Below are 71894 nucleotides of genomic sequence, written 5' to 3' on the forward strand. Positions count from 1 at the left end.
AATGAAGGATGAAAAAGATATGTCCCTTGAAGACTTTCTGACGCTCTAGTCAAATAAGACAATGTGACTAGATGGAGAATCCGATTTTTGAAATGAGAAATAAGGTGGCAGTTCTATGTCTTAATTAGTGATATGACATAGTTTTACCCCTAAAATTTTTAACACTTCAAATGCACATCAAATACACAATATTTATTATGGCAAAGATCAAAGATCGAGATTAGACAACAATTATTTGAGAATAAAGTAGAGCAAACACGAAATGGTTTTGGTTGTTTGTTTGATGTGAATAGTATAAAAAACGAAATGAGAAACGATTAAAACTTATGAATAAAATACAGTTAAATTTCAGGAAAATTTGTAGGAATCAAAATACAAAAATTAGCGAATCAGATAAGGAAGTGATTGATTTGTCTATATTTTGCATCATTTAAGCTGCATTTTAGAGTCCAAATATTGTGTTTTCTCATTCATTTTAGGTCTTTAGGCATCAAATTAGGCTATAGGGTTTGCATTAGGTCCCAAAGAGTTTTGCATGGTTTGAAGTCTTTATCAGGTGCTTTAATTTGGAGGCTATTTCGGGTTCAAGAGATGTGATCAGGAGTTGAAATGCTGAAGAAAAGGGGTTAAAAATGGTGAAACCCACTTTAAAGAGTTTCTCGGCAAAAGCATGTACTGGTTGGATCAGTTTATCGGCTAAAAATTTTATCGAGTGGTTTTTATCGGCTAAAAATCAGTACCGGGTGAAAATTCTATCGGGTGAAGTTTTATGCCAAGACCGGAAATTTTTATCGGCTAAAAAGCTTACCGCAGTACACGTTTCTCGGATATTTTCCTTACCGCGGGAAGCATTTCTCGGCTAAAATCGATTTTCACCTGCTCGCATCAAAGATTGCAAATCCGGGGAATCTTCTGGTCCGAATAAGTTAATGGGGTCTTCATCAAAGTTGGAGGTGATCAAGTCAAGATCCCAGAGTAGTTAGAATCACAGAATTCGGAGCAGTGAGTAGAGAGATATCGCTACCGGGAGACACACCTGTCTCACATGCATTCAAGAGCCGATCCGATGAGTTTCAAGTATTACGTGGGACGATGCCTTTCTAGCTCGAATCAGGTTACATGGTCTTCATAAATATTTGCGATCTCTGAGTGCTCTTTTCAGAAAACCTGAGTTCATCCAATTTTGAGCTGTGGCCTGGAAGATATTGTCTCTGGAAGAGACGTCGGTCTAAAAGCTGATTTTCCGGTCGTTCTGATGCGTCGCAAAGATGAGCAATCCGGGGAGCCTTCCACTTCCCAATCTCCGGTAGTTTCTTCACCAAAGTTTGAGCTGAATGAGTAATCTTGATCGTGGAATTGGTTTCAAGACATTTGGAGTCGTGTGCTGAAAGTTATTGCAACCGGGAGACGAGTTGATCGGTACAAGCCTAAGAAGTTGCGATACGCGCTAAGTGTTTCTGCAAGCCTCGGCATTATTACCTCGATATGCCTAGGCCAAGGCTCGTCCCTTGAACCTCTTTGGACCAGACCTCGTGCTAACCCCTTGGTGTATTGAGGTCGAGGCATGCATGCTAAAGGAGCAAAGCTGAAAACGACTAAGTGTTGGACGTGAACCTCGGCTTCAAGACCCCGGCATTGCATGTCGGATTTTATCTGCCTTGATCCCTTGACTACCAAGCCCCTCAGCATTGCATGCCGAGGTCCCTTGTCACAAACCCAGATTCAAGAATAAGTTGACTCGGAGAATGCATGTGGAGATGGATTGAAGACTAGGGTTCATGCATGTTCTTGACGTGTTCTTCATGAGAACTTCATCTTGATCTTTACTCACGTGCACCCCTCGACATCAAGACCTCGGCTTCACTCTCTCACACACTGAGGTGCTCACCCGACGACCCAAGAAGAGCGCTCAGTACCCGGTTTGTTCCGGGCTGACCCGCAACACTGATCTCTTACTATAAATAGATTTTAGGACCAAAAACCTAATCATCTTTTATCTTATCTTATTTCCTACCTGTTTTAGCTTTAAGAACTTGCTTCTTTTGTGAAACTTGATGAATCTAATCTGATATCTCGTTTTCACGTAAAGATCTTGTTCTCTTCCTTTTCTTTTATTCACCAGCATCAAAGTTTCTAATCATGACTAGCTACACGTCTTGCAAAGGATTTAGTGAGCTTGTTATGATTTGTGAGTAGTCCGCTCAAGAGGTTTTAGATAGGTAGATTAGGGTGTTTCCATGATGGATTAGCGAGTTTAGGGATTTAGTCTTGCATGTTTCTTTCTCTAACTGATCAGATCTCTAAGCTGGATCCATGAACATCACTTGCGGTCCAGATCTAAGACATTTCTCACATCAAAAGTGTTTGTAGAAATATCTAAACCAATCGGTTAGAGGTTTAAGAGTCTTTCATCATGAGAGTGATAGTTTGTTCTTCTTAAATGACTTATTGAACTGGATCTTAAAGCTGACTGATTTAGGCTTCTCAAAAGGGATTTTGGTATGAAAGAGGATCAGTTTAGATGTTTAATACCTTCATGAGAGGATTAACTTATTTTGAGTTCATGTTAAATGAATTTGCTTGATAATATTGATTCATTAACTCGCTAGTTTAGCTTGGAAACACCTGAGTCTTTTATCCTGTCTAAAGCCTCTACCTTTATCATTTGCTTTGTTACTTGTTGTTATTTGCATCTTCATCTAGCTTAAATTTCATTACTTGCTTTATTTATGTCCTTTCTTGCATTTCAAGTAGATAAATAACCAAAAACCTTGCTTGATCATTTTGACTTAAGTTAATAAGCAACATAGATTATTGCATCTCCACAGGTTCGGTATGATAACCTCTTGTACTACAAGACAGGGGATTGATACATCTATAAAGGCTGAAAAGTCTTAGTTATCAGTGACTAAAAACTATTTCTAGAACTATCTATTCTATTAAAACAGAAGCACTTTTAGTGCTTGCATCCAAACACTCCTAACTTTTTTTTAAAAAAAATAGTTAGTTGAAAACTGTTTTAAGATTCTCCTATTTTGATGCGATATTATTTTTTTAAATTACATTTCTTTTATATAAAATAAATTCTGAAAATTAGATATCAATTTAGATAATTAAAGATTTCTTTAATATATGTTATATTTAATTAAAATTTTAAATATTTTTTAAAAATTTTCAACTAAATTTAAGTCTAAAAAATCAGATATTAAGTTATATTACTTTAAAACAGAATTAATTATATAAAAACTACTACTAAAATTAATTATAAAATCAATAATTATCTAGCATTTATGCAACTGTAATATAAAATAAATATAACTTTAATCATTATTTATAATAACATAATCTTCATATATATTTGCAATTATAAATATTAGCTAACATTTTTATAGCTGTATTTATATATATTATATTTGCATATTCAAATAAAAGAATTATGGTTAATCAACTAATATCTAACTAAAGTCCACTATAAATTAGGAATTTTTGCACATAATTAGAAAGTCCATTAAATATAAAAAAAAGCTTTGTAAATAATTTTCTAATGCCTAACTAACCTAGTTTAGAATTGGGATCTTCGTTATTTGATTTTTGAAAGTTCTGTGTGTCACTGTGTCGTCTTTTTCCTAGAAACGAGAGAATACAATTACAATATTTTCTAATCATTTTTATCGTTCATTGGTAAGTTATATTTAGATTAAGACTTTATTTTATAGTTAGTGATTCTTGTTAAAATCTATCCAATTTTCATATTCAATCATGGGTTTGTTTAGTTACAATATTCCTGTTGTTTTCTTCTCTTTTCTGATTATATAAAGTTTTAAATAATTTATTTATTTTATTTTAACTTCATACACATATGGAGAGATTTTAGAAAAGAGAACAAGTTGTGTCCTCATCTCACAATGATTTAAATGATCGACCTAATCTATCGTTGGATCCTGCTGATCAGAAAAGAATATCAGAATATCATCTGAATCAAAGGAATGAGGTAATCCAAAGTTATTTGATTAGAGATCCTTTTCAACCTCGTGGTAATATTTTCAAACAAATATTGATAGGAGACTATTGAGAAGGTTTAATTCTGCTTAATTTAATCAATATCCGAACTGGTTAGAGTATAGTGTGAAGAAAGACGCAGTTTTTTGTTGTTATTTATTCAGAGACAATGCTGGTAAAGTTGCAAAAAATGACTGAAAGTTTCTCTAGCTAGAATAAGTTGAGAAATATTTCTGAACATGTGGGACATGTTAATAGTTTTCATAACAATGCAAAACGGGTTATTTCTCCACGAACTTTATGCCTTCTGAAAATCCATACACAAACTATTGAACCATGTCTATAGCTACATGAATTATTTAAATGCGGCCAATTTCACCAAAACCGTAAACTGTATGAGTTTTCCATCAATGTTTAATGATGTAGCTAACACGTGGCATACCGGTTACAACATCGTTTTGATGGATTTTTTTTTTATAAATTCACTTTTTGGGTTTTGAACACGTAACATCTAAGTTAGTAGCATAACACTTTACTAATTGAGCTAAAGACATTAATTGATTATATTTATTTAATAATGTTTATATAGATATCCCATTACTATTTCTCTCTCTGCAGGTCTCATCATCATCATCGTCCCACTTTCTTCCACAAATTATTAACACTGCTTGGCACTCAAGCTTCCTGCAAAAAACCGACGTCAATGTTGGAAGCCATATTGTCTCCATAACCACCTTCCTGCAAATTGTCTCCACCACCTCAATTTTCCAATAAGACTGACTCTGTCTTTTGTTGTCAATGAAGCACCATAAACTACAACATCTGTCGGATCCAGCAGCGGCGGATTTGGCCTTGCGTCTCCGTCTTGTAATCGCTCAACACGCAAAACCCAAGATCAATAAATATCTTGCAAAGAGAGAAATAATACAAGGGATATCTATATAAATACTTTTAGATAATTTTAATTAAAAAATGTCTTCAACTGAGTTGGTAAGATAAAAAGTAATTAACATGATGTTTATGTGTTCGAAACTCTAAGAGTGCATTTAAAAAAAAAAACCATCAAAACGACATTGTTTAGGGCAGCTGTAATTAAAAAAACAAAAATCCGACCAAATCATATACCATATTAAACCGGTATGCCACGTGTCAGCCACGTCATTAAACATTGACGGAAATCTCACATCGTTTACGGTTTTGGTGAAACTGGCCGCATTTCAATAATTCATGTAGCTATAGGCATGGTTCAACGTGTATAGATTTTCAGAAAACATAAAGTTCGTGGGGGAATAAGCCGTTTTCCCATGCAATAACGAAGTGTGAAAACTTGATGAAGCAAATCCAGTCTATCGTGCATGCTCTGCATAAACAAGATGATATTAAAAAGAATGAGTATCAAGTTTGGTTAAATGCTTCTATTGATGCTTCTATTGTTGCGATAAGGGTTACCATTTCGTGGTCATGAAGAGAAAGAAGAAACTGCTAATAACAGTAAATTTGTGGAACTCTTGAAATACACTGCTGAACAAAACAAAGTTGTGAGTGAGATTTTTTTTAAAAAATGCTCATGGAAACAATCAGATGACGTCTCCGCAGATTTAGAAAGATATTGTGCATTTTTTTTTTGCAGAAGAGGTAGTCAAAACTATTATTGAAGAAATTGATCATGATGTATTTGGTTTTTTGGTAGAAGAGTCTGCATATGTTTCTTATAAGGAAGCAGTAGTGTTTTCGATTTGTTGATAAAAGTGGAATAGTCAAAGAGAGAATCATAAGTATTACTCATGTGAGCGAGACACCTTCAGCATCTTTGAAGTATGTTATTGATTCTGTGTTTGCTAAGTATGAAGTAAGAATTTAAAATGTGAGAGGATAAGGTTATGCCATCGCAAATAATATAAAGGGTGAGATCACTAATCTCAAGGGAAAACACATCAGCATATTATGTCCATTGTTTTGCTCATCATCTTAAACTGGTTGTAGTGGCAGTTGCCAAAAAACATTTTGATCTTGGAGATCTTTTTGATATGATTTATCTGTTGTTGAATGTGATGGGAGCTTCATGTAAAAGGAAACATATGCTTCAAGAGAGTCAAAGAGGAACGATTGAGAAGAAGTTAATGATGGTGAACGCAATACTGGGAAAGGGTTAAACTAAGATGTTTCTCTTCGAAGACCAGGGAATACTCGTTGGAGTTCTCACTATAGAACTGTATTGCATTTGGTTGAGGTTTTTTCTTCTATCATTTAGTTGCTTGAGTATGTTCAAAATAATGACATAGAAGACTCAAAAAGACGTCAAGCACATGGTCTCTAGAGATATGTTAATAGCTTTGATTTTGTGTTCTATTTACACTTGATGGTACATCTTTTAGGACTCACATATAGTTTGTCCATGGTCCTGCTAAAGAGAGATCAAAAGATTTTGAATACAATGTCATTGGTGAAATCAACTAAGAGACAGCTGCAGAAGTTTAAGAATGATGGATGGAATTCTCTCATGATGAAAGTTTCTTCCTTTTGTAAAAAATATGATATTGAAAATGAGGAAATTTTACTAACCCAAGGAAGCCAAGAAGAAAAAAAGGAGTGACAAATGAATATCACTATAAGGTCAATTGCTTATATGCTGTTTTGGATTTGCAGCTTCAGGATTTCATTGATCACTTTAATAAGGTGAATACTGAATAGCTTATTTGCATTGGTTCTTTATCTCCAATCGATTCATTCTCTCAGTTTGACCAGTCAAAGTTTATAAGGTTATCGAAGTTCTACCCATCCGAATTTAGTTCTGGAGAGTGCATATCTCTTGAGCAACAACTAAATATTTATATTGATAATGTTCAAAGTGATGAAAGATTTACTCGTTTACAAGATCCTGGAGAACTTGCTCGTATGTTGGTGAAAAACCGAAAAGATATGTCATTTCCTTTAGTTTATAGGCTTTTGAAGTTGATTTTGATTTTCTGTTGCTATTACAACTGTGAAGAGATGTTTTTCAGCAATGAAGACCGTGAACACAGATCGACTCAATTAGATGGGAGATCAACTTTTGAATGATTGTTTAATTTGTTTTGGCGAGAAAGGTGTATTCCAAACTATTACAAATGAGTCTGTGATGAAAAGATTTTAAGATAAAAGATCATAGAATGATTTTATAAGGTAGAATGATTTTGTAAGAGTTTTATATTTTTATAAGGATTAATTTTAAATATTCATATTATAATTATGTTCTTATCCCGGTTAAAAAAATTTCTGGATCTGCCACTAGTTTCATATGTTCATATATGAAGAATATTAATTAAAAAAAAATTAGAAACTGATTCATATAAGTGCTTCAAATTTTTATAAAGAATGTTATATTGGCATTGTGCAATTTATGACTTGAATCGCCTTAGTACAAACTCTTGTTGATTAAGGATAGTTTGTCATAGTACTTTATATAAACTAATATTTTGATGAATATATTAATCCTAAGACCATAAACTAGATGATCAAATCTACTTAAAACAATGAACACAATGACAAGTGAAGAACTAAAAGACCATTCTCTACTTTAAAAGATCTGATTCATTGGCATGGATCGATTGATCCATAGAGGAATCAATCAAATGACGTGAGTTTAAGATTTTTTGTAATTTTTAGATTCAGTGTTTGGACCATGCTTGTGAAGCTCGTGATAGAACTGTAGAGAGAAGAGAGAATGTTCTGATCAGGTTATGTTTAATGTGGTTTGGATGTCACAACTTAAGGGATGATAACTGAATATTTGAGAGTACCCACGTTTTGAGATCTCTTCCTCGTGCTTGGTTCTGCTTACTTGAGGACAAGAAAATGGATGATTTATAGATGGGGTTTAGATTGACGTGAACTTGTCAGAAAGGCTCTCAGCTAGAAAACAGATTTGGCAAGTAATGGTTGATTTTATAGATGGGGTTTAGGGTCTTTTGGATTCCCAGACGCTCTGAAAGTTTAAAATTATTATATAAAACCAATGTTCAAGGCGCTTGTCGGGCGGTCGAGATCCGCCTAGCACCTAACAAACAAATCAGAGATTAATTAGAGATTAATTTTATTTAATTAATATAAAAATTAACAATATTGAATGGTTAACTATTTTTTCCTAAGAAAATATATCAGCATAACGATGTAGTATAACACTATACAGTGATAAAAAAAATGAGAGGCTATTCCTCCCAGAACAAAAGGGTCTAGCAGCCATTTCCAGTTGTTTTGCTTAGTGGGTTAGTGTTAATATTCTAAACAAAATATCTTCGGTTCGAATCACCAATCACTCATTTTTAGTCTTTTTTGCATATATTTCAAAGAGAGCCAAAATATTTATTTTGTCGTTGATCTTTTTCTAGCGACAAAAACGATTTTGCAAACCTAATCTATGGCAGCCATCTTTTTTAGTTGATCGCGACAGTTTTTCATTTCATATTAACTGGATTTAACAGAAATTGATAAATCCAACCGTAATAATCATAATTTGAGCAAAAATATCAAGACTTGGAAAAGAGGAAGAAGAGAACATACAAGAGAGAAGGATCGGCGGCAGCTAGCTCTGGTGGACAGAGGACTGGTTTTCTGATGAATTTTTTTGTTGGAACCCAATATTAATAAACATTTGGACTTATAATATTGAGTTTGTGTGTGAATAAGAAATGAAGTTTAATAAGTAAATGGGCCTTATAAATTCATTTGAGATTTAGGTTTGAGCCTATGGAAATGAAATGTTCCTATTGGCTATAACTAAAAGTGGAAGTTTAGTGGAAGTGTATTTGTCCCACATTGCTCACCAAGGAGAAAAATCTCTTATATATATATGGCCTTCTCACAATAAGGGTCAACAGCATTGTGGAAGTAAAAGAGCATTATGCAAAAACACATACGCGCGCCGCCGCCGCCGCCGTCGCCGGGCTCGTGCTCGTTGCTCGTTGCATTTTTTAGTTGGCTCTTAGGGCTCTTGGGCTCTATATAGCTGGGTGTGGGTCGTGGGCTTCTTAGTTCCTGCGAAATATTTTTTGCATATTGAAAGGATAAATCTTAGGAAATAAAAGATTGCGTCCAGATAATAACGGAAGATTTTCGAATTCCTTTTACTTGCAGAAAAAGGAGAATATTTCGTGAATATTCCTTTTTCGCCAAAGCTTATTCCTTGCGGATCAAGCTGAACTTTCCAGTATAAATAGACGCCCTCTTCTCTCATTCTACATCATCGAATCATAATCGAATTCTCGAATACACCAAACACACAGCAAATAATTCTTTCCAGCAAATTCCTCTCGTCTTAATATCGTAAGTGTCTCGAGAGCTATAGCGTAGTATTTAGTTCGCAGATTCTATTACGGGTGTTGCGTAATAGTCTCATCACGGTTGTATCTTGGGATTCAAAAATCGCAACAAACTGTCACACATTACGGACAATTTATTGAGTTAAGGAAAGAGATCATATCTTGACTCCGTGTTTTCGTCTGTTTTCAATTGGTTTTCTAACTCTCGTTTTAATCTCTTACCTTAACATATCGTTTATAATATTGCTATTTTCTATTCGTGATTTCAATCGGATTTTCGCGGTCCTACATTTAAAAAAAAAAAAAAAAAATCTATGTTATTTGTGATTAGCTGGTAAAAGGGCTGTTTTTCGAATCTAAAACATCCGAAAAACACTAAGTATAAGCCATGTAGGATAATTTACATCCCGACAGAATTCTGATCAATTAATTATGTCTGTCAAAAATTTATCAGAAATTTTCGACGAATTTCCAACCATTTAGGATAAAGAATTTTAATTGAAGTTTTTTTAACAATGTACGATTAACAAGTTTATAAGGTATTTAATGTATAACAGAAAACTTAATGAATCAACATGAACCAACATATATCGTGTTTTACATAAATCAGCTTGACAACGAGCTTAATATTTTATAAACAAACATACAGTAGTTCTTATACTTAAAGACTTTCGGATTTTTCATAGGGTATAAGAAATTAGATAGTTTTGGAGTTTTTTTCTATATTTTAATAACTTTGGTACCATCATTTTTAACCCTAAGTAGTGTATGCATTTGAAAATTTTTTGCAACTTGAGGTTTCAAAACCTTAAACGGGTCAGAAATCTGACAGGAATTCCGCAGAGATTTCCAATAAATCTAAAATCAAATGTTATAAATCAATTTCAAAACATTTATTAAATGTATGTAAAATAATTCTGTTGTCGTCAGGAAGCGGCATGATTTCTAACGATTTTTCTGTCTCCAGATCACCTAAAGTTGGTCGAGAAACCATTGGGAATCCTGACATATTCTCGGGGACAGCGGGTTTTTTTAGTTATAATATTAAGCTAATTTCAGGGAAGACATGAAGAATTTGATTTCAGGAAACACATTAGCAAAAATACATACAATAAATACGTTAACAACTAAAAAAGAGAATTATATATGTAACTCTCACATTCCAAAACATCATTACAGTTTGTTAAAATATAACAATTCTACGGGTGAACCTCTTTACTCATCCCCTTGTTTTCTGACCAATAAAAAAATACCACCTGATTTAAAATAAAAATCAATATTATCTCAATCAAATAATTAAGGTAAGTTGATATTTTTATCACAAAAAATTAATAATTTAATATATTTCAAATAAAAAATCGAACTAATCATTAAAATAATTCTTTTATTTACTCCTTCTTATTTTAACCAATGAAAATAATCCAAATAATTAAATTAATTAAGATAATTTGTCAAAATAACACATTTTAAAAAAAAATTCTAATGGAGGAAAACTAAACCCTAAATTGAAAATAGTGAACCCAAACATAATATTAAATTTATTTATAATTTATTTTTGATAAACAGATTTTTTACATAATAATTTTTACTGAAGGTAATTTATCAAAATAGTACATTTTAAATTTTCTTTTCTAATGGGGGAAAACTAAACCCTAAATTAGAAATAGTGAACCCAAACATAATATTAAACCCTAAACATTAATCCGTAAACCCTAAATTCTAATTTGGTAACCCTAAACATAAAAATATATATCTTTTATTAGAATTTAGGGTTTAGGGATTAATGTTTAGGGTTTAGTTTTTATTTCTAATATTTTTTAAGTTTACAGATTAGAGTTTAGAGATTTAGATTTAGTTTAGGTGGTTTAGGCGTTTACAAAATAAATCACTATGTTATATATATTTTTATAGAGTGAAACATATGAAATACTATGGTTAGTCATAAATAACAAAATTTTAATATTATAAAAAAAAATAGATTGAAAGTATAAGTTACACACAAAAACCAAAATACATCTGATAAATATCAAATTTAAAACATTAAAAAATATCATATATTCGAATTAAACAAAAAAACATTAGTTTGAAGATAAAAAATATTAAGTCATAAATAAAAACTAGAAAAAACATGCATTATGTATTTCTATGATAACAAAAGGGAAAAAAGTTTAAAAAAATCCTCAATTATTTAATATTTGTCAGTTTCCCACCTAACTATTTGCATTGCCAGAAAAATATAGATCTAATTTTTTTGTCCGAAAGAAAACCCAACATTGTTTTAAATTCTATTTTACTACCCACAGTTTAACAGCTGTTAACGAGACTAACAAAATCGTTTAACTGTGTTAATCTTCCGTTACACGTGCTAATTAATCGGGGAAAGCGGCCGATTCGTGTCTTAACTGCACCTTCTGGTACCGATTAGTGTCTGTACTTTGTTGTTGTGCCTACACATCCCCGAACTATGCAAAATGTGAATATTCATACCTGAACTCAAATTTTTTGGCCGAATCATGCATTGACTCTTAACCCGTTAGTCAACTGCGTCAAATTGTTAACGGATCTGACTCATATACCACGCTGGAATCTCCATTGGAACAAGAATATGATACTACGTCGTTTTGAATAATTAAAAAAAAACAAAAAAACTTGCAGCCTCCAAGAATCGAACCCTGAACCATTCCCATTTAACTAAGCCCAGAAACCAGTAGACCAAATGTATTAATTGATAATCTACTGCACGCTTAAACAATTTAAACGATCCCACACCACTTATTGATTATTCATCTTCTTCATCGAGGTCTGTGTTAATATGAGAGCTATTTTTTCCAAAACCAAAATCAGACACTTTGCTCGCATTCGTCGACGTATAATCAGATCTGAGGATTAATCTCGTCTTCGTTTTCTAGTGGGAAAAAATAATCGGATTTGGGTTGAGGGAAACAAAGCCGGAGGTATAAATCAAGGAATCCTCCATGGATGATGGCGCTCTAAACCAACTCTTCTGCCGCTGATTTCACAGTTTTGCTTCTTCCTACAGCTTTGCGAACGATTCATCAAAGAAGAAGTCTGATTCGTTGGTATTGGACGATCTGAGTCGCGATGGTGATATCTTCGCAATGTATTATTTTTTTTTAATAATGGGTGTACGATTGTTTATATTGTTTAAGCGTGCAACAGATAATTGATTAGTACATTTGGTCAATGAGAGTAGTTCAGGGTTCGATTCCTGGAAGCTGCAAATTTTTTTTTTTAGAATTATTCAAAACGACGTCGCATCATATTCTTGTTCCAACGGGGATTCCAGCATGGCATATGAGTCAGATCCGTTAACAATTTAACGGAGTTGACTAACGGAGTAAGAGTCAATGCATAAATCGGCCAAAAAAATTTGAGTTCAGGTATGAATATTCACATTTTGCATAGTTCGGGCATGTGTAGGCACAGCAACAAAGTACATGCACTAATCGGTACCAGAAGGTGCAGTTGAGGCACGAATCGGCCGCTTTCCCTAATTAATCGTTGTAGAATTACATTTTTATCCTCATAACAGCTTCAAAATCGATTTAGGGGAAGAGAATTAGAACCCTAATTTCATCTTCTCTTCAAATTTTCTCAGATTCGAAAAAGAAATGGAGAGAAGCCAAAGCTCAGGTTCTGTAGCAAGCAACGTGAATGTGCGATGGAGTTCTGTCTATAAATGTGGGAGGTCGAAAATCATTCTGAAATCATGGACAAACGAAAATCCGGGTAGAAGATTTAACAAATGTGAAGCTCACGGGTTCCTATCATGGGTCAATGAAGAAAAGCCGAATGGTTGGCAAAAATTTAGCTTACTGGAGGCGAGGGATGAGATTCATCGACAGAAAGAGGATGTCAAGGTACTGAAAAAGTCTTTAAAAACGTTTAATAACCAAATTATGAGTGGGACAGTAACAGTGAATCCGAAATCTGTTAATTCGGATTGTTGCATCGAAGAAGAGAAGAAAAAGCTTGAAGAGGAGAAGAAAAAGCTTGAAGAAGAGAAGAAAATGCTTGAAGAAAAAGTGATGGTATTCAAAGAGGGAAAAATTACTGCGTTAGTTCATGGTTATCTCTTGGGGAGGTTTCATTGTTGTTGTGGGCATGTTCCTTGCAATTAAAAAGCTGGAGTAGGTGTGATCTTGTTTGTTGCTATTGTTGTAGTTTGATCATGGATTGTGTTATTTTCTTGTGTTCTTTGTTGTGTTCTCTTCTTTGTAATATCATCTTTCTACTTATTAATCAGACTAGTTTCACAAGTTTTTCATAACAAAGTCTACAAGTTTCACATTCATGCCAAAAGTAGTTCAACAAGTTTGACATTCATACCAAAATTAGTTCAACAAGAGACAAATATCCAACCAAAATGCATTCCAAAAGTAGTTCAACAAGAGACAATATCCAACCAAAATGCATCCCTAAAGTCGAATAAACCAACACAACAATCCAAAAAACTTGAGAATGGTCCTCGATAGGTAAAACATAAGATCTCAGAATGGTTCTAAGGGTTGTCAGGGTGCCATACATCGAATACTTGGTTATTCCAAGGAGACATAAAACAGATTGGGGGTCTAGGAGAAGGAGGCTGGGATCCACGACCTCTGCCACCACCATTGTCATGAACCTTGTTACGACTACCCCGAGGATGACCACTGCCTCGTTTTGGTGCACTTGGACCAGCAACTGCAGGTGGAGCGGTTGCAGATGGATCATTTGGAGTAGATTGGCTTGCAGAAACAGTTGGTGTTGACTGACTTTGAGCTGCTTTATACCTTTTAGGTGCATTCTGGATACTCCATGGATCATCATTCTGTCACAAAATAAACCAAGCAACTCAAACACAACAAACAAGCAGTCCTGAATTATCAAGCAACTCAAAAAACAAGAAACAACCAAGAAACAAGCTCAGACATTACTCGATGCTTACCTCATCCTTTCAAGGTCTCCCTCTTTTCCGTTTAGGAGCTACTTCGACTGCTCCTGAGGTACAAGTACCTCTATTATGCCCAGTCCTGTGAAAATTAGAACATGTCACCGTTCTTCCATGCCGAATGACTTTATGAGGCTGAGATGATGACTTATGTGCCTCCAATATCCTAGCATACTTCTTTGGACGCTCTCTTGATTTCCTTTTGTCTGGTATTTGGATAGGTTCTTTTCCTGTCCTCTCCCACAACCTATCTCCATTCACTGGTGCGGTGTTGTCCATGTAGGTTGCTATCCAATTAGTTGTCAAGAAGTATTTATCTATGTAGCTGCAGCATAATATAGTAGAGTTAGTTCGATGTCACGAAAACAATTTAAAAATGAAAAGAACTTAAACATTTAAACTCACTCTTCTGGATCATGGTTGTTTTCAGTTATCACGTGAATGGCATGAGGACAAGGTATTCTTGTGATGTTCCACTGGTTAGAAGCACAATGCCTATATAAGAGATTCACAGTGAAGCTTCCACGGCCTTCGACAACCTCAAACAAGTTCTCACCACTTTTTATCACCGAGCATAACTTACTCATCTTACAGTTTGCCTCAAATATCTCCATTGCATGTGGTGCAAACCTTGTTATACACTTCCTTGCTTTCTCACCCCTTTTTGATATCCGCTTCATGGTCTGCCTCCTTATTTCCTCTAGCATGTCAATCACAGGCATCTTCCTTGCATCTTTGATTGTTCTGTTGAAGCTCTCTGATAAGTTGTTGCAAACATCCTCACAAGCAGCATGACTACTAAAGAAAGCTCTACACCAAGTCTTCGGTTCTGTTTTTTTCAAGTCTTCATGTGAAAATTTATCGTACTTCTCCAAAGCGGCCATGTTGTACCGATAATCTCCTTCAGACCCACTAAATACAATTGGCCAAAAATACTGCTCATGCTCATACTCACCATACACTTTCTTCCAGTTCGCAGAAATATGTCTAGCACAATGGCGGTGCTCTGCATTAGGTAAGACATCTGACACAGCATTAATCAACCTTTTTTGCATGTCCGAGATAATGGTAAACCCATTGCCGAAACCTAAATCCAAATCATCCTTCAACTTATCAACAAACCAACTCCATAATTCATTATCCTCCACTTTAACTATAGCCCAGGCTATGGGATAGATCCTATTATCCGCATCCTTTCCAACAGCTGCCAAAATCTCTCTTTTCAATTCCCATTTCAGAAATGCTCCATCGAGACCAATAATAGGCCGGCAAACCCTTTTCCATGTCTCTCTAAGCGGCTCAAAGCATACATAAAACTTATCAAACCTTTGCTTACCGTCATGTAGAGGAATGGTGGTAATCTCTGCATGTATCCTTTCATTAGACCGATGGAGTTCTTTCTGATAATCCCAGAGCATTGCAAACTGATCCTGCTGAGTTTCTATCACGAAATTCAAAGCAATTCTTCGTGCTTTCTGGCAAACCACTTCAAAACTGATAGAGTATACCGCAACATGATCGCATCCTTAATATCAGTCCACTTTAGCCCTGGTCTTCTTTTCGCTTCATTTTTGAATAACCTTCCTACAACTCCTTGCTTCAACATTCTAGCTTTCGAATTTTTGCCGTGGTTGTGCTTATCAACATAAGTCTTCACCATCCACTTATGTTTAGGCTTCTCAAAAGAGCAGTAAATTCTCCAATCACACTTCTCATTCGTGCAAATAGCTGCAAGCCTATTACGCTCCCATTTATCCAATATCACATCATAGTTTGTTTTCAAGACATACCGCAGAAGCTGATCTTTGAACTCTTCTCCATTATTAAACGTTTGCATTAACCACAGATAGGGAGGCTTCTCTTTCGAATATGTCTTTCTTGATCTGACTGTTTCCTCATGGTTGAAAGTTTCCCATTCTTCATTTGTATCTACTGCAAAAATCAGGATGCTCAGGATCCACACATTGTCTCTCAAATTAATCCTCATCTATGTCATCACCAGCCACAGCTTCACCATCAGTACCATTCATGTCAGCATTATTTACCTCTACTGCAACCTCAGTATTCCCAGAACGCATTTCTTGCTGTCGGATTTCCTCCATAAAAGCCACCACTCTAGCATTACCAGATTTTTCCTCTACAGGATCTTCACCTACATCGACTGCTTCATCTGGTTAATCACCACCATCAGAATCTTCACTACTAGATTCTTCACCATCAGCTTCTTGTTGTTTATATTCACCATCAGCTTTTTCTTGTTTATCTTCACCATCAACTTCTTCTTGTTTATCTTCACCAGAATCTCATCCCTCGCCTCCATTAAGCTAACTTTTTGCCAACCATTCGGCTTTTCTTCATTGACCCACAATAGGAACTCATGAGCTTCACATTTGTTAAATCTCTACCCGGATTTTCGTTTGTCCATGATTTCAGAATGATTGTCGACCTCCCACATTTACAGACAGAACCCCATCGCGCATTCACGTTGCCTGCTACAGAACCTGAGCTTTGGCTTCTCTCTATTTCTTTTTAAAATCTGAGAAACATTGAAGAGAAGATGAAATTAGGGTTCTAATTCTCTTCCCCTAAATTGATTTTGAAGCTGTTATGAGGATAAAAATGTAATTCTACAACGATTAATTAGCACGTGTAATAGAAGATTAACGCAGTTAAACGATTTCGTTAGTCTTGTTAACAGTTGTTAAACCGTGGGCAGTAAAATAGAATTTAAAACAATGTTGGGTTTTCTTTCGGACCAAAAAATTAGTTCATATGTTTTTCTGGCAACGCTAATAGTTCAGGTGGGAAACTAGCAAATATTAAATAATTGAGGGTTTTTTAAGTTTTTTTCCCAAAATAAAACTTATAAATCTAATTATATGTAGCTGAAAATTCCAAAACAGCACCCAAAAATGTTAAATGATTAAGATTTTAATCAACTGCCTAGAGCCATCTAAGACCGCCTACAGCCACCTAAGACCGCCTAGGCAGCCGTCTAGACCGCTTAATAAGAACGACTTTTAATGCTAACACCTAAGAGAGATAATCATCATGGTTTGTTGATGCCTAGAATGCTTTTTAAAACACTGAAAGGATACATTCATCGATATATAACTGGCCCACCAAATGCTGCTACTCCAGGAAAATAAATTGGAAGATATTCTATAACATAAAATATAGTTGATGGAAATATTTTTTTAAGATTGCAATGGATAACCGGTATTTGCTATTCCAAAAACTCGAATATGATCAACTGTAAGTGATCAAATACATAAATCTTGGAATAAGGCACCAATTCTTCCATAATTGACAAAAGAAAAGTAAAAATTAAGTAAAAAATATTTGTAAATGTATCTATAATAGCTCTGTATGTGGACGTTTTAAATAGAAGACTAGCAAATGCAAATGGAAGGAGGTGTTGCATGAAAATGTGACAATAATGACTCTTCACCCCACAAAACTTTCATTCTCCAATATCAATATAATTACAAAGGTTAGATGCATATCCATCTGATAATTTTATATTCGAAGAACTCCTCCTTTGAAGGTGCATCTAACGGGGAAGTGATTTTCCGTTTGCCGTTCCATGGAGGTCTTTCTGAAAACAAAAATCTGGCAAGCCTAATCTGGACTTTTAGATTATCTTTCATCTTCTCTTTCACATTTAGAACAGTGTTCATGATGATGTCAATTTGTTTTTTTTTTTTTAAATATGCATGAAATCCAGATTATGGCGTAATAGATGGTTCTTCCAGTATGGCAAATACCAAAACAACTATTTTTGTGCCGATTGTGGTACTCTCCACAACCATCAATGAGATAATTAATGGTCATTACCACCACATGAAACCGTCTTCTCAACACCGAAATTACTCAACTGAGTCATAATTTATCTATTTCTTTGGGGTGAACATATGTATGTCAGAATAAATATCATAGATTTATCTATTTCTTTTACTAAGAATAAAATTGTCTGAAAAGCGTGCCAAATATTACGCGACTAATTTTCATCAAATCCATAGCTATTCTTCACAAGTTTTTGAGCTAATTATCCCTAACTTGAAAAATAAGCCGCATTTTTTGTTTTTCTGAAGTTGATCATCTTAAAGTTTATTTTTATTGATGTCTTTTGAACAAACATTCTTGGTATTTAGCTTTTCAACAAATTTTCCTAGAAGACTCATGTTCTTGTCAAAGCCTCTTCCATGTTCTTAGCGATTACTCCAAGTGCTTTCTCATACTTCTTCACCAAATCATCTAGAGACCACCCTCCAACGGGATCAACGGTGAAACCCCATTCAATCACGCAACCTTCAGCGTCTCCACTATCGTCACGTGGCAATATTTGCACCGTTGAGACGTAAGACTCGAATCCAATGTTACTTTCCACTATCTCGTATGTCAACAAACGCTCCACTGGATCGACGGCCACCAGCTTCTCCTTAGACCATCCCACGGTGGATTCTACGCCGATGGACCGTATAGAGGAGCCGGAGCAGAATCTGATGCAGCCGAGTTCACCGTTGATGCCGTGGACGCCGTGACACGTGGTGACCGTTGGAAGCCATTTATGGAAGTTAAAGAAATCGGTGAAGAAAGGCCAGATTTCGTTGGGCTTTGCTTTTTTGAGCGTAACTGACACTTTGGCTTGCCATTTTTCTGGGTTTGAAGCTTTATCCATGTTAAAGAGAGAATCGGTAACAAAACAAACAAAAAAAAAGAGAGTAAATATGAAAACAAGATATTGTGTAATATTATGATATTATATTTATGCAATAATCTCGTATGTGAACAATTCGTGTTTATGGGAAGTGTACTAACAATTGGAGAGTGAAATTTTATAGTAAAGGTTCTTCTCATGAGTAAAAGATATGAAGAATTTATGCTCTTAGCTTTTGATTTTGATAATATCCATGTCTTTAGCAATTGTAACTGTTATTCCTTTTTGGGAATATAAAAGATATAATGTCATAAATGGTGTTTTATTTGGTGGAAAATATAACTACATAGTAATGTACTTTGCACTTTTTAAAAAAACTTACTAATACAAATCCAATGAAAAAGGCATTTTGTGATTTTTTCTAAATGATAAAATCCAAGCAATTAGTTTAGATTCCATAACATTTGAATAAGAAGAATCATTTGTATTAGACTTATTGAATCGATATAGTTGAAAGTTTATTTATATATAACTTACGATAGCAATTCTTTCAATTTATGGATTTAATAAAATTTTCTTAAGAAAAATAACTAAACAACACTACAGAAATAATTACCTTAAAACTCAAAAGAAAAACAATTAGCGTGAGAAAAAAAAACAAAAATCAATCGTCTTTTATGATTAAACAAAATATGAAAGAAATAAAAATTGATCTCGTCATCTCAATTCCACAATTGCCTATCTATTGATGATACAAATCAGTCACTCTCATGATATCATCACTAGAGTTTTTAAGAGTTTTCTTAGGTGGTATTAGTTGGTAAATAACATCAAATTGTTTGCAGTATACTTTTTGTTGATGCCGTGGACCTAGTGAGACATGTAGCGATTGAGAAATTGTGAAGAAGGGGCCAAATTTGATTAGATTTTTACCTTCATGAGCATAACTTACACTTTACCTTGCCATTTTTCTAAGCTTGAAGTTTACTCCATGTGAAAGAGAGAATATAATAAGATAGAAGGTAATTGAAATTTAAGATCTGATGCTATGATGCCAAATGCCAATACAGTGAAAAAATATGGACGCTTTTAATCTCTTAATATTGATACGTTTGCCAACTGTTATTATTTGAAATATAAATTATATGAAGTGGTACCAGTGGAATTCTTGACATTATAGCAATTTTTTAATTTTTTTAGGGAGGAATTTTTTAAAAATGACCTAAAATTTCATTTGAAATGCAAAAATAAACTTCTTATTCAACTAAAGCAAAAATAATCCAAATGGATAGCAAAATTACAATAACATTTTGTATATAAAAAAAAACCGAAGTCTCGGTTATAATTTTTTGAAGTCTATTGCATGCTATAGAAAAGTTTGTTTGTAGACTTCATCTGAAGTATACTTTGTAGCTAAATCTAAAATTTAATTTTTAAAAATAAAAAAATAATTTGGTTTCTAATTTTTATTCATAAATTAAATATGAACAGTTTTGATGTATATGTATTATTGTTTTCATATTTATAAGTTTTGAGTTATGGTTTTTAGTATTGAGTGTAAAATTTTCTATTTAGGGCTTAGAGTTAGCATACGAAATCTGCAAAATCGAATAAATTATCTTAATTGAGATTTAAACTAAAATAAAACCAACAAATGTAAGAGGTAACATGAAGTCTGCTAAACCGAGAAAAGTTACCATAACCAAAAAAACTTCTCGTAACTGATAAAACTATCTAAAAAAATATGTTAACCGTAATAAAACCAATAATATTTACCAAACTGAAAAAAATTCCCCTAATCGATAAATAGTACCGACATCTATAAAGGATTTTACTCTACAAAAGAAAAACAGTTTACCAAAAAAAAAAACAAAACCCTAGGCAATGAACCTTCGACTCTTGAAGGATTTTGGTTTTTCTTCTTTGCCGGTGCGGATTTCCTCCTCACTGTCGCCGATTTTCAGTCCGCCACCCGAACAGGAAAGTTTTCTTTCCCCCTCCCCCCCCTTCGTCTCTATTCCCCTGTCTTCCTCTTCATTGTGCAGATCTGAAATTTAGTATTTTTTGTTTGCAGATCTGCATTTGCCGCCGATTGCCTATCATCGCTGCAGAAAATTTTGTGTAACGAAATGGTAATTGAATATGTAATTCTGAAACTATATACATCACACTTCCTCTATTTTCCTCCTTTCAACGCGACTGGTGACATTATATTTTTGCAGATCTTGTTGCCTCTCGTCACGGCCGGTTGCATCTCATCACGCTGGTTCCCTCACGCGGCGTATCTCTGGTTCCCTCATGCGCAACCATTCTCTGATTTGTAGATTTTAGTAGACTTCTTATGGTTTTAATATACTTCTTAGGTCCAAGCACTGACGATATAATAGAAGCTTGTTTTATTTGCTCATCATGGACTCAGTATAATAGACTGATGTTGGGATATCTTGGGATCTACACTGGTTTCATTGTAGCACAGAAACTCAGTACACCCCCAACGGGTCAGCATGGCTAAATTAGTGGTGGATTTAGAAGCTTTTGAGAACTACCCATTGGGAAGAATAGGTTTTTAGAATATGATGGCTTCTGTGAAGGAAAAAAGTGGATTTAAGTAGGACTATTTCTATCGATAGATTTGTGCAAGCTCTCCAAGTGTGGATCTAATATGCTCCTCCAGAATATGCTGCTGAATTAGCTAACCCATTGCCAAATAACCCAACTCTTCTGCTGCTGGCTTACAAAGGATCAAGAGGCCAGAAGTACGTCAAAGAGAACATGCTAAAACAGGTAATTTTCTTTATACTTAGTAGATTTCACTAGTAGACTTCAAAAATAGATTTAATAGAATTCAATAGTAGAATTTACTAGTAGACTTTACTAGTAGACTTTATTCTTATTATTATGTGTTTTAATTTCTTTCTAGGTCCACATACATAACTGCGTTATAAAGAAATTAGACAATATGTTACCAGTGTGGGATGATGAGAAAGAAGATGTGGAGGTTCACAATGTTGTCAAAGCATAGTTTCAATAATCGTGGAAGAGGAGTAAAGAGAATTGGCTTCTTGTTGGTGCTCTGAAAGCAAACACTGTCAAGGCAGAGAAATCGATGGACAACAAAAGGAGATTCGTGTCAGAGATGAAGAAAGCCGAAAGAGGGCCTGCACAGACTCTGCATCTGTTGCCTTTCATATAGATCAGGATGGGGTCGGACTGGTTGCTACAATGAAAGCACACTTCGACCAATGCTTCAAAAGCTTCTCTATGAAGATGTTCAATGGTCTAACTGGTTGTGAAAAGCAGATCCAACTCCTTAGCGAGAAGGTAGAAAAAGTTGAGCAAGCCGTAGAGGTGGTGAAAGCCGCTTCGAGAAAGAATGTTTAAGAAGAGGAGCAGGTCAAAGACAATGAAGATTCTAAATCGAAACTCTCAAGCCATGAGAAGAATGTGGACGCCACCATCCCAGAGGAACAAGGGGTTAGACTCAAACCCTCTCAGAAAACACAAATATCATACATGAGAACAAGATCAAGGAAACAAAAACTGAAAATATAATGAAATAAACATGGACTATTTCTGAATTTGAGCATTTCTAATAATGATGTCTAGTGTGAGGACATGTTTATTTGTTTTCTCAATTTATGTTTCCAATTTCTAGACTTTGGTTTTATGTTTAGTGTTGACAATTATGTTAATAAATGTTTTGATGTTGTTGTTAGTTGTTGATACATACTTTTACACATTAATATGCAGAGTGATTTTGATAGAAAAAGCTGGTCCTGTTAAAGATAATATGAATGTTGGGATTAGTGAGAGTGTCAATGAAGCTGATGTTGTTAAAGAGAATCAGGACCCAAGTATTGTGCTCGTTGACCCAAAAGAGTGTGATGTTGATTTTGTCGGGATTCAGCTGGAGAAAGGCAAACAACTAAGAGAAGCAGCTCATATTGTGGCCCGGAGAAATAGTGAAAGGAGTCATAAGCTGGCTGCATCACAGAAGAGTTCATTTCCAAGGAAATAATAGCACCACAAAGAGAATCATTGCAAACCCAATAGTCCAAGATCATAGATATGATCCTTTTGACAATGCTGGTGTTAAGCAAACGCTGAAAGTGATACTTGATTTTTTGAAAGCAAACCCGTAAGTCACCACTTAGTTTTATTTTTTTAATATTTAGTTATCAAGAAACCCTTATCTCCTTTTTTACTAGCTATTTTTTTATAATGCATGGCCCAAACGTTCTAAATTATCTTCAATAGAATGGTATTAGATTCTGAGAACACCGACGAAATGACTAGCAGACTTGGTATATGTTTTCTAACTTGAGTCAAACTCTATACAACATTAGTAGACTTCATTTACAAACTTCATTAGTAGACTTCAGTTATAGACTTTGGTGAAAGAAAACCAGTTCTATGGAGTTCTTTCCGAACATCCAATGGATCACATTGAACTCTTTGAAGAAATCTGCAGTATGATGAGGACAAACCAAGTTCCAGCAGACTATTTAAAGTGTAAGTTGTTCCCTTTTTCATTAGCAGATAAAGCTCACTGTTGGTTGAAATCTTTGCCTGCAGGATCAATCACTAACTGAGAAGAATATAAAACTGCTTTTCTGAACCACTTCTATACTAAGTCAAGGTCGAACTTGCTGATAACCAAGATCTCAAGTTTTCAGCAAGGACCGGCTGATTTTTTCTATGAAGCCTAGGAGCGTTTTAAAGAGTATGAACGTGACTGCATTCACCATGGATTTCCCGGATCAAGCCTGCTGAGCACATTTTACAGAGGTTTGCAAACAAAATACAAACTTTCACTTGATACAGCCAGCAACAGAAATTTTGGACAAAAGACGACAGCGCAAGGAAGAGCCCTCATCGAAAATTTAGCTCAAGCCAATAGCAATGACTGTTCGGAATACGATCGATCGACAAAGCAGACTGGAACATATAACAAAGAGATAACCGAGTTGAAGAACATGATGAGCCAGCTTTTAAAAAGCCATAATCGCCCAATCCATGCTTGTGAGACAAAAAATGGCGTAGAAAACGAAGGACCTTGTGATACCGATCACACAAATCCAACCTTTCAAGAAGAAGAAGTGAACTATGTAGGAGCAAAAGCACCATATCTGAATCTCTTTAACAATGGTTTTAACAACAACTTCCGAAATGCAAACTACAACAATCTCTCTTACCGCAATCCAAATGTGGAGAATCCTCAAGACCAGCACTACCCCCCGCAGCAGAAACCCTTCCAAAATAAGTTCCACGGTGGAAATTTCGGAGGGACTGGAGTCTTTCAGCCGCGACAACCATACAACTATCAAGGTATGAGATTCAACAATCAATTTGGACAACAGCAGGGAGTTACAACAAACGAGCTAGCTTCACTAATCGGAAGACTTGAACAGTCTATCCAACAGCTTGTTATGACAAACGAGAAAGCAGCTAAAGACATGAACGTGAAAGTTGACTGCATGTACAATGATCTGAACGGGAAGTTTGAAGCTTTATCTTCTCACGTCAAAAAGCTAGACGTCCAAGTTACCCAAACAGCTGACTTTATGAAGAGACACAATGGAGCTATTCCCGGGAGAGTTGAAGACAACTCCAAGAGATTTTGCAATGCCATCACCACACTTCCCAAAGAAGGAGTTGAGACCAACTGGGTGTAGACTTTTTTGTCAATCTTGCCCTTATCAAAAATATCAATACTGTCTGAGCTAAAATATATATATGTTCCTCACCTAGAAAAATGTTAAATGAAGTTCACTAAGTATAACTTAAAATAACGATCTGAAGCTTAAGTGTAAGATCATATATCTATATTTATAAAGTGTTAACTATGTTTACCTTGTATTTCCGACAATATGTATTCGTTTATTAATCCCACGTCTGCATTTATCGGGCTGAGAATTGCTTTACCTTGAAAAAACTTTAGGTCTCTCTCCAATATGTATGAATCACCATACATTTCTCTTACTATCTCTTTAACATGATCAACCAATTCTTTTATCAGTAAATCATCAGGAATTTCAATTTTGGCTTCATTGTCGTCAAAAAATACATAGATCACTTGCTTATTGTTCTTTTTTATTGTTTTCAAAAGATATACGATTCATGAAGACATTCCTAAATTATTATGAATCCTTCCTGAATATTTAGGGAGGGATTCCCTAATTGAAAATTTAGACATCAATTCCAAAAGTTTAACAATCTGTAGTTTGGTCTGAAATTTAAATGTAAACAACTTATTTTAGTCTGAATCAGCATTGCAAACCTACTTGCTTCTCAATGGTATTCAATCATATTTATTCATCACAAAATATCATAGATCCGATCAAATCAAGAGAAAAGGTTGGTTAAACAACAAATACATAAACATTTCATACATTTGAAATCTTTAAGACATATTTAAAACGTGTGATCATTGAAGGTTTATTATTCAGGAAGACATTCCTAAACTATTACAAATTCTTTCCTGAAAATTAGGAAAGCCTTCCAGAATTGAAAATTCAATAAGGTTTCTTAATGCTTTAAGAAAGGTTTCCTAAAATCATCATAATAAACTTCTCACGGAAAGACTTGTCCATGTAAACATGTATAATTAAAACTGTCAAAAAAAGTCGATGATACAAAGATTAAAAGTTAAAACAAACTATTGAGACTTGTAGGTATATAAAACAATAAATACATAAACATTTTAAATGTATTTCTGAAGGTCTAATGATTCAGAAAGACATTCCTAAACCATCATGAATCATACCTGAATATTAGGGATGCCTTCCAGAATTGAGAATTCAGACCTGGATTTTGAATTTCTGACGATTTGCAGTTTGGAAAGAATTCCAAAATAATTTAAGATTCAAGAAAAAACAGATTTTTGCTGAAAACCTATAACTTGAGCACAAAAGTTTTCAAAACCCCTTAATTTTTCCCAAACCCCCATTTTTTTCCTTAAAATTTGAGATTTCGATTAAGGTTTTGAAGAAGTTGGAAAATTGTTTGAAGGAGATAAAGTTTTGATTAGCTCGATTTCTCAGAGCGAAGATTTGCTAACTACGATGATGATTCCGTCAAGTTCCAGATGAAATTCTGACAACGGTGGAAGTCGTGAGACGATCAATGAACGTTTTTGTGAGATTTTTAATTTCCATGGAGGAGGAAATAGAGTTAGAACTAATCGTGTTTGATGTTTTAACTCATGTTATATTTGTCTCTGTGAAAAAGAGGGTTTTTTTAGAAGATTTAGTTTTTTGGACCATTTTGAGAATTACTTTTTATTTAATGATAGCATATATAATTAAAAAAAAATCATTTACAATTTTCATATTTTGTTGTCATTTGTTTATTTTAATGTTTTATTTTTTCTAATCCAGATATTTTAAAATTTTGTTAAATATCAACAATTCAAAATTGTGGAAGTCACATATATGAATATATGTGTCTCTGTTCTGGCTTTTATTTTTGAAAAAAAAAATTAACTGTCCAACTATTTAATATTATTTAGTTTTTAATAGTTAATATATATATATATATATATCCACTAAGATATTTTGTTGTGGAATATTTTTGCATCAAAGGTATGCCACACAAGTAAGAAAACTTGACCAATTCAAATCAATTTAATTTGATTGGTGAAAAATTATTATAAAGATAATTTAAAGTTAATATCAGTATTCATTATGATGAACACAAGTGACAATGTCTTTATCAGCCCATAACCAATATAATAATCTAAACCCAAGTTTATCATTCCACGAGATATCATAACCAAGATATTATAAGATTATAATTATAATTATTATTATTGTTCGAAGGTTAAATAGAGAAATTGCGAAAATAACTTAAAATTTTATTTTAAATATATAAATAGATCATTTACTCAATACTAAGCAAGAGTAACCTAAAAATATAGGAAAATTACCATACTTAATGAACAAACAAAAAATAGAAATAACAATTAATCTTATAACTTTGTGAAGTCTCAAAATCCTATGAAATTTCCTATTTAGAATATTAAAATAAAAAACAAAAAAAAAATTGTAAAACAGAAAAGGGGAAAAAAATGTAAAAGGAAAATGTATTTAAAAGGGTTAGTCGGCTAAAATAATTTATTTTTTAAAACTAAAATTGATTTAATTGATAGTATTACAAAAAAAGATAAAGGAAAAGGAAATTTGTTTAATAGAAAAGGAAAAAAAATCATGTAAAACAAAATTTTTTTTTAATGATTTATTTGCAATTACGTGTTGGATCCATTTAAAGATATGATTGCAAAAATTGGAATCAGTGACCTGTAGAAAAAAATGTTTATTATTACAATATTACATGTAAATTCTTAAAGAACTTTGGGGGATGAAGCCTAAAAGAATAGAACAACAAAAGCATACGTTAATAATTACAATAAATAGGACATGACGAAAAGTATGATCATAATGTGCATAGCTAGCCGAAAGAAACAACTAATTAAAGTGACGAAAACCAAAATTAAAATCAATTTATATTGATATTAGCATTAAAGCTGAACATCTAAATAGGAAAAAAAACAGAGCAACACCTAAAGAATACCAAGAGGTTATTAATATATATATGTAGAACTAAACATATACATATAAGAAGAAGAATATTATGTGTCTTTTTAATTTATTTTGATAGGTCTAGGTTTGTACACGTAGGATTAATGATAGACTTATCAAAATGAATTAAAACATCACATTATATTTTTTCATTAATACCACATCGGAGTATCGTTGTGATGATGACACATAAAATTTTTAACCTTATAAATAATAATATAGATAATGCCACATATTACAATTGCTGTGATGATGACACATATGATTTTTAACCTCATAAATAATTATATAAACTTACGACTTACGAGGACATATACAATCATCAAAGTGGAAAAATTAAGCATCTATGATGCTAGGACCATAAAGAAGAATCGAGAATCTTATATCCCCGCCAAATAACTTGAAGAATCTTCTCCTTCTTACTCTTCTCCCTATCTTGGTAATATATCCGACCAAATAAATGCTGACACGAACTCAACTTGTGTTAATCAGTACCAATATCTTCACAATAAAAACTTGTTTCCTATTTTTTGTAGAATAGAAATTAACCCGCACATTGTGCGGGGTAATGATTTTTAAATTGTCTTTAAATTTAATTTTGATTAATTTTGGGTTAAATTTTAAAATTGAGGGGGAAAAAACACCTTTAACAAAAAATATAAATAAATAAAATTGATGATAATTAGATAACAATACATATATGAATATTACACAACCGATATATACTTGTATATATATCTATCGAATAAGAGTTTGAGCTAGTTTTGTTATGCGGTTTAATTATTAGTAGTTTTAAATATGAAAGTGATATGATGTTAATATATATATATCAATATGGATTAGAATCTAAATATATATTTATAATAGAATTTAATTGTAAATATTTTATTAGAGATCAAACTATCATTTTTAGTTAATAAATTCTATAATTTATGTTAATAGTAATTATATATGGGATTGTCAAAGTGGACAAACCCATCTACTCAATCTATTTCGTAATTTACTAAAATATTTTTTCGACAAACCCGTAAAATTATAATTTAAATTTTGAAAACATATTTCAGTTTTTTTTTTATAAAATAATTGAATTGAGTTTCGAAAATGATATTCATCAATTATGAAATACAAATGAAAAATATTTCAAAAGTATAAATAGATTTTTTATATATATAGACTGATTATTTTAAATAATAGAATATATTTTAATATTTTAATAAATAAATAAACTAAATACTGTACACTTTTGATTTCAATCCATATATATTCAAAACAAATCTGTAAGTTCTATATTTAACTCTCTCTTATGGAGAAATATTTAATTGAGTTTTCTATATTTATAAAATTTATTTATGTAATATCTTATAAGCAAAGGTTTATTTATGTAATATCTTATAAATAAATGTTCATTTATGTAAAATATTTTGTAATACCTTACAAATAAAGGTTCATTTATGTAAATGTCTCAAACAAAATGGTGAAAGTTGCAGCCTGGTTTATTATTGGTCCTTGAGCTGGTTCATGTCCAAACCTGTGTTGCAAGAGAAGGAGCTTAATCTTCTCAAGGAAGGGAAATATTCGCCCATGTTTGTACTTGTATACCATGCATAATAAAAAATGCCAATGTACATTGACGATTCAGAGATTAAAACAAGCTATTGATATTTGCATGTCTATAAAAACAACAAATACAAAAAATATTTCAAAGGACTTCCTGATGACTTAACGATTCAGAAAAACATTTCAAATTATTAAGTCTTTCTTGAAAATTAGGATGGCCTTCCCAAATTGAAAATTCAGACCTGAACTCAAATGTTCCTTTTTGTTTCAAATTTAGAATTGAATGTAAAATATTTGGTTACAATCACATATGGTTTCAGTCACACATGTTTCAAATACTTGAACATTTAAAGGTCAACTTGAAGATCTAACGATTCAGGAAGACATTCATAAACTATTATTAATTATTCTTGAAAAATTAGGAAGGTTTTCTTGAATTGAAAATTCTCAAACGTTTCTTTTGGTTTCTAATTCAGAATTGAAGGTATAACATTTGGCTTCAATCACACATGCTTCAAAACATCACAATCTCTTTAAGATCAAAAACTCTCAATGCTCTCACAATCTCAAGGTTTGAAAAATGCTTCCATAATTCAGACCTAAACTCAAACATTCCTTTTGGTATAACATTTGGGTTTCAGTTACGTATGCTTCAAAAGTTATTACATTTGGTTTCTACAAAAAAAAAATTTCATAGAACACACCAGCTACTAGAAACTGTAAACAACAAGATAACTGGATGAGTGAGGCAAAGTACCTCGAAATTAGTTAATAATATATCTTCAAATTGCCTCACAAGTTTTGGGACTAGACATTTTATATTATGAACACAGAAAGAACATAAAGAAATCAGAAGACAGAGAAAAGAAAACACTGCATTTTTCTGAGGTGGCGAAATATTGTGTTTGGTGAGATGGTGTCGTCGGCAGCTTCTCCGCCACGGCAGGGAGAGGATTCATCCCCTGAGCTGGATTTGAGTTCAAATCAGGAGACTCAAGGAGTAGTTGTTGAAGCAGTACAAAGTTTGGTGAAGAACAAGAAGTGGTCAATGTTACGGGATCGACAATGTTACAGGAGACTCAAGGAGTAATTCAATCTCACGCTAAATGGAGTCTGATTGCACAAGAGATGCAACTGGAAATGAAATCAATCCCATCATGGGTAGTAGTGAAGAACGTTCCTTGATCCATGTATGCGTGGAAAGGTTTAGCGTTTCTCACAAGTCCTATTGGAGAACCAAAGCACATGCACCCAGATACTGAGTTATGCAAGAACTTTGTAAGTGGCCCAAGTGTTTGTTGAGGTTGATCTGACTAGACCCCTCGCAACGTCCTATAATATCAATATGGCAGAGGGAGGGAACGTGAATGTAACTTATGAATACCTATGGCCCCCATCGAGATATAGTAAATTGATTTACACTGGATGTATTCCTAGTTTCTACTGCAATAGAACAATGATGTAGTTGTAATATAAAGGATTCGGAATCCAGAGGACCAGTGTTACTCTATGACTTTGCGAGGATTGAATTAAAGCTAAGACGAAAGATGGTTTGTTTGTAACGTTAACGACGAGTAAAAACAAGCTAAAAAAAAACGATTTCAATTCAAATTTAAAACAAGCACTAGATCAAGGTAATTCGCAGGAGTTTCAGAGATGAGAATGAAATGACTATTCAGGTCACAACTTAAATGCAGGTCTCGAACACAAACATAAAAGCTTATCGATCCACTGTCGTGATCTCGATAACTTTATCTAACAACCTAAATTCGAAACTGTCGTTTGAACCTAGAAAGTTGCAGACAAGCATTAACGAGCAGGTTTGATATGTTCACGATTTGCCTTAACTTCAACTGTCGTTGGCTAAGGACAAATCACTCACCAGTGTTTGTTCTAGCAATCTATTACACTTTTGATGAATAGATTAACCTATGAACGTAAATTGAATGGCCAGTTCGACCTAAGCGTTAAGTCTAACAAAGGTGAAGACAATCGATTTTAAACCCTATTTGCATCCAATTCTCTAACTCATGAAATCCTTTGAAAACCTTAATCTAGCTAAGAGATCTACTCAGACATGGAGAAAAGAAACACAGCAACATATGAAAAGAAATTCATGAATTAAAATTGCAGAAGAGATAATAGGGTTCAAAATTCTTCTCAAAGTGTAGCAGATTTCTTCTTCCAAAAGCTTACAAGTAAAAACTCTCTGGTTCAGAAAATTGTAAAAAGAAAGCGTAGAAGAAAAGATAGGCGGCTCTGGACTCTTTTATTCGTTTCACGCGACTTGGAGTTAGGTAAATATGTTTTCCTTATTTTTCTCCCGGCTGGAGCAGGTGCTCCACAGAAGGTCGAAATCGGGAGCAGGTGCTCGCTGAGAAGACTTCTCCAATTACGTAGGAAAATTGCTCCTTGTTGCTCAGCTTCATCCCTTTTTGCTCCAATGCCTTCTAAACACTCCAATCCTCTGATAAGGCCTCTAAGTCACTTGAAACTTCCTGAAAAGACTCCAAAAACTCCTAAAGCAATAAGTAAACACAGGTTAGAATGAGCCAAAATCTCCACTCATCAACTCCCCCGGACTTGGATCTTTGTTTGTCCTCAAACAAACTCAAATTCAATTCCAAAAGAATGACTGGATAAAGGTGGGAACTCGCAAAACTCAAAAGACCGTAAACCTGACCAAGGCATGTGACAATCTGCTGCAAAAATCAGTCAAAAATCTAACCTCCATGTACTTCTCCGTAGACATTGCAGCTTTCCAGATTAGTCCCTCAATTTCATAACATCATCCATGTCCCATCATTGCTGAGTCTCATCGATAAAGCTAGTGCCAAGGACCTTCTAGACTCGTTCACATACTTATACCTTAACAAATTGACCATATTACACAAGAGTATCTTTCCTCTCCCCCGAACTTATACACTTTTCAAGCTATTTCATTTTTTTTTTTGGGCACATATAACAAGGTTCAAAGACGCGAGTATTGATGGTGATTGCCACCAAATCCCCGGTTTTTCCCCTCATTATATATCAAAGGTGTAGGCGAATAATGGGGTCACAACAAATTTTCCTACCCCTCGCTTCCATCCCTTGTGTGATCATTCCATTTTAGAAGTAAAATAATGGGATTGTTGGAAATTTTCCTAACCTTTTACTTCTAAAAGAAAATCATTTCAATCTTTTCTGCATTTTAATATTTTTTTTTAGAAACAGCCTGAAGCAATGCTTAGAACATGAGAGAGGGATACCAAATCTATCACGAGGTCTTTATTTGTCAGGTAAAAATGAGGAGTCAAGCCCTATGAGCACTAACCTGATCGATGAGGGAAAATGAAGAGCTGAGAAATTAGCTCAGGTTCAATGGACTAGTCAAGAATTTTGGGCTCCTCTAGTCTACTGCTTTGTCTTTGGATTTTCCATTAGTCGATCTAGATGATTCTGCAGTAATGATCACTGAAAGAAAACGGTCAAGATTCACAAATGGTCTGAAATCATCATAGAATTGGTCATTATTCCGACAAGTTTTGACTTGTCTCATATAACCAACTGACTCAAAGAAACAAAATGACTCAAAGAAACAAACTAAAAACTGACTCAAAGAAAGTACTAAAAGAAAGAAAGCAAAAGAAAAAAGTACAAGAGACACGACCCTCCCCCGGACTTACTTCACACCGTCCCCGGTGTGAAAATAAGCTAGAGAAGTGCCCAAAAAACTTACCTGGTTCGCACATGTAGAGCACCCTGGCGGAGCAGGTGCTCCGGAACAGAGCTGGGTGCTCCCTCGTCTTTTGTTCGTCTGGAGCAGGTGCCGGAGCAGGTGCTCCGGTTTCCCTTGGGTTGCTCATTCGTCAATTTTTTGTCTGGAGCACCCCGTGGAGCAGGTGCTCCGGTGGGGTTTGGGGTGTTCCGATGGGGATTGGGGTGCTCTTACGTGGTGAGCAACCAACCCAACAGATGGAGCAGGTGCTCCGGTGGGTTGCTCTTTCCTTCTTCTTCTTTTCACCTCCATCGCTGAAAACCTCTCTACCTGCGTTATAGTCAAGTATAGTGGGATTGATAGTTCAGAGAATTGTTGTTTAACAAGAACCTAAAGAACAAAGTTAGTAGCAAAAATGAAAGACACAAAATTAGAGACTCTTACCGGTGGGTTGCCTCCCACCAAGCGCTTGTTTTAAGTCATTAGCTTGACTTGAAAGACCATTTAGGCTTGAGGAGGATCGCTTAAGGTGACTGATTCACCCTCTGCGATATTTGGACCAGCAAGGTATGGTTTCAACCTTTGTCCATTGACAACAAACTCGCCTCCTTTAGTGTCCAGCAACACTACAGCTCCATATGGTCGAACTTCCTTGATGGTGAATGGTCCAGACCATCTCGATAGCAGCTTCCCTGGAAACAATTTCAATCTAGAGTTAATGAGCAATACCTGATCGTTTGGTGCAAAACTTCTATTGAGGATCCTCTTGTCATGGAAAGCTTTTGTCCTCTCTTTGTAATCTTCGAGTTTTCATAGGCTAGGTGCCTAATTTCCTCCAGCTCATGCAACTGCATTACTCTCCTCTCCTGAGCACTCTTTGCATCGAAATTCAGCAGCTTCACTGCCCAAGCAGCTTTGTACTCAAGTTCCACTGGAAGATGACATGCTTTTCCATACACCAAGTGGAATGGTGCAGTCCCCAAAGGTGTTTTGTAAGCTGTTTTGTATGCCCAAAGAGCATCATCAAGCTTCACTGCCCAATCTTTCCTTGTGGTGCTCACAGTCTTCTTCAGAATGTTCTTGATTTCCCTGTTGGAAACCTCAACTTGCCCACTCGTCTGAGGATGGTATGGGGTCGCCACCTTATGCCTTACACCATTCTTCTTCAACAAGTTTTCAAAGACTTTGTTGATGAAGTGAGAGCCTCCATCGCTAATCACCACTCGCGGCACACCAAATCTGGGAAAAATGACAGATTTGAACATCTTTAAAACCACCCTTGCGCCATTTGTGGGACTAGCCAGAGCTTCCACCCACTTTGACACATAGTCAACTGCCACCAGAATATACTCATTCCCATAAGATGATGGAAAAGGCCCCATGAAGTCTATACCCCACACATCAAAAATCTCCACTTCCAATATGAAATTCTGAGGCATCTCGTTCTCCTGCTTATGTTCCCTTGCCTCTGGCATGTGTCACACCTGGATATGAATCTCTGCGCATCTCGGAACATAGTAGGTCACCAATACCCAGCCTGTAGAACCTTTGACACTGTTTTAAAAGTGGCAAAGTGACCAGCATAAGGTGAACCATGGCAATGAAACAAGACCCCAGATATCTCCTCATCAGCTACACATCTCCTGAAATTCCCATCAGAGCAATGCCTGTATAAGTAAGGCTCATCCCAAAAGTAGTGCCTCACATCCTTCAGAAACTTCTTCTTCTTGTTTCCCACAAAATCTGCAGGTTCCTGCTCTGCAGCATGGTAATTTGCAATCTCTCCAAACCATGAGAAACCAGAATGCCGATCTACATCAACTGAGTTGCAAAAAATCGTCAGAGCAAGTGCTCCAGGTTGGAGCAGGTGCTCGTCGAACCCAGAAACATCTATGGCATAAACTTGTTCATCAGGAAGGCGGTCATCTAGTGGAATGTCATCATCAATCTTCAGCCTCGACAAGTGGTCTGCAACACCATTATCAATCCCTTTTTGTCTTTGATCTCCAAATCAAACTCCTGCAGCAAGAGGATCCATCTAAGGAGCCTTGGCTTGGCATCTTTCTTTGTCAACAGGTATTTCAGCGCTGCATGGTCTGTGTGAACAACAACTTTCGACCCAACAACGTAAGACCTGAACTTCTCAAAGGCATAAACTACTGCAAGAAGCTCCTTTTCAGTTGTGGCATATCTGCACTAAGCTTCGTCGAGTGTTCGGCTGGCATAATAGATGACATGGAGTCTCTTTTCTTTCCTCTGTCCCAGCACTGCTCCCACTGCATAATCACTAGCATCGGTCATGACCTCAAAAGGCAGTTGCCAATCTGGTGTCTGGACAATAGAAGCGCTGACCAAAGATCCTTTTATCGTGTGGAATGCCTCCAAGCATGCATCATCAAACTCAAATTTCACATCCTTGCACAGCAGCTGCGTCAGAGGTCTAGCAATCTTTGAGAAATCTTTGATGAAGCGTCTGTAAAAACCAGCATGACCCAGAAAACTGTGAACGCCTTTGACTGTTCTTGGTGGCTGCAAACTCATCATCACCTCGATCTTTGCCCTGTCCACCTCGATCCCTTTCTCTGAGATTTTGTGTCCCAGCACGATCCCATCTCTCACCATGAAATGACATTTCTCCCAGTTAAGCACCAGATGCTTCTCCTCACACCGCTGCAAGAACCTGAGCCCCACAGGAAGGGGTTTGAGCTCAAGCTTCGGAGCTCTCGATTCGCTCCAAGGTCCATCAATCAAAAGCCGTCGGGAGCAGGTGCTCCAGGATTCGGACAGGTGCTCCGTCGGCTTTTTCTGCAGGTGAGCTCTCCTTGCCTTCTAAGCTCATGTACGCCACCAGCCTTTGCATCCTCGTGCTTGCATTCAGCATCCTTGCAAACCCATCAGCTTCCTCACTCAAATACCCATGTTCTCCTTTGGCTTTTGTGAGTGCAACTTCCAAAGGATCGATGGCCAAAACCTCTTCAGCAACCTCTTCAGCAATGCCTGAACCATCATCTATGACAAATTTCTGTCCGTCCAGCATTGGTTTCTTGAGGAGTTTATTCATCTCAAATCGCACCACCATATCTCCCATCTGGAGATCTATCACTCCTCCTTTCACATCTATGATTGCACCAGCTGTGCATAAGAAGGATCGACCCAATATCAAAGGATCCTTGGGTTCTTCATCGACCTCCAGAACCACAAATCTGCTGGAATGAGTGTATCGCCTATCTGAACATGCAGATCCTCAAGTATACCAACAGGGAATTTGGTTGATCTATCAGCGAACACTAGCGAGATTTTCGTCGGTTTGAATCTGGTGTAACCCAATCGCTTGGCTACAGAATAAGGCATCAGATTCACACTTGAACCCAGATCGCAGAGAGACCTTGCAAACAGCACATTCCCAATCCTGACTGAGAGAACAAAACTTCCTGGATCACTTCTCTTCTTCAGCACTTTGTTCTGAAGCACTGCACTGCACTCCTTCGAAACCATCATGACACTCTCTTCCTTAACAGCTTTCCCAGACACTAACCCCTTCATGTATCTTTTAAGGGCTGATATCATCTGAACAGAATCAGCTAGAGGGAGTTTTACAGTCAAATCCTTCAGCATCTCCCTGCACTTTGCCTCCTCTAAGTCCTTGCGGGACTTCTTTGGTGGAACTGGGTAAGGTACCTTAGGCGTGTAAACTCTTGCAGAAATGTTTGCTGGAGCAGGTGGCTGGAGCAGGAGCTCCCTCATTGGCTCAGGGTGCTCCATCGTCAAATCTACGTCTGGAGCAGGTGCTCCCGATTTTGGAGCATGTGCTCTGATTGGGGAAGAATGCTCCATCGTCTTTTTTACGTCATGAGCTGGTTCCTCTTCTTGGAGCAGGTGCTCCACGTCCTTTTCCTTCTTTTTTTCTGAGACAGAACTTGTTGGTGCAGCATGCAGAGTCTTCCCACTTCTCAACTCAATAGCATTCACAAACTCATTCCTAGGGTTTTCACCTTTTCCAGGGAGAGTTCCAGGTGATCTCTTCACAGCTTCTGCAGTCTGAGCTACCTGAACATCCAGCTTCTTCACATGAGTCCACTCTGCTTCATACTTGCCATTCAAATCATTGTATATTGTGTCCACTTTGGCATTAATCTCCATGGAAGACTTTTGCTGATTAACCAGCAGCTGTTGCATCAAGTTTTTCAGCTCATCCTGCGAGTTATTTGAGGAACTCGAAGAAGGCTGCAGACTTGTGAAAGGCAACTTCTGCTGATTTCCACCTTGAAACCGATTCTGATTGGTGATGAACTGCTTTCCTTGGAAGTTGCTGGAGAAGTTCTTCTGAAATCCTGACTGATTCTGCACTCCTTGCTGCGGATAGACCTGATCCTGAGTGTTCTCAACATTGTTGCTTCTGTAGGATAAATTCGGGTGGTTTCTGAAGTTGTTGAAGCTGCGATTCTGCACATACCCTTGTCCATTCACGAAGTTCACCTCCATCTGATCATCATTCTCTGCATCTACAAACTCTTGAGCAAGAGGTGCATCACCAACCTCATCAGCAAAATGCACAGATCTCTGGTTCTCTCTCAACAACAGATTCACCTTTGCTGCAAGCTCATCGATCTTGCTCAACTCCACACTATGAACTGCTTTGCTAGACCTGTCATACTATTGGGATTTGTTGCTGGAGCTTGCAGCTAAGTTCTCAATCAACTCATAAGCAGCTTCTTTGGACTTAGTCATGAAATCGCCATTGCTAGCTGCATTCAAAGCATTAATCCCAGTTGACACCATCATAAAAGGTTGACAGAATCTGCTCATCAGAGAACCCCTGGTGAGGGCACTCTCTTCGGTACTCCTTGTACCTTTCCCAAGCTTCGCAGAAAGCTTCACCAGGTTGCTGTTTAAATGATGAGATCTTGTTTAGAGCTGCAGTTTTGGCCTCAGTGTAGAAATGGTCCAAAAATGCTGATCTGCACTCTTCCCATGTGGTTAATGACCCAGGTGTTAATCACTTCAGCCAGCGCAAAGCTTTGTCTGCAAGTGAGAATGGAAAAAGCTTGCACTTCAAAAAATTGGCTGGTATCCCATTTGATCCAGTCGTGCTGCAAATCCCCTTAAAATTCTCGATGTGGTCCATCAGAATCTCAGCAGGAAGCCCATGAAAGAGATGCTGCTTCACCAATGAGATCAGCTGAGGTTTGATCTCAAAGTCTTGCCTCTGAATGGTTGGAGGAGCAATTCGCAGCCCTGTTTTGATAGTAAGCATGCGGACTGTCCTTGTCTCCAATAGCAAGCTGTGGCTGCTCCCTGTCTTGCTGCGCCTTTTGCAGCTGCTCCAATTGCTGTCGAAGCTGTTTCAGCTCGACAGCCATGTTGTCATTGTTGCCTTGATCACCCATGTTGGCTTGAATAGGTCTTTGACGTCTGTTTTCTCGCTCGACTCTTGCTAGCTCGGTGTTTGACAAAGAAACAAGATCGGTGCAGTTGCTCCTTGTGGATATGTTTGACATACACCTGAAACACACGCAAACAAGAGAACAAGAGAAAAAATTAGTAAAGTCTTAGTCTGAATTTCAAACCAAAAATCAAAGGTAACGAATTGGTCCCCGGCAACGGCGCCAAAATTTGATTCACACCGGATGTACTCCTAGTTTCTACTGCAATAGAATAGTGATGTAGTTGTAATATAAAGGATTCGGAATCTAGAGGACCAGTGTTACTCTATGACTTTGCGAGGATTGAATGAAAGCTAAGACGAAAGAGGTTTGTTTGTAACGTTAACGAAAAACAAGCTAAAAAAAAATCGATTTCAATTCAAATTTAAAACAAGCACTAGATCAAGGTAATTCGCAGGAGTTTCAGAGATGAGAATCAAATGACTATTCAGGGCACAACTTAAATGCAGGTCTCGAACTCAAACATAAAAGCTTATCGATTCACTGTCGTGATCTCGATAACTTTATCTAACAACCTAAATTCGAAACTGTCGTTTGAACCTAGAAAGTTGCAGACAAGCATTAATGAGCAGGTTTGATATGTTCACGATTTGCCTTAACTTCAACTGTCGTTGGCTAAGGAAAAATCGCTCACCAGTGTTTGTTCTAGCAACCTATTACACTTTTGATGAATAGATTAACCTATGAACGTAAATTGAATGGCCAGTTCAACCTAAGCGTTAAGTCTAACAAAGGTGAAGACAATCGATTTTAAACCCTATTTGCATCCAATTCTCTAACTCATGAAATCCTTTGAAAACCTTAATCTAGCTAAGAGATCTACTCAAACATGGAGAAAAGAAACACAGCAACATATGAAAAGAAATTCATGAATTAAAATCGCAGAAGAGATAATAGGGTTCAGAATTCTTCTCAAGGTGTAGCAGATTTCTTCTCCCAAAAGCTTACAAGTTAAAACTCTCTGGTTCAGAAATTTGTAAAAAGAAAGTGTAGAAGAAAAGATAGGCGGCTCTGGACTCTTTTATTCGTTTCACGCGACTTGGAATTAGATAAATATGTTTTCCTTATTTTTCTCCCGGCTGGAGCAGGTGCTCCACAGAAGATCGAAATCGGGAGCAGGTGCTCGCTGAGAAGACTTCTCCAATTACGTAGGAAAATTGCTCCTTGTTGCTCAGCTTCATCCCTTTTTATCTCCAATGCCTTCTAAACACTCCAATCCTCTGATAAGGCCTCTAAGTCACCTGAAACTTCCTGAAAAGACTCCAAAAACTCCTAAAACAATTAGTAAACACAGGTTAGAATGAGCCAAAATCTCCACTCATCATAAATGCAACAAGTGGGGTCACAAAGCAGCTGAATGTGTGACGGAAACCGTTTTGAATACAAACCTATCAGTAATTCCTCAAAAGAAAACAAAACAAAGCCCATTAGTGGATCAAAAACCAATCAGTAGGGGAGAGACAAGAAACGCGGGTCTTCCAATAGAGAAAAAGAATGTATCACAATACACACTGACAAAAACCTGTGAGATACCAAGCCAAACAAAGGACAAGGAGGAAGGAGAATGGAATACTCAATCACGACCAATCAAGTCACCAACTAAAGGAACTGATCTGAAATTTGGTGAAGTAAGTATTCTTACCAACTCCCGCTTCTTAGCTTTGAGCGGTAAAGGAGAAGATGGTGAACTGATTACTAATGATGTTTCTCAAGAAGGAAAGAACGAATTATGTTTTGAAAAACCGAGGACCACTGATCACTCAGTTGAGAAAGGAACTCATAAACATGATGAAATAGAAGAAGTAAACATAAACAAGCCGGAGAGTAAAAAGTCACAAGTGTCATAGGGAGGAAGTGAGTAGTCCATGCAACAGTCTACCAGACTAGCGGCTAGGGAGGCTCAAAAGAAAATGTTCACTCTTCAAAAAAACCTATAATGTCTGCATTTTTCTGGAACATACAAGGTTTTAACAAGAGCAGCAAACATATCATTGTTAAAGAATGGGTGAATAGAGGTGGTTTTGATTTTTGGTGTCTAATTGAGACAAAAGTGAAAGAGAAAAAAGCAAACAAGATTGTATCTGAAGTTTTTCGAGACTGGTCATGTCTGGCGAACTACAAACATCATAGACTGGGTAGATTGTGGGTGATTTGGAGACAGAACGTGCGGGTCACTCCTATTTTTCAAAATCACCACAGCTTATATCTTGTTCTATTCTGGTTGAAGGAAAAAAGGAAGAGCTGTTAATTTCCTTTGTCTATGCATCAAATCTGGTGGAGGTAAGAAAGGAATTATGAGAGGACTTGAGGAGTCATCATAACTCAGGTATGTATAGAGGTAAGCCATGGCTCATCCGCAGGGATTTCAATGAAATCCTCAAAGGGAAAGGAGCATTCTTAATTTGAGAATAACTCAACAATACCAGCAGTGTGGTAAATGGACTTAAGTCTCACACTCTTTGACTCTGGGCCTTGGGCTGTTGTTTGTGCTTGTTAGCAAAACGTCGTAGTATCGGCTGTTGACTGTTTGGGATGCTCGCGTTGACTCAACGGCTATATTGGAAATCGAAGCCGTTGGTTGTTACAGATCGGTTACGAGAAGGATCGTTTCTGGTATATAGAGTTGCTGCGTCTTATCTAGATTGTTGTTGAGCTCTTAGAGAGAGATGTAGATTCTTTTTGGTGTAATCTAGTGAGAGAGTGTGTGTAAAAAATCTGTATCTTCTTCTTTAGGAAAGTAGTGGATTCCGGGATATCAATCCCGGCGTGAGTAGGCTGCCGTCATTTGACGGTGGAGGCTGAACATGTTAAACCTCGTGTCTCTTTATATTTCCGCAATTGCTCTTCTTGTTATTTAGATTAGTCTCGAAGAGTGTCGACGGAGTGAACGTGAGAATCAGATCGCATAATCGGCGATATATCTGTATCGTTTTACAAGAAGTGGTATCAGAGCCTCAGGTTAGAGGTGGAGATTCGTCGCGATGCTGTCGAAGCACGAGGTGGAGAAATTCAATGGGACTGGAGATTATACGATGTGGAAAGAGAAGCTACTCGTGCATCTGGATCTATTGGATCTGCTTGGGGTGGTCTACCCTGAGCTGGAGGAAATCGAAAAGGGGAAGGCAACCGAAACTGATGACTCAAAGGCTGAAGATAAAAAGGCGGAAGTGGATAAACCGTCCAAGAGTAAGCAGCAAAGTAAGGCAAGAAGCATCATCGTGTTGAGTCTAGCTGATAATGTTCTGAGGAAAGTCACGAAGGAGAAGACAGCCTCTGGTATGCTTAAACTCTTGGATGATCTCTATAGCCCAAATACCTTGAGTAGTAGAATTCATCTGACACAGAAACTATTTGGTTTTGCTATGCAACAAAATATGTCAATAGAACGGAATGTAGATGATTTTCTAAGAGTTATAGCCAATCTTGAGAATGTGGATGTTGCTATTTCGGATGAGGATCAGGCCGTAATGCTGTTAATGTCTCTTCCACCACAATTTTCTGGTCTTAGGGATACATTAAGATACAGCAAGACGTAATTGACATTGAATGAGGTTGTCTCTGGGATCAAATCTAAGGAGTTGGAAGTTCATTTCCATGGGAAGGATCAAAGATCGACTGCGGAGAGTCTTTATGTCAAAGACAGGCCAACCTCTAATTGGTCTAAAACAGAATACAAGAAAAATGGAGCTGAATCTAAGAAGCAGAAAGGAAAGTAAAAGGATAAATCAAAGAAGTCTTGTTGGTCGTGTGGTGAGAAAGGCCATTTCAAGATACAGTGTCCTAAGAAAGGGGGTCAGAATCAGAAAGGTAACAAACAACGTGGAGAATCTTTGCTGGTTAACTGTGATGACGAGGAAAGAACTGAAATGCTGTTTGTTGAAGAATTGTTGAATGTTACAGACTCTGATCTAGAACTTAAGTGGGTCATAGACACAGGATGTTCCTTTCACATGACCTGGAAGAAGGACTGGTTCATAGAGCTGGATGAACGCAAAAGCGGCTCAGTTAGAATGGCAAATGACACAACATCATGTATCAAAGGGGTTGGCTCAGTTAAAATTGTAACCGAGGATGGTTCAGCTGTCATTCTAACCAATGTGAGGTTTATCCCGAAGATGAAAAGGAACCTGATATCTCCTGGTACTCTAGAAGAGCTTGGCTGCAGCTTCAAATCCGACGGTGGAGTTCTGAGGATTATGAAAAATGGTCGGACTGTTCTAAAAGGGAGAAGGCATCAATCTCTATATTTCCTGGATGAGAAGAGGTTCAGTGCAAGTAACCGAGACTGTACTAGTGTTGTAAAACAAGATGAAACTTACCTGTGGCACAGCAAACTTGAACATATGATTCAGAGAGGTCTGGAATTGCTTGTTAAGAGAGGTTTGCTGGACACTAAGAAGGTGTCTCAGTTGGAAGTTTGTGAGGACTGCGTTTTTGGTAAGACTCACCGTCTTAAGTTTGGTTCCGGTAAGCATACATCAAAATGGACTTTGGACTATATACATTCAGATCTCTGGGGTTCGAGTTATGTACCTAAGTCACTTGGAGGAAGCCAATACTTTCTCAGTATTATTGACGACTGTAGTCGTAAAGTGTGGGTTCAGTTTCTCAAGAGCAAGGATGAAGCCTACACAAAGTTCAATGACTAGAGGGTTATAGTTGAGAATCAGACAGATCGCAAGGTTAAGAAGCTCAGAACCGACGACAATCTTGAGTTTTGCAATCAGATGTTTGATTCTATGTGCAGGGAGAATGGGATAGTGAGGCATAAAACAGTGGCCTATACTCCACAACAGAATGGAGTTGCAGAGAGGATGAACAGGACTATAATGGATAAGGTAAGAAGTATGCTCAGTGAATCAGGTTTGCCAAAACCGTTTTGGGCTGAAGCTGCATCTACAGCGGTTCATGTTATCAACAAGTCGCCTTCAACAGCTATTGAGTGCAAGATTCCAGATGAGATATGGTACAACAAGTCTGATCTGGCTTATAGTTACCTGAAGAGATTCAGGTGTATTGCTTATGTCCATTCAGATGATGGTAAATTGAATCCTAGAGCCAAGAAGGGAGTCTTCATAGGATATCCTGCTGGAGTTAAGGTTATCGAATATGGCTTCTTGAGGATAAGAAATGTTCAGTGAGCTGGAATGTAATCTTCAAGGAAGATCAACTTTATAAGTCTCTGAAAAGTGAAGGTGTGTCTAAGTCACAACAGGTTGACCAAGAAAGAGAGGTGGTGAAGTTAGAAATCAATCAGTCTAAACAGAAACCTGCAGAGGTGAGTGGTTCTGAGAGTGATGTTGAGTATCATGAGATATCGGAGTCTGAAAGCGAAGATGAAACAGACGTTGGGAGTGACTCAGAGGTCTTGCCAAGTCTGGAAACTTACCAATTAGCTAGAGACAGGGTTAGAAGAGAAATACGTGTGCCTCTGAGATATAGAGAGAGTCAGATGGTGGAACATGTGTTCTTAACTACGGATGAAGGTGGAGTCATTGAGCCACAAGACTACACAGAAGCTACACGTGTTGAGTTCTGGGACAGGTGGAACGAAGCCATGAATGAGGAGATGAGCTCATTAGCAAAGAACCGAACTTGGGATGTGGTGAAGCTTCCTGCTAAGGCTAGAGTGATTGGTTGTAAGTGGGTTTATAAAAGAAAAGAAGGAATACCTGGAGTTGAAGAACCACGGTTTAAAGCAAGGTTAGTGGCAAAAGGATATTCTCAGCGTGAAGACATAGATTATAATGAGATATTTGCACCTGTTGTTAAGCATGTGTCAATCAGGGTTCTCTTGGAGATTGTAGCTCATGAGGATATGGAGTTGGAGCAGTTAGATGTTAAAACTGCATTTCTGCATGGTGAGCTAGAAGAAACGATTTACATGAAGCAGCCTCAGGGATTTGCGGTTAAAAGGAAGGAAGATTGGGTTTGTTTACTGAAGAAGTCCTTGTATGGACTTAAGCAGAGTCCAAGGCAATGGAATCAGAAATTCAATCAGTTCATGAAGAGTATAAACTTCTCTAGAAGCAGGTAGAGCTTTTCTGCGATTCTCAGAGCGCCATAGCCTTGGCTAAGAATAATGTTCATCACGATCGGACAAAACATATGGCGTCTAAGCTGAGTTTCATTAGAGAAAAGACTGAGGAGAAGTTGGTAAAGGTATCAAAAATCTCTACTTTAACAAATCCTGCTGACATTTTCACTAAGTGTCTGCCAGTGAACAAGGAGTGTGAAGCTTTGAAACTGCTTCACATGGAGTCTGAATGAGAGATTCAAGATTCCGGGATTGCGGAAGCTACTTTGGAGAAGTTAGATTGAGCTAACAGATGTTGAAACAGAGTGTTCTACGACTGAAGCCATAGATGGAGTTTTGTGGTAAATGGGCTTAAGTCTCACACTCTTTGACTCTGGGCCTTGGGCTGTTGTTTGTGCTCGTTAGCAAAACGTCGTAGTATCGGCTGTTGACTGTTTGGGATGCTCGTGTTGACTCAACGGCTAGATTGGAAATCGAAGCCGTTGGTTGTTACAGATCGGTTACGAGAAGGATCTTTTCTGGTATATAAAGTTGCTGCGTCTTATCTAGATTATTGTTGAGCTCTTAGAGAGAGATATAGATTCTTTTCGGTGTAATCTAGTGAGAGAGTGTGTGTAAAAACTCTATATCCTCTTCTCCGGGAAAGTAGTGGATTCCAGGATATCAATCCCGGCGTGAGTAGGCTGCCGTCATTCGATGGTGGAGGCTGAATACATTAAACCTCGGGTCTCTTTATATTTCCGCAATTGTTCTTCTTTTTATTTCGATTAGACTCGAAGAGTGTAGACAGAGTGAACGTGAGAATCAGATTGAAGAATCGGCGATATATCTGTATCGTTTTACAAGAAGCAGGAATGAGGGATTTTTAAGAGCTGGTAGAAAATTGCGAATTGTTTGATCTAAGTTTTCACGGCCCAAGATATACATGGTGTAAAAAGAGAATAGAAGGCGTGATCAACAAGAAGCTAGATAAATTTCAAGTTAACTGGGAATAGATAATCTGGCAGAGCCAATCTTACTGTGTTTTAGAATCGGGTGGATATTTCGACCTAGATCGAAGTACAAGCTTTTACTCCTTCCGTCTCAGGCTTGTTTGAATTCATCTCTTCACCTCAACCAAGTTGAACGACAGTCAATGCATTAATTTCTCAAATTGATTTTAAAGTTCACTTCATTGTCACTCTTATATATGTCTCATTTACTTTAATTTCAGTCACATGTTGTGAGGTTTCGACCAGAAGGAAGCGATTCATCAGCTATTTCGAAGTCGTTTGTCGGGAAGTGGCTGTAGAGGTAATGTATCTCATTCCAAAGTTTGTATTTCAGAATCTAGGCAATCTCGTTGAGATTACATAGCTGCTACATACTAATTTTTTTATATTGGTTTGTAGAGTTAGCTAACTGCAACATTAGGGATTGGAAGATTACTTTCCAGTCTTAAAGGAAAGTGAACTCGCAAAAACCAATTTGCGGTAAATTATACAGGTTAGTCCCATCTGCTTAAATTTAGTATCACACATGGTTTTTACTTATCTGTAGTGGTGATATCAGTGTGTAAAAATTACAAACCTTCATATTTTGTGGGTCTTTGATTTGTTGTGCTTGTTCGGGTGATGCTTGTTGTTTGAAATCTTTTGGTTATGGGTTTTAATTAAGGTTTAGAACATATAATGCTGGACAAGTTATGGGTGCATCTATGCAGGTACAAAAATGAAATAAATAGGTTTTGGTTTTGTGTGAGCCAAAACTCGCACAACCAGAAATTTGTTTAAGGAAAAACTATGGGATCGGAAACTTTTAGGGTTTATCGTCAAGAAACAGTAAGATCAAAGAAAGTTTTTATTGCAGTGAAGTGTTTAGGTTTTATTGCTCTCGAGTTGTCAAAAGTTACAGCATGAATTGTATACATCGTCTATTTATACTAATTCTCTGAACCACCTAGCCGAGAATCTCGGGAGAGATTTTCGGAATATTTCCTTATTGCCTCGTGCGGCTCACCGCCTTTGTATTTCGCCTAGGGTTTCTATGGGCTTCGTCTCTCAAGGCCTTGGTTCGGCCCATCTGAACTTCTCCACGGCTCGGCCCACTTGCCATTTGAGTCGAGACGTGATTTGGTCCACCTCACCGAGGCGCGGCTCGGCCCAAGCATGTTGAAGTGCGGTTCGGCCCATTTCTCATGATACGGCTCGGCCCATCTATCTTTCTTCACGGCTCTCCCCATTGGTCTATCTTCACGGCTCTCCAACTTGGTGACCACGGCTCTCCCACTTGTCTTGGTGACCACGGCTCTCCCACTTGTCCTGGTGAGCACGGCTCTCCCACTTGTCTTGGTGAGCACAGCTCTCCCACTTGTCTTGGTGAGCACAGCTCGGCTAATTTGTCTTCCTTCCATACTTAGTCATTTTGAGATGGTCTTATCCGCTTGGGGTGAAAACCGACCCCAACAGTTAGCCCCCCAGCTCGTCAGTTTCGGAGGCGAGAATGACGAGGTCCATTACTCCTGACTGTAGGATAAACCATCGAGTCAAGCTGTTTCGACTTAAGCCTAGGCGAAGTGTTTCGGGACTATAGATGCCGAGGTGTTCCCAAAGGATGCCGAGGATGCCGAGGCGTTTCATGAGGGTGCTGAGGACGCCGAGGTGTTAAGGGCGAGGCGATTAGTATTGGCGAGCCGTGACGAGGCGTTTTAAGAAAGTTATGCCGAGCCGAATAAATGGCGAGGCGTTTCGAGAGAAAGTTGGTGCCGAGCCGTTTCATTAACGACGAGGCGTTCCAAGAGAGAGTTAATGCCGAGCCGTTTCGTTAACGACAAGGCGTTTCAAAAGAGAGTTAATGCCGAGTCGTTTCGTTAACGATGAGGCGTTTCCAGAGAGAGTTAATGCCGAGCCGTTTCGTTAACGACGAGGCATTTCAAGAGAGAGTTAATGCCGAGTCGTTTCGTTAACGACGTTTCAAGAGAGAGTTAATGTCGAGCCGTTTTGCTAACGACGAGGCGTTTCAAGAGAGAGAGTTAGTGCCAAGCCGTTTTGTTAACGACGAGGCGTTACTAAGGCAAGATGTCGGCTGAAAGCTCGGGTATCCCAACCGTTGGTCTTCCGAAAGAAAATTCCTGATCTGTTGGCGCGTGCAACCGATGCAGTTCGAGCCAGCTAATTCACCGCGGATACCACGCGCTGTTGGACGGTTTCCCGAGGTTCACACGGAATTCACGTGCTTCGGTTTTCCTATTCATAGGCGAGCTCCTTCATTCTTCCTCATTATCTTCAGACTCACTCGTTTTCACTAAAGGTAGCTCTCCCTTCTCTCTTCTTTCTCTCTCTAGTTTATTTATTTTCCGGCTAGGAGTTCCGAGGTCTCCGCCGTTCCAGATCTTTTTCCGGCGGAGGTTCGCCGAGTCGTGCTGTAATTCCTGTATAAGTTGTAAATTATGTCGAGCCGCTCTGACGATTCGCTGGATTCGCTCTTTCATTACGAGCCGAGCCGCGTAGATGCTGAGGCGAGAGGTACAGCAGAATCCTCGAGGCGTCTGTTTCACCGACCCCTTCCAATCGTTCATCTGACGAGGCATCAAATCATGCAAATCCGTCCGATGTCGGCTCTCCAGATGATGAGCCGTCGGTTTCGACGAGCCATCCCCAGGATCCCGTTCCTGATGAAGATATTGATCACGCCGCACTCAAAGCCGAGGAGGAGGCATTTCCCTTTGACCTATTCGAGGCGAAGCGTGAGTTGGAACGTCTCATGGCATCCCAAGGCGCTTCCACATCTGGGCGAGGGCCACGAGTTAAGAGACAAAAGCCTGACCCGCCTGGCTCTACGCTTTGCTCCCTTGAATCGCTCGAGGCGTTGAGGCATCGCTTCGGGATATCCGAGGCGGTGGAATTTGTCGTCCCAGAGAAGAGCGACCTAGCCGACAAGCCTCCAGAGAATCACTTCACTCTGTACGAGGCGTTCTTCGAGCTTTGCTTTCTCTGGTTCCCGATCCCCAGAGTGATCCTCGAATACCTCTGGAAACACGGGATCTCGATTGGGCAAATCATGCCGAGGGGATTGCGGCATATGATCGGCATCTTAGTTCGAAGCTTTGAATGCGGGCTTGATATCGAGCTGAATCACCTGCTGAACTTGCTGGAAATCAGAAAAGCTCCGAAAGGAAATGATATATCATGGTTTTTATGGTTTTTAACCATGGTATATGTCTTATTTATAGAGTCTTTTTAGTGTCTTTCGAGTCTTTTGGAGTCTTTTCAGGTCATAGGTACGTTTGGAGCTTAACTGGAGACTTTGGAGCACTTTGGAGCTTAATCAGGATCAAATTCGTCAAGTATGGATTTTGTGCTTTAGTGACGCTCGACACCATGAAGAGTGACGCGCGACACTTGATAGAGAAATAAGGAAAAGGCGATTTTGTTTCCTATTTGAAGAAGGAGTTGGGCCCAAACGTTTTCAAGGAAGCCCAAAACGTGTCTTAGAGATATATATAGGATTTTTATTCCCTTTTTACGTACACCTTAGATTTTTGAGAGAGAGATACTCTGAGTTTTCGGCTTTTGCGATTTCTGAGCTTGGGGAGACAAGTCTGTGCTCTGTTCGTTTAGAGAGAAGATTTCGAGCCCCTTTATCTATTTCGATTTATTCTATTGCTTTCTATTCATCATGTTTGTTGTTTCAATAACCATGTCTGAGTAGATCACCTGTTAGGTTTAGGGTTTAATTAGGGTTTTCTTTGAATGTTTGATTAACTTGCTATTTAGGGTTCATATCTATTTGTTCTTCACCTTAGGTTGTTCTTAAAGCTAATTCTGGACTGATCACCTAGAACTTAGATCTTAGGTTGCTTAATTGACACGGAAGTGTAATTGAATAACTGGAAAGAACCTGAGTTGAGCAAAGTAACTATTCGCAAAGGAATTTGGTTTAGGAGCTTTGTGAACAAATCGAACTTGTGCATTAAGGCTGGTTTAAATCTGTAGGATTTACAAAGGAATTTGGAATTCTAGGATTTTAACTTAGATAATTCTCACAACGGAAGTTGGTTAATTATAGTTCTGTGTTTCGAGTTCAAGAACTGTGCTTCAACTGAACCCTGACTTGTTAAGTTGATTTGCATTCATTGATCTCCTGAGAATCACCCTAGGCCTATCCTTTATCACATCGAATTTACAATTGTCTTCATCGCTGTTCTATTTACTTTTGTCGCAATACTATTTATTTCGCATATCTTGGCTTAGCGTAACTCTATCTTCATAAGGTTTATTGAGTGATCTCTTGTCTCTGTGGTTCGACCCCTAGATACTACAACTGCACATCTGTGCTCTTGCAGAGTAGCTTAGGGATTAAACTTTGAGCATATCAAGTTTTGGCGCCGTTGCCGGGGACTTGATTTCGCCATTAAACCTAGTTTTTGAGTTTCGACTAAGTTTTTCGACTTAGTGTCGAGCGATACCACTTGTGGTGTCGCGCGACACCTTCTTTTCTTTAACCTAGTTTACTTATTTTCGTTTTCTCTCTTTGTTTTTGGTGTTTCAGGTTTATGCATACTCGTGGAACCAGGAGCAACAAGGACATCCCGCTAGTGAATTTGAGCAACGAACAGCTAGCTGAGTTAGAGCGAACGAAGCGGAAAGCAAGAGATCCGGCAATGATGGAAAACGCCAATGGACTTGTTCGTGATGATGATGGAACCTGGAGAGACCGAGAGGGTCATCTGTGCAATGTGAGAGGCCAAAGGATTGATGGAGATAGTAACATCATTCCACCAGCACCTTTACCAGTGGATGTTGTTGACCAGAATCCACCACCTGCACCGCATGGGAATGCTGCGATCGTTCCACAACAGAGGAACGCTCCAGAGGATCGGAATGCGAGGGAACCTGCACCTGCAGCTGGACGTGGACGAACACTTGGAGACTACAACAGGCCTGAGCAGTTCTATGCAAATCGTTCTGCGATTCGCGCTCCTGCGTTTCAAAGAAACAATTTTGAGCTGAAGCCTGTGTACTACACTCTTGTGGGTCAGCACCCATTCCATGGCCACTCTCATGAGCACCCTATGGATCACATCGAGAGGTTTGAGGATTTGGTCACCAGCATCAAATACAATGGAGTGTCCAATGATTTCCTCCTCTGCAAGCTGTTTCCTTACTCTCTTGCTGGAGAAGCAGCTAACTGGTTGAAGCAATTGGAGCCAGGATCACTCACCACTTGGGAAGAGACCAGGAACGCCTTCCTGCACAACTTCTTCGACGATGCTAGGTCTGAGGAGTTGAGGACTAAGATCTCGACTTTCTCTCAGGAACCTACTGAAGCGTTCAAGGCTTCTTGGGTGCGATTCAAATCGTACCAGCGAGACTGCCCTCACCATGGCTTCAGCGATGTGCAGTTGCTGGGTATCTTTTTCAGAGGTATCGACTGGAGGTATCAGATGGCACTTGATGCAGCAAGCAATGGTAACTTCAACACCAGATACCCGGAAGAAGCTGTTGAGCTCATCGAAAATTTGGCATCCAGCAACAGCACCAAGAATGCTGATCTTGAGCGAAAGAAGCAAGCTGGGAACATGGATAGATCGCAGATCGCTGAGGTGAAAGCTAAACTTGATTCTGTGCACAGCCTTTTAGTGGGTAAGAAATCTGTCAGATTCGCACAGGAGGTGGAGAGTTTCGAACCTGAGGATACAGCTGAGGAAGAGGATGTCAACTTTGTCAGTGGATCAGGATTTCAGGGTCAGAGGTTTGGTAATCAGCAAGGTAACAGAAGCTACAGTGGAAATTACAGTGGAAACAATCAGAGGAATACCTTCAACAGTAATCAGAACTTCTCTGGTTACACGCCTAAGCCTCAGTACCAGAAACCTTTTTCGAGCGACACTTTTTCCAGAAACTACAGCACTCCTTCATCTCAACCTCAAAATCCTGACAATGAGATGAAGTCTATGCTGGAACAGATTCTGGAAGGTCAGCAGAAGCTCACCGTGGACTTTAATGGGAAGATGGATGCCCTCTACCTCGATCTGAATGGAAAAATCGAAGTTCTGAACACCCATGTCAAGCAGCTCGATACACAGGTAGCCCAAACTGCAGGTTCTGTTAAAAGGCAAGAGGGTTTTCTTCCTGGGAAGACTGACACTAATCCAAGGCATCACTGCAGTGCTATCACGTTGAGGAGTGGTAAAAATCTGAGTTCTGAGCCCACGAAGACGCCTCCTGCACCTGAAGTCGTGGACTTAGAAGATTCTGAAGAAATTCCTGAGATTGCAGAGCCGGTGACGAGCGACACCACCACTAGTGTCACGCGTCACCAATTGCAGAGCGAAGCTGTTGATGCTCCGAATCCGAAATCTGCAGAGGAAAAAGTCTACAAACCTAAAGTTCCTTACCCAAGGAGCCCTAGGAAGTCCAAGCAAGAGCTTGATGATGCACGATGCAAAGCTCTGATGGAAAAGCTTGTGATTGAGATACCTTTGGTTGATGCTGTAAAAATCACTCCTGTCATCAGACGTTATGTGAAGCGAATGGTAACCAATAATCTCAGCCATGAACAGGGAGTGATGATGATATCTGAGCAAGTCAGTGCAGTGATTCAGAACCGAATTCCAGAGAAGCTGTCTGATCCAGGAAGCTTTGTCTTGGATTGCTCTATCTTCACAGAGAGATTCAAGAGATCGCTGTGTGATCTGGGTTCAAGTGTTAATCTCATGCCTTATTCGGTAGCTGTCAATCTCGGCATGACTGATTTCAAGCCAACAAGGATCTCCCTCATCCTAGCTGATCGCTCGACAAGGATACCTGAAGGGGTGCTGGAAGATGTTCCAATCAAGGTTGGAGACTGCATGATACCGACTGACTTTGTGGTTTTGGAGTATGGAGAGGAGCCTAAAGATCCTCTTATCCTTGGGAGACCTTTTCTAGCTACAGCAGGTGCTATCATCGATGTCAGGAAGGGCAGGATTGCTCTGAATGTTGGAGATCTGGTGATGAACTTTGACATGGACAAGCTGATGAAGAAGCCCACCATCGATGGTCAGACCTTCTATGTCGATACTCTCACAGAGTTTGCTGAGGAGTTTTTCCATGAGATGCTGCCTACAGACCCACTTGAGAGAGCTTTGACCACGTCTGCATCTGAAGCTGAACACTTGGACGAAATTTCAGCATCTTACTCGAAGATGTTGGACTCCAGCGAGCATGTGATGCAGCTGGCATCGCAGGTGGAACAGCTTGAGACTCCTGCGAAGGTGAAGCAGTTATCCGACTGGAGTGAGGAGAAAGCTCCTAAGATTGAGTTCAAACAACTCCCTGCAGGACTAAGGTACGCATTCCTGGGCTCTAATTCTACTTATCCAGTCATTATCGATTCTTCTTTGAACAATGCTGAGGTTACCTTACTACTGAGCAAGCTGCGCAAGCATCGCAAAGCTTTTGGCTATTCTCTTGATGATATTTCAGGTATCTCACCAGAATTGTGCATGCACCGAATCCACCTGGAGGATGAGTCGAAGTCGTCGATTGAGCACCAGCGCAGGTTGAACCCTAACCTGAAAGACGTCGTCAAAAAGGAGATCATGAAGTTGCTGGAAACTGGAATCATCTATCCAATTTCAGATAGTGCTTGGGTGAGTCCTGTGCACGTGGTTCCTAAGAAAGGAGGGGTTACTGTTGTGAAAAATGACAAGGATGAGTTGATTCCGACGCGCACAGTGACTGGACACAGGATGTGCATCGATTACAGGAAGCTGAATGCAGCGACCAGGAAAGATCACTTTCCATTGCCCTTTATTGATCAGATGCTGGAGAGACTTGCGAGCCATCCCTACTACTGCTTCCTCGATGGGTACTCAGGATTTTTCCAGATCCCTATCCACCCAGACGATCAGGAGAAGACCACCTTTACATGTCCATACGGCACTTTCGCATATCGCAGGATGCCCTTTGGACTCTGTAATGCTCCTGCGACATTTCAGAGATGCATGATGTCCATCTTCACTGACATGATTGAGGATTTCATGGAGGTCTTTATGGATGATTTCTCAGTTTACGGATCATCTTTTAAGGACTGTCTGGATAATCTCTGCAAGGTTTTGGCTCGCTGTGAAGAGAAACACTTGGTCCTTAACTGGGAAAAGTGTCACTTTATGGTCAGAGACGGGATTGTGCTTGGACACAAGGTTTCTGCAGCTGGTATCGAAGTGGACCGTGCGAAGATCGACGTCATGACGAGCTTGCCACCACCCGATTCTGTGAAATCGGTTAGAAGTTTTCTGGGTCATGCAGGGTTCTATCGTCGCTTCATCAAGGATTTCAGCAAGATTGCACGTCCTCTTACTGCTCTGCTCTGCAAAGATGCTAAGTTTGAGTTTACAGATGAGTGCCTTGCTGCGTTCGAACAGATCAAGCATGCCCTGATCAGCGCCCCCATTGTGCAGCCTCCTGACTGGAATTTGCCTTTTGAGGTGATGTGTGATGCTAGTGATTTTGCTGTTGGTGCTGTTCTAGGACAGAAGAAGGATAAAAAGCTTCATGCCATCTACTATGCCAGTCGAACTCTGGATGATGCTCAAAGGAATTATGCTACCACTGAGAAGGAGCTGTTGGCTGTGGTCTTTTCTTTTGAGAAATTTCGGCCATACCTTGTGGGATCGAAGGTGATTGTGCACACAGACCATTCTGCCCTCAAATACTTGATGCAGAAGAAGGATGCGAAGCCTAGGTTGCTGCGATGGGTGCTACTCCTTCAGGAATTCGATATTGAGGTCAAGGACAAGAAGGGGGTTGAGAATGGTGTGGCAGATCATCTCTCACGCATCAGGGTTGAAGACGACGTACCCATAGACGATTTCCTGCCAGAAGAGAATGTGTATTATGTGGAAACCAAGTCCCAGAGCAGTTTTGACGAAGAATTGCAGGTTTTTCGAGTTGGAGGAACGTTAGTGACGAGCGACACCACCACTAGTGTCGCGCGTCACCTTTCTCAGGCGAACACAGAGACCTCCCAAATTCGAAACAGACTTCCTGAGACCAGTTCAGCTGCTGTATCCGCTACCCAACGCCCTTGGTATGCCGATATTGCCAATTATCTCGCTGCAGAGGCTGAGCCTGAGAACTTTAAGGGCTATGCAAAGAAGAAGTTCCTGAGAGAGCTGCGAAGATACCACTGGGATGAGCCATATCTGTACAAGCACTGTTCTGATGGGATTTACAGAAGATGCATTGCAGAGTCAGAAGTTCCAGAAGTGCTGTTTCATTGTCATGGATCCGAATATGCTGGACACTTTGCAACATTCAAAACAGTGTCTAAGGTTCTTCAAGCAGGCTTCTGGTGGCCCACCATGTTTCGCGACGCACATGCATTCATCTCGCAGTGCGATGTTTGTCAGAGGAGAGGAAAGATCAGAAAACGACATGAGATGCCACAGAATTTCATCCTTGAGGTTGAGGTATTCGACTGCTGGGGTATCGATTTCATGGGTCCTTTTCCCTCTTCTTATGGGAACAAGTACATCCTGGTTGCTGTTGATTATGTCTCAAAGTGGGTCGAAGCCATTGCCAGTCCCACCAACGATTCTTCAGTGGTCCTTAAGATGTTCAAGACCATCATCTTTCCTCGATTTGGAGTGCCTCGAATTGTTATAAGTGATGGTGGTTCTCACTTTATTAACAGGATTTTCGAAAAACCTCTAAGGAAGCATGGAGTTCATCATCGAGTTGCAACTCCTTATCACCCTCAAACGAGTGGACAGGTCGAAGTCTCGAATCGTCAGATCAAAGAGATTTTGGAGAAGACAGTGGGTAAAACTCGAAAGGATTGGGCTGCGAAGTTGGACGATGCACTCTGGGCGTACAGGACAGCGTTCAAAACACCTCTAGGCACCACACCTTTCCACCTGCTCTATGGAAAGCCCTGTCACCTTCCAGTGGAGATCGAACACAAGGCAGCCTGGGCGATAAAATTGATGAATTTCGACATCAAGTCTGCTGCAGAGAGGAGACTGATACAACTGAATGAGTTGGACGAAATCAGGTACCATGCCTATGAGAATTCGAAGTTGTACAAAGAGAGGACCAAGGCATATCACGATTCCAAAATCCTCTCCAGGCAATTCGAACCGTATGATCAGGTACTTCTGTATAATTCTCGTTTGCAACTGTTTCCTGGTAAACTTCGTTCTCGATGGTCAGGTCCTTTCATAGTCATAGAGGTTCGCCTGTATGGTGCTATCGTCCTCCTCACACCAGACGGTAGCAGATCGTTCACCGTCAATGGACAAAGGGTGAAGCACTACTGGGCCAAAGCTGAGATTCCGGATGGACATATCGTGCCTCTGGATGGTGCACCTCCTGCCTGAATCGCCATCAAGTCAAGCTAATGACTTTAAACAAGCGCTTGGTGGAAGGCAATCCACTGGTGAGTCTGTAAATAAGTCTTTTGTTTCAGTGATTTTCGTTTTTTTTTTCGTGTTTTAGGTGAAGCAGAGGCTGGTGTCGAGCGACACTACCTTCGGTGTCGCTTGTCACTTGTTTTCTCTATTTAAAAAAAAATAAAAAATAAAAAATAAAAATAAAAAATAAAAAAATTAGGACCTAGCTTAACCGGAATTCCAGAACCGGAGGGGAATCGGAAGCGGATCGGGAACGAGGAATATACCATTCGCACTTTGCAAGCATCGCGCGTCACCATCCTTGGTATCGCCCGTCACTCACAAACAGGTAAGTTCTCTCTTTCCCACGTTTATTTAAAACCCTCACACCTTTTTCCTCCCTTCCTCCTCACCGCACTCGACACTTTCGCCATAACCACCCTCACCAAAACCGAAATTACTCATACCCTCACCGATTTGAGCAATTTCAAAGCCTAACCTCCTCCGATTTTCGCCCTCTATCTGTTTCTCTCATCGATTTGCCACTCCAACAAGGTACACACTTCGAATCACCACTTTTTTTTCGATTTCGGTGCCTCAGGTTTGTTTGTCGAAATTGCTCTTTTTGGGTTGATGCTTTGCTTGATTTCACCTATGGCAATCCATTTAGGGTAGATTTCGACCACCCCCATGCGCTTTAAACGGCTCATTTGGCTAGATTTGAGAATTTTGTTCTTCATGCCAATTGCACTTAAAAATTTGAGAGTATGAAATTTGTTGTGGTTTTAGGGAGATTTCTGTATGCATGTGTCGCTGGACTCCTCCTTGTCGCTGGTCCGACTTGCTGGAGAACATCACTTGTACTTACTTGTTCACTGACTTGAGATTCTTTTCTTTTGTTGGTTTGCTCTGTTTCCTCTTTTGCAGATGCCTCCACGCAAGCGACAATGCAGGGACGCCGCCTCCAGTTCGCAACCTCCAGTCGAAGTAACCTTCCAACTCGGAGACCACGTCGAGGTTTTGGATGGTGACCTGTGGCAACGTGCAACCGTGAAAGCTGTACTCGCACGATCTCGTTACTTGGTCAAATTCCTTGACTCCCAGGAGTTGCAGGTGTTCCCGACTTCCCATCTTCGCCCTGCTGCACCACCACGAGCCTCCGCCTCACCGCCACCATCGCCTCCTGCACTCCCTGATTCACCTGACGAGAGGATTAGGCGCCTTTGGCCTAAACGAGAGAATCTGCGCATTCCAACACGCAGGATCTGGGACGAGCCACCTCGAGCTGTTGCTGAGAGCGTTGAGTGTCTACACAGGCCAATTTCAGATGACTGGGATGATTACGACACTTTCTTCTACAACGCCTGGCTCAATGTGAAGATACTTCCCACCAGGTTTTTGGACATTCTGGATATGAGGCGTTTGGGTTTGGATTCTGAGCTCCTGCGTTTGTTGACGAAGCTTGGATTGGGATCTATGGCTACCAGACCCTACGATCTGTTTCCTGACCTTGTTCGTCAGTTCCTCGCCTCTGTTCGCATCTACTACACCAACGAACATGCTCCAAATGCGCAGGAGGGCACTCTGACTTTCATGATCCGCGGAGTTCGTTACAGGCTCCCCTTTCGCGACCTATGTGCCTTATATGGGTTTCGCAAGGATCTCCCGAGAGTCACCCTCCCTACTCAGATGTTCGATGTGCAGGATTTCTGGTCCCATTTTGGGAATGGGCGTTATGATTCGAAGACTACGTCCCAGACCGACGTGTGCCACCCTGTTCTGCGATGCCTTCTACGTGTCCTGGGCAACACTATTCAGTGCAAGTCGACCCCGGGTAAGATGCGTCTCTCTGAGTTGGCTCTTCTTTATGTTGGCATTGGTGATTTGACAGATGGTGAGCATTACCGGAGTTCCGCGCACGCTACTGATGTCAACATGGGAGCTGTTTTCGCTCATCACTTGGTTTCTTTGCAAGCCAAGCCTTTCTCTGGAGCAGGTACGACGCAGCGCACTGAGTCTGTTGGTAGCTTGCTGACCCCTATCTTCCAGTATTTTTGGATCAGCACGGAGAACAGCACCATTGTCACGACTCGCCGAGCTATTGATTTGGATCACCTACGCCACGCTTCCTGGATTAACCACAACAATCAGTGGTCTTTTCACTCTACAGCTGGTTCATACCGGATTCAGCTCCCTGATCGTGCACGCACTGACATAGGCACCACATGCGCCGCGCTTCGTTTCATGCCAGAGAGGAGAGTCTTGATTACTGTGTCTCGCGGTTCTTCTTCCAGAGCTCGTGCTTCCACTTCCGCGGACGACCAGATACCTCGCTCCGCCGACACCACAATACCTCTCCCTGATCTTCCCACTGAGCCAGAGGTTCCCATGGGAGGCTGCTGCTTTCCAGCGGTATGTCATTCAGAGTTTTCAGAGCATCTGGAGTGCCATCGCTACTATCTCTCGCTGCGGATGTGTTCGCCCTACTCGCCCGCGATCTCGCTCACCCACACCCTCTGATGATGCTACTACTGGCGATGAGGACTAGTTCCTTTTTCATTTTGGTTCTGTTTTCTTTTCTTGTGTTTTTCTTATCTTTTCTTTTCGTTTGCTTGAGTCTGTTGTGTCAGCTCCACCTGTTGTGAGACTTTGTTGGATTTATGCATCTATGGGTTGTATTGTTACTACTAACTTTTCTCTGAGTGATATGACAGTGCTAACATAGATGATCGCGACGATTGCTCTCTGCACTGTGGTGTCGAGCGACACCATCTTTGGTATCGCGCGTCACCACCCTTGCACTTTTGACCTAAGCTTGTTTTCATCTGAATCTGAGCTGTGTGTTGGTCGACATAACTGAGTAGTAAGATATTCTAACCCGTTGCATTCTTCCTTCTGACTTTCTCTTTTGTCACCAACTTCGGATTTGATAACACTGGGGACAGTGTTGTTCAAGTCTGGGGGAGGTAGTTGCTGACATTGTGTTTGTTTTTCTTAAGAGTCAGTTGTGTCAAAACGTTTTTGAGTCAAAAATTGTTGGAGATCATGATGCTTTTCCTGGAATTATTGTGCTGACCTTTCACCTAAGTGACCACTGCTGCAGATTCAGTCTAGATCCGACTAATGAAAAATCCAAAGGCTGACCAGTTGACTAGAGGCGTCCATGTTTCCAACAGAATCCACTAACCTGAGCTAAGTACTGAACTTCACTTTTAACTCGCTGATGTGACTAATGCCTTAGAGCTTGATTCCTCATTCGTACTTGATCAATGAAAGCCTGTGTGAAATTTAATGAAGTGATTTCTCTCCCTTGTGACGAGCTAAGAAAGAAAAAGGGAAAAAAGATTGAGATGATTTTCGTTTAGGAGTGAAGGGCTAGGAATGTTTCCAATGATCCCATTATTTCACTTCTAAGTTGGAATGATCACACAAAGGAAGGAAGTGAGGGGTAGGAATGTTTCCCATGACCCCACTATTCGCTGAAAACCTTTGATACAAGGTAAGGGGACAACTCGGGGACTTGGTGGCAAACACCATCAGTACTCGCAGCTTTATCCTTATCGAGTATGCGCCATAAGAAAAAGAGAAGAAAAGAGATGATGAATGTGCGAAAAGAATAAGTCTGGGGGAGAGAAAAGTACCAAAGTGTGTATGGCTGATTTGCTTGAGTATAGTACGGGAAAGAATCTAGAAGGTTCTGGGCATTGGAATCATCAGTGAGATCCAGCGATGAGGGTTTATGGACAATGTTGTGAAATTTTGGACTTAATCTGGAAAGCTGTGAATGTCTGCGGAGAAGTACATGGTGGTTCGATTTGGAATGATGAAGCAGTAGTTAAGTTGCAGGGTGAACGGTCAAAGCGATGTTCCAATGAAAGGTTGAGTCTCTGTGTTTTCAAACTTCTTTCTCTTGTTTGGTGTTCTGTTTGCTTGAGGGCAAGCAAATGCTAAGTCTGGGGGAGTTGATATATCATGGTTTTTATGGTTTTTAACCATGGTATATGTCTTATTTATAGAGTCTTTTTAGTGTCTTTCGAGTCTTTTGGAGTCTTTTCAGGTCATAGGTACGTTTGGAGCTTAACTGGAGACTTTGGAGCACTTTGGAGCTTAATCAGGATCAAATTCGTCAAGTATGGATTTTGTGCTTTAGTGATGCTCGACACCATGAAGAGTGACGCGCGACACTTGTTAGAGAAATAAGGAAAAGGCGATTTTGTTTCCTATTTGAAGAAGGAGTTGGGCCCAAACGTTTTCAAGGAAGCCCAAAACGTGTCTTAGAGATATATATAGGATTTTTATTCCCTTTTTACGTACACCTTAGATTTTTGAGAGAGAGATACTCTGAGTTTTCGGCTTTTGCGATTTCTGAGCTTGGGGAGACAAGTCTGTACTCTGTTCGTTTAGAGAGAAGATTTCGAGCCCCTTTATCTATTTCGATTTATTCTATTGCTTTCTATTCATCATGTTTGTTGTTTCAATAACCATGTCTGAGTAGATCACTTGTTAGGTTTAGGGTTTAATTAGGGTTTTCTTTGAATGTTTGATTAACTTGCTAGTTAGGGTTCATATCTATTTGTTCTTCACCTTAGGTTGTTCTTAAAGCTAATTCTGGACTGATCACCTAGAACTTAGATCTTAGGTTGCTTAATTGACACGGAAGTGTAATTGAATAACTGGAAAGAACCTGAGTTGAGCAAAGTAACTATTCGCAAAGGAATTTGGTTTAGGAGCTTTGTGAACAAATCGAACTTGTGCATTAAGGCTGGTTTAAATCTGTAGGATTTACAAAGGAATTTGGAATTCTAGGATTTTAACTTAGATAATTCTCACAACGGAAGTTGGTTAATTATAGTTCTGTGTTTCGAGTTCAAGAACTGTGCTTCAACTGAACCCTGACTTGTTAAGTTGATTTGCATTCATTGATCTCCTGAGAATCACCCTAGGCCTATCCTTTATCACATCGAATTTACAATTGTCTTCATCGCTGTTCTATTTACTTTTGTCGCAATACTATTTATTTCGCATATCTTGGCTTAGCGTAACTCTATCTTCATAAGGTTTATTGAGTGATCTCTTGTCTCTGTGGTTCGACCCCTAGATACTACAACTGCACATCTGTGCTCTTGCAGAGTAGCTTAGGGATTAAACTTTGAGCATATCAGGAAATAGATTCTATATTTCCAACAAGGCGAAGCGACGGATTATAGGCGGTTTTCCCAGCAAGGATCAGTTTTGGACTGAATGCTTCTTCTACGTCTTGGTGAACGAGGCGTCGGTCGGCGAGGATTACGTTCAAAGAACCAAGACCGCTTGGGGATCACTTGGTTGCCGACCCGAAGCTTTGCCTCGGCTCGGAACTGTTTTTTGGTATCCTCTTCCCTTACTGAATTTTTCCTTTCTTTTTTGCTTTGTTTTGCAGTTCGGAGCTTTCTTCCCCCGATTCCAGACGACCTCTTCACTGTTCGAGACTCTTGATATGTTCATAATTTGCATCATTTAGGTTGCATAATTCATTCTAAATCATGTTTTATTCCATGCATTTTAGGTCCTTAGGGTTTGTTTTAGAACTTAGGAGATGCATTAGGTCCCAATGAGTCTTTGCATGTTTTGAGTGTTTATCAGGTGCATTTGGAGCTGAAAAGATGAATCCAGGAGGTGGAATGGTGATCAAAGCTTGAAAAGTGGCAAAATTGGATCTTTGGAGGTTATCGGCCATTCTCGCTGACCAGGAAGGTTTTCTCGGCCATTCTCGCGCACCAGGAAGGGTTTTACCGGCCATTTTCATGTACCGCGAGTAGACCTTATCGGCCAAAACGTGTACCGCGAGTAGACCTTATCGGCCAAAATCTCCGGGTGTAGACACGTTTCCGAAATCGCCTGTCCGGGGAACCTTCCGGTCCGATTCAGATGGCGGGTGCTTCATAGAAGTTGGCGAGGATTAGAGCACGGTTTCATAGCAAGTGGAATCACGGAATTCGGACACGTGAGCAGAGCGTTAAGCTCGTCGGAAGAAATCCCTGTCTCGCTGCTGTTTTGGACCAAGCCGATGAGCTCTGAAGAATGCGAAGGACGGTGTACTTCCAGGCCGATTCAGTTTCCGGGGCCTTCATGAGAATCCGAGACAATTGAGTCTTCTTTCCATAACGTCCAATATCATTCAATTAGGAGCTATGAGCAGGAAGATACGGTCTCCGGAATGGACACATGTCTAGACGCCTCTCTCTGTTCGTGTAAATGCACTGCACAGATGTGCCCTCCAGGAATCCTTCCACTTCCCAAGAACCGAAGCTTCCTTCACCAAAGTTGGAGATAAATGAGTCCTCTGTCTTCTGCAACCGGAATCACTCAATTCGGACAAGGTTCGTGGAAGTTACACTCTCCGGAATGCGAAGTGGTCCAAGCTGCTCTGAATGCTGTGAGATGGTCTTGCGGCTTGGTTAACCCGCAGGCCTGAAGATGAATGCCTGAAATCTGATGCTGCGAGTTGAGAAGTGCGGGTAAGCTATCACTGGATGAGGTCTGAAGCTCCCGAGCAAGAGAAATGCTAAGTCCACAATCGTGCGACTTAGGCATGCGAGTTGGCCGCACCTGGAACCAAGCCGCACGATCACTCGCAATTTACTCCGACTTGAGCCTGCGACCTGAGTGCAATGGAGACAAACCCGCAGAGTTTTTTCACTCCCAGAAACTGCCTTGGTCCTGCGAGTTGAAGAAGAAGAGGATTAAGCCGCAGCAAGACTCGCAAATCACTCCTACATGGGCATGCGGCTAAGACAAGACGATCTAAGCCTCACAAGACAGGTTCTTCATCTACTGCGACTTGGGCATGCTACCTGGGACATACTGGAACAACCCGCAGTAATTCCCACTTTATCCATTAAAGCCGGGTCAGGACCCGGTTTGTTCCGGGCTGACCCGGTTCGTTTTTAGAGAAGTATAAATACTTTTTAGGGTTTTTTTTTTAGAGGACTAAGCTTTATTCTTTTTGTCTCTTGCCTCTTTTGTGAAAAAGACTCCACCAAGAAGAGAAATATCGATTTTTGGGGCTTTTAATCAAGAGAGTTGAAGAGATCTTTGAGTTTTAAAAGCTGCTTCCTTCTTAATCTATCATCTCCATCTCCATTTCTCATCATTAATCATGCTAATCTTCTCAACTTGCAAAGGTTTAAGAGAGATTAGTATGATTAGTGAGTAGTCACCTTAATGAGGTTCTAGATGTGTAGGTTAGGGTGCTAAAGTGTTAAATTAGGAGTGCTTAGGACTAGATTCATTGATTCATCTCTCTAAACAGCTGTTCTCTATGCTAGATCCTTGCATATCACTTGAGATCTAGATTCTGGGAATCTCATGCACCAAAAGTGTTTGATGAAATTCCTGAAAGAGCTGTATTAGAGGTTTAAGCATTTTCTGCATGATGATGTATTGTTATTTGCTTGAATGATCATTTAGAGCTGTTTATTAATGCATATTGATTCATATTTCACAAATGAGAATTTGGTTTGAAAATGGATTAGTATAGGGGTTAATACCTTCATGAGAGGATTAACCTAGATTAGAGTTCTTAATCATTTGAATCTCATCATTGTCATTAGCATTTCTAGTTTAGCACCAAAGCACCCTAACCAACTATCATGTCTAGAATCTCATGCCTCCATCATATCATATTCACATCATTTGTCATTGTTTAGTTCTTGTTTAATCATTTCATTAGTCTTTAATCCTGTTTTAGTTTGTAGTTGTCTTTAGATAATCAAAACCACTCTTGTTTGCTTGAATTAAGAACTTGATCACATAGTTTAGTGTCTAACACCACATCTGGATTGATAAACCTCTTTGTGCTACTTTGACAAGGGGATTGATAGTCCTGAGACCCTAAAAAGTCTTGTCTATCAATTGGCGCCGTTGCTAAATTTTGTTTAGCATTAAGCTCTGATCTGTTCTTGAGATCAAGTGCTTACTTTCTTGTTATTACTGATTACTTTCAAGTTCTGTTTGTGATTTCAGGTGTATGAACACCAGGTCTACATCAAGAAGCTGTGGTCCACCTTTCCCTCTCAACGACAATATCAATCTTCTGGTACCAAGGAGGAGAAGGGACAGACGTGGTAGACAAATTGATCAGACTGAGATGGCAGAACAAGGAGATCACGTGGTAGATATAGAACAACCGGTTCAGGAGCAACAGGCTCAGGGTAATGGAGCTGGTAATGGAGTTGGTCAAGGGCTTCATCAGGCCAATGTTCAGAAAAGACAACAGGTGCACCACCAACCCCACCCTTTCCAACAACAGCAAAGGAGATATGAGCAACCCCAAGTCTATGTTGGAGAGAATGACAGGGCCAATACTCATCAATATGGAGCTGGTATTCAGGCACCACCTGTGCAAAACAACAACTTTGAAGTGAAAGCATCATTGCTGAATATGGTCCAGAACTCAAAGTTCCATGGGCTAGCAATGGAAGACCCCTTGGAACACTTGGATCAGTTTGATAAGGTGTGTGATCTGACAAAGATAAATGGAGTTTCTGAAGACAGCTTTAAGCTAAGGCTATTTCCATTCAGTCTTGGTGACAAAGCTCATCAATGGGAGAAGAATCTTCCAAGAGACTCCATTCAAACCTGGGAGCAATGCAAGCAAGCCTTCTTATCTAAGTTCTTCTCAACCTCAAGAACTGCAAAACTGAGAAACCAAATCTCTAGCTTCACTCAGCACAGCAATGAAAGTTTTGGTGAAGCATATGAGAGATTCAGGAGCTACACAAACCAATGCCCACACCATGGGTTTAGTGAGGCTTCTTTTCTCAGCACACTTTATAGAGGAGCTCTTCCCAAGATTAGAAACCAGCTGGATACTGCTTCCAATGGGAACTTTCTGGGTAAAGAGATACATGCTGCTTTAGAGCTAGTGGAGAACTTAGCATTGAGCAATGATACTTATGGTGAAGACTATGACAGATCAAATAGGTCTGAAGGTTCAAGCTCAGAACAGAGGCTCACCAGAGAAGTTAAGGAGTTGAGAAGTGAATTAGACAAGTTGAAATTGGTAACTCACAAGCCATTGCATTTTGTTGGAGAGCATGAGGAACCATCTCAAATCTTTGAGAACATAAGTGAAGAGGGTCTCACCCAAGAGGAGCTTAACTACATTGGGAATCAGAGGTTCCAGAGATATCAGTATGGTAATGCCAATCCAAACCTTTCTTACAGGAACACCAATGTAGCTAACCCACAAGACCAGGTGTATCCCAATTCTCAAGCTCCACAGAACTTTGTTCCCAAAAACAACTTTCAAGGATCTTTTCAACCAAAGAATCAGTTTGCTCAGAATCAAGGTTTTGGTCAGCAACAGCAACCATTTCAAGGTCCTAGTTTCAGTTCACAGCAGCAAAAGGCACCACCAGGGTTTGGTCCTCCACAGTTCCAACAGCAAGCGCCTGTTCAACAACAATATCAGCCACCAACGGTTCAACAACAGCCACAGATGGGTACAGATATGGTTGGTATTCTGCAACAACTACTTCAGGGTCAACAGATCTTTGCAAGCCAGAATGCAGCTATGCAGCAGGAAATTAAGGAACTGAAGCAAAACCAGGCATCAAGCTCAAGGAACCAAGGTCACCTACCTGGAAAACCAGAACCCAACCCCAAGGAATATGCCAAGGCCATTACACTGAGGAGTGGAAAGGAGTTACCTGGTATTGAGAACAACAATGTGATCATTGAGGACAATGATCAAACTGAGGGGGAGGCAGCCTTAAAAGAGGATCAAGTTGCTGAGAAACAAAGGACAGAAAAGGGTAAAGAGGTAGCAAAGGAACCAGAACCAGAGAAGAAATATGTGCCACCACCTCCATACCAACCCAAGCTCCCATTTCCAGGGAGATTTAAGAAGCAACTTGTGGATAAGGCAAGAGCTGTATTTGAGAAGGCACTCAAGGAGACACCACTCACAATGCCTCTCATTGATGCATTCTTAATGATGCCAAAGATGGGGAAGTTCTTGAAGGATGCCATTCTGAACAAGACAAAAGAGCTTCAAGGCATGGTAGTACTAAGTCATGAATGCAGTGCTATCATTCAGAAGAAGTCCATTCCAAGGAAGTTAACTGATCCAAGGAGCTTCACACTCCCTTGTGCCATTGGACCTCTTCTATTCTCTGGATGTCTTTGTGATCTATGAGCATCAGTCAGCTTGATGCCATTCTCCATAGCAAAGAAGCTGGGCTTTAGAGTCTTCAAACCTGCAAGGATTTCTCTTATCCTTGCAGATAGATCAGTTAGATTGCCTGTTGGTATGTTGGAAGATCTACCTGTTAAGATTGGTGGTTTTGAGGTTCCAACAGATTTTGTTGTGCTGGAAATGGATGAGGAACCAGTAGATCCTCTTATCTTGGGCAGGCCATTCTTAGCAACTGCAGGAGCTATTATTGATGTGAGAGGTGGGATAATAGAGCTTCAACTTGGGTCTGAAAAGCTCAAGTTTGATGTGAATGAGATGATGAAGAAACCCACCATCGAAGGTCAATGTTTCTATGTGGAGACAATGGATCAGTTGGCTGATGAGTTGCTTGAGGAGCTGAACACTGAGGATCCTCTTCAAACTGCTCTAACTCAAGAACAAGGAGACAATGGGCTCTTAGCTGAAGCAAGTGAAGGGTATAAGCTGTATCTGGACAATGCAAGAGAGCTGGGTCCTGAGACAAGGTTTTTGGAGCTGGAACAAAGTGGTTCTGAGGTCTTTGCAATCAAAGGATCAGACACCAGCCAAAGCAGCTTGGACAAGGATTGGAATGAGGCTGATGCACCCCCTGTTGAGCTCAAGCCTCTACCAACAGGGCTCAGGTATGCTTTCTTGGGCTTAAACTCCACATATCCTGTCATCATCAATGATAGCCTATTGGAGGATCAAGAGAGTGCATTGCTTAATGAAATAAGAAAGTTCAGGAGAGCCATAGGGTATTCTTTGGCTGATATTAGAGGGATCTCTCCTGACATTTTCACCCACAGGATCCACCTAGAGGACCAATCTATGTCCTCTATTGAGCATCAACAACGACTTAACCCCAACCTTAGGGAAGTGGTTAAGAAGGAGATACTAAAACTTCTTGAGGCAGGGATAATTTACCCAATCTCTGACTCAAGATGGGTGTCTCCTGTTCATGTTGTGCCCAAGAAGGGTGGGATCACAGTGGTGAAAAACGATAAGGATGAACTCATAGCTCAAAGAACCATAACCGGCCATCGCATGTGCATTGACTATAGGAAATTGAATTCTGCTTCTAGAAAAGATCATTTCCCTTTACCATTCATTGATCAAATGCTTGAAAGGTTAGCTAATCATCCTTATTTTTGTTTTCTCGATGGGTACTCGGGGTTCTTCCAAATTCCCATAGATCCCCGGGATCAAGAGAAAACAACATTCACATGTCCTTATGGCACTTATACTTATAGGAGAATGCCTTTCGGTTTATGTAAGGCACCGGCCACTTTTCAAAGATGCATGATGCACATTTTCTCTGACTTTATTGAAGAGAAAGTTGAGGTGTTCATGGATGACTTTAGTGTTTATGGCTCCTCCTTCTCGGATTGTCTCTCTAATCTGTCACAGGTCTTGGAGAGATGTGAGCAGCACAACTTGGTGTTGAACTGGGAGAAGTGCCACTTCATGGTGCAGGAAGGAATAGTTATTGGGCACAAGATATCTGAGAAGGGTATTGAGGTTGACAGAGCAAAGGTGGAAGTGATGGTGAATCTGCAAACTCCCACTTCAGTCAAAGGGATAAGGAGTTTCCTTGGGCATGCAGGATTTTACAGAAGATTTATCAAAGACTTCTCAAGAATTGCCAGGCCCTTGACAAGACTGTTGTGTAAAGAAGTGGATTTCATCTTTGATGCTGAATGTGAAGAAGCCTTTAAGTTGATCAAGGAGGCATTGGTTAGTGCACCAATAGTTCAGGCACCAGACTGGTCCCTTCCTTTTGAGGTCATGACAGATGCATCTGACTTTGCTGTTGGAGCAGTGCTTGGGCAAAAGAAAGACAAGAAGCTACATGTCATCTACTATGCCAGTAGAACACTTGACTCTGCACAAGAGAAGTATGCTACTACTGAGAAGGAAATGCTGGCAATAGTCTTTGCCTTTGATAAGTTCAGAAGCTACCTGGTGGGATCAAAAGTCATTGTATATACTGATCATGCAGCCCTTAGGTATCTGATGACCAAGAAAGATGCCAAGCCAAGATTGTTAAGATGGGTCCTTCTACTTCAGGAGTTTGATATGGAAGTACAAGATAAAAAAGGTATAGAGAATGGAGCTGCAGACCATCTCTCTAGGCTGAGGATTGACTCTGAAGTGCCTCTCAATGATAGTCTTCCGGAGGAATCACTGATGGTGCTCCATTCTTATTTGGAGTTTGAAGAAGTAAAGAGCATTCAAGAGAGGAAGATGCCTTGGTTTGCAGACATAGTGAATTATCTTGCATGTGGGGTGGAGCCTCCTGAATTAGATGCTTATAAGAGGAAGAAGTTCTTCAGAGATGTCCAGAGATACCATTGGGATGAGCCCTACCTCTATGTCCTGTACAAAGATCAGATGTATAGAAGGTGTCTTGCTGAGGAGGAGATGCAACTTGTGTTGCAAGAGTGTCATGGTTCAGCTTTTGGGGGTCACATGGGAGCATTCAAGACTGTGGCCAAGGTTCTTCAGAGTGGGTTTTGGTGGCCCACAATGTTCAAAGATGCTCAGTTAGTGGTTTCAGCATGTGATGCCTATCAGAGGCATGGGAACATATCAAAAAGGAGTGAGATGCCTCAAAACCCCATTCTAGAAGTTGAGATCTTTGATTGCTGGGGGATTGACTTTATGGGGCCCTTCATTTCATCCTATGGGAATCAGTATATACTTGTTGCTGTGGATTATGTGTCCAAATGGGTTGAGGCCATTGCTTCCCCTACCAATGATTCCAAGGTTGTAGTGAAGCTGTTCAAGAGCATTATCTTCCCAAGATTTGGAGTTCCAAGGGTTGTTATCTTTGATGGAGGATCTCATTTTGTGAACAAGACTTTGGAAGGTTTGTTGAGAAAGCATGGAGTGAAACACAAGATAGCTACTCCTTATCATCCTCAAACTAGTGGCCAAGTTGAGGTATCTAATAGACAGATCAAGGCCATTCTTGAGAGAACTGTTAGCTCAAGCAGAAAAGATTAGAGCAAAAGGCTAGATGATGCATTGTGGGCTTATAGGACTGCCTTTAAAACTCTAATTCGGACATCACCTTTCAGTCTGCTATATGGGAAGAGCTGCCACCTTCCTGTTGAGTTGGAGTACAAAGCTATGTGGGCTGTGAAGTTGCTGAACTTTGATATCAAGACAGCTCAAGAGAAAAGGGTCATGCAACTCCATGAACTTGAGGAGATTAGGCTTGAGGCTTTTGAGAGCTCAAAGATCTATAACGAGAAGACCGAAGCTTTGCATGATCAAAAGATTTTGAAAAGGGAGTTCAAGGTTGGTGATTTGGTGTTGCTGTTCAACTCTAGACTTAAGTTGTTTCCAGGAAAGCTTAAGTCTAGATGGTCTGGTCCCTTTAAAGTTCTTGAGGTGAGGCCCTATGGAGCTGTGGTGTTAGAAGGAAAGAATGGTCAAGAGTTTGTGGTAAATGGCCAAAGGATCAAGCACTATTTGGTTTCACAAAAGAAGGAGGAAGCTACATCAGTTCCCCTTCTTGATCCACCAGCAGCCTGTTAAACAGGTTTCCAAAGTCAAACTTAGAGACTTTAAACAAAGTGCTCTTGGGAGACACCCCAAGCTTATCTTTGTACATAGTTCTTTTGATTTCTTCTCTTTTCTTTTATGTTTTAGAACTTTTTGATGGGTTTTGTGAGTTGGTCTCAGGTTCTAGGTAATTTTTGGAGACATAGCTCAGTGATGAATGGAATGGAGCATGTAAGAGGGCTGGGGGAAGTGTTTAAGGACTGAAAAACTTGGAGAATGCTACAGTGCTACCTAGGTGTGCGGTTTGGATCAAGAAGAGCCCAGGCCGCAGCAGGACTCGCAATTTACTCCGGCCTGGGCGTGCTACCTAGTGAAAGAGGACTAGGCCGCAGAAAGAAGAAGAACAGGCCAAGAGTTCTAAGTCCCAAACTATGCTACCTGGTGCTGCAGCCTAGAAAAAAAAAAGCCAAGCCGCACTTATGCTCGAAATCTACTCCGAGTTAGGCGTGCTGGCTGGGAAAAGAGGAACTAGGTAGCAGCAAACTAGAAGTGGCCGTGGTGTTTAAGTCACAAAACCTGCGGGATGGTCGTGCTACCTGGAAACAAAGGAACCTAACTCGCAGCCCAACTCTCAATTTACTCCAAGTTGGGCGTGCTAGCTGGGAATATGAAGACCAAGCCGCAGCAAAAAGAGGAACGGCCAGAATGTCTAAGTAACAAACCCTGCGGCTTAGGTGTGCTACCTGGGAACAAAGAAGACTAACTCGCAGCCCAACTCTCAATTTACTCCAAGTTGCGCGTGCTAGCTGGGAATATGAAGACCAAGCCGCAGCAAAAAGAGGAACAGCCAGAATGTCTAAGTAACAAACCCTGCGGCTTAGGTGTGCTACCTGGGAACAAAGAAGACTAACTCGCAGCCCAACTCTCAATTCACTCCGACTTGGTCATGCTAGCTGGTCGCAATGGGTTCCAGGTAGCAGCAAAAAAAAAATAATAAAACCGAGCTGAAGGATTTCATGCGGGGTAGGCACAGAAGATCCCAGGTAGCACAAAAATATTTCCGGCTCTGCACCGAGACGGTCATACGGCTCGATCCCGACGGTTCCCGGACGCACAAAAGAGAGAAAGGAGGCCGGTCAATGAGAAAAGGGCGGGTCAAAGCCTTGACTGGTCAAAATAGATCTATTGACCACCAGTCCAAAGGCTTGACCCTGTTCCACACTCTCTCTTCCTCACCATAAACACGAGTTTGCACCTCTTCTCTCATTTCTCTCCATTGTTTTCATCATATCTCTCTCATTTCTCCACCAAATTTGTTGATTCAAAGTGCTCTGAACTCGTTTTTGAGTTGTTAACATCATCCTGATTGCATTTCAAACTCGTTGCATCTTAATCCCAAGGTATTTCACTCTGTTAAAATTCACCTTTTTCCATGTTCTTCAATGGTGATTTATGAGCTTCAAAGTGTGGAATCGATTTTGATAGGTTGTTTTAGACCTTGGGATTATTTTTATAAATGCTAGGGGGCTAGATAGTCTTGGAAAACAGAGCACTTTGTTGGTAATTCCTTGTTCTTGAGTTTTGAAAATTGTTGCAAGTAATTCATGAAAAAACCGATTTTTTTTTAAAAAAAGGAGATGAATTGGTTTATTGCTGAGTCTTTGCTTTGCACTCTTGCTTTTGCATTGCTATGAACTTATTAAATTTATTCTTGGCTAGAGAAACCTGTTCATGTGGTTTAAAATCGATTCTTGCAACAAATTTTTTCAAAATTTTGGAGAATTTTGTGAAGCTTGTTCTTGTACTAACATTGTTTTTGAGAATCACTTGGCAGATGACTGAAAGAACAAACTCTCTGGCCAAGAAGAAGGGCACTGCACCAAAAGGCAAAGGTTTGGTCTCAGGGTCTTCAAAGCCAAGAGAAAAAGGTCAAGGTGCAAAGAATGCCACAAAGCAAGGGAAGTGTGATCCAGCGCCAAAAAGGACAAGGCCTGAAGGAAAAGCTTTGGTGGTTGCTTCTGGTTCCAAGAAGAAGGGGAAACAGTTGGCTGTGGTATCTGAGAGTGAACAGACTGAAAGTGACTCAAGCAGCTCAGCTGATGGTTCCCAAGGCACCATTGAAGAGGGATCAAAGAAGTTCAAGAAAACTGAACCAGAAACACTTGATTATCTGGCCAAGTTTCAACAGATAGAGATTCAGCAAGGGAGATTTCCTGATTTGGACTTTCTGAAGAAGATTGGCATCTATGAAGATATCAAGACTTTGCTTGGGAACATGGGTGTGAGTCACTTTTGGAGATGAGAGAAATCGCTTATGAACAGGAGTCTCAAGAGTTCTTAGCTTCCTTTGAAGCTTTCATTTACTACCCAAGGGATTCAAGAATCATTCAAGGAGATGGGCTTGGACATGTGGAGTTTACTGTAAAAGGGAAGGAGTATTCAGTGTCATTCAGAGAATTGAATGAGATTTTTGGGTTTTCAGCACCTAGAAATGAACTCCTCTCCAACCAAGTCAATCTCAGAAAAGATGAGATCCAACTTCTATGGAGATCAATTGCTTCTGGGAAGTACACAGCTGGAACAGCAAAGTCCTCTTGGATAAG

At 39.5% G+C, this 71894-nt stretch overlaps 3 protein-coding genes, 1 long non-coding RNA gene, 4 other non-coding genes and 1 pseudogene across 8 annotated transcripts; 4 read left to right on the forward strand and 5 right to left on the reverse strand.

Moving 5' to 3' along the window:
* Window positions 1-5580: 5580 nt before the first annotated feature.
* LOC112089303 lies at window positions 5581-7132 on the forward strand (annotated as a pseudogene).
* Window positions 7133-13818: 6686 nt separating this feature from the next.
* Window positions 13819-16567, reverse strand: LOC112089210. The gene is made up of 6 exons (XM_024160191.1): window positions 16404-16567; window positions 16247-16362; window positions 15828-16179; window positions 14653-15741; window positions 14353-14572; window positions 13819-14127 (listed from the first exon to the last, which is right to left on the reverse strand). Exons 1-6 carry the CDS (start codon window positions 16565-16567, stop codon window positions 13819-13821), a joined length of 2250 nt encoding a protein of 749 aa, XP_024015959.1.
* A 1839-nt stretch (window positions 16568-18406) lies between these two features.
* Window positions 18407-19028, reverse strand: LOC18025750 (lachrymatory-factor synthase). Its single transcript, XM_006408806.2, has one exon. It carries the CDS (start codon window positions 18926-18928, stop codon window positions 18428-18430), a length of 501 nt encoding a protein of 166 aa, XP_006408869.1. The 5' UTR covers window positions 18929-19028; the 3' UTR covers window positions 18407-18427.
* A 1737-nt stretch (window positions 19029-20765) lies between these two features.
* Window positions 20766-22622, forward strand: LOC112089298. Its single transcript, XR_002900937.1, has 3 exons — window positions 20766-21039; window positions 21130-21691; window positions 21828-22622. It is a non-coding gene; the product is annotated as an uncharacterized LOC112089298 (long non-coding RNA).
* Window positions 22623-23553: 931 nt separating this feature from the next.
* Window positions 23554-23660, reverse strand: LOC112089594. Its single transcript, XR_002901227.1, has one exon. It is a non-coding gene; the product is annotated as a small nucleolar RNA R71 (small nucleolar RNA).
* Window positions 23661-37554: 13894 nt separating this feature from the next.
* LOC112089557 lies at window positions 37555-37659 on the forward strand. Its single transcript, XR_002901193.1, has one exon. It is a non-coding gene; the product is annotated as a small nucleolar RNA R71 (small nucleolar RNA).
* Window positions 37660-41168: 3509 nt separating this feature from the next.
* Window positions 41169-41723, forward strand: LOC112089211. The gene has a single exon (XM_024160192.1). It carries the CDS (start codon window positions 41169-41171, stop codon window positions 41721-41723), a length of 555 nt encoding a protein of 184 aa, XP_024015960.1.
* An 8763-nt stretch (window positions 41724-50486) lies between these two features.
* Window positions 50487-50593, reverse strand: LOC112089599. The gene has a single exon (XR_002901232.1). It is a non-coding gene; the product is annotated as a small nucleolar RNA R71 (small nucleolar RNA).
* Window positions 50594-64257: 13664 nt separating this feature from the next.
* LOC112089377 lies at window positions 64258-64364 on the reverse strand. The gene has a single exon (XR_002901015.1). It is a non-coding gene; the product is annotated as a small nucleolar RNA R71 (small nucleolar RNA).
* Between the last annotated feature and the right edge of the window lie 7530 nt (window positions 64365-71894).

Source organism: Eutrema salsugineum, unplaced genomic scaffold, assembly GCF_000478725.1.
Source record: "Eutrema salsugineum unplaced genomic scaffold, Eutsalg1_0 scaffold_12, whole genome shotgun sequence".
Classification (NCBI taxonomy): domain Eukaryota; kingdom Viridiplantae; phylum Streptophyta; class Magnoliopsida; order Brassicales; family Brassicaceae; genus Eutrema; species Eutrema salsugineum.

Bases quoted from the DNA above. Each gene is read 5' to 3' on its own strand.
- LOC112089210 (XM_024160191.1), bottom strand. From the start codon at position 16,567: ATGGAGGCGAGGGATGAGATTCTGGTGAAGATAAACAAGAAGAAGTTG. The intron at 16,363-16,403 runs GTAGGTGAAGAT...TGGTAATGCTAG, and splicing joins AACCAGATGAAGCAGTCGAT to AGTGGTGGCTTTTATGGAGG. The intron at 14,573-14,652 runs GTGAGTTTAAAT...ATTATGCTGCAG, and splicing joins AACAACCATGATCCAGAAGA to CTACATAGATAAATACTTCT.
- LOC18025750 (XM_006408806.2), bottom strand. From the start codon at position 18,928: ATGGATAAAGCTTCAAACCCAGAAAAATGGCAAGCCAAAGTGTCAGTT.
- LOC112089211 (XM_024160192.1), top strand. From the start codon at position 41,169: ATGCTGTCGAAGCACGAGGTGGAGAAATTCAATGGGACTGGAGATTAT.